This window comes from Saccopteryx bilineata, chromosome 6 (genome assembly GCF_036850765.1).
Source record: "Saccopteryx bilineata isolate mSacBil1 chromosome 6, mSacBil1_pri_phased_curated, whole genome shotgun sequence".
NCBI classification, from domain to species: Eukaryota; Metazoa; Chordata; class Mammalia; order Chiroptera; family Emballonuridae; genus Saccopteryx; species Saccopteryx bilineata.
This window is the reverse complement of record NC_089495.1, coordinates 181,953,515-182,025,603: the sequence shown is the minus strand read 5'-3', so window position 1 is coordinate 182,025,603 and position 72,089 is coordinate 181,953,515. Positions and strand designations below refer to the sequence as shown.

The window sequence follows — 72,089 nt, the reverse complement described above, 5'->3', positions numbered from 1 at the left end:
TGAACTGGTTCTGAAAAATAACAAGAACCACCTTCTATTCTCTGCATGCCTATCTTCTTTCCATAACACCCTTCTTCTGACCCCCCCGCCCGCCATACAAAAGCAACCTAGGGTAATTGATAGTGTTTATGAGATATGTAAACTTATTATTATCATTATTACCTTATTTTAATAGATAATATTATTATCTATTATTATCTTAGTCCATTTTGCTACTGGAAGTGGTGGTTCGAGTTGTCCTTGAAATAAGAAATTGACAAAATGATACTTGTTCTACTTTTTTTGAAAGTTATTGCCAAGTATATTCACTAAACTGAGTAAAGTTGTGACAAATAGATATGACATGATATCCAGGCTCAACTCACTCATCTTTTCAAGGACTCTGGTTAGTAAATTATGAAGCTCATTAATAAAAAGTCCAAGGTAATTGCTTGAATTACTGTTCTACATGCAGCAATGGGTGATCTGTGGGCAGAATGACACCTCAAGTGTGGGCAAGGGTGACTGTCACATCACATTCCTAGGTGCATGCCAGGAAGGCTTGTAGTCTCCCAAAAAGTCAGATCTGTGGTTTGGGTCAAAGGAAACAGCACTATGATTTCAAGCCACCGAACTCTTATTTTATGATGCCTAAAAATTAAGTTGAAAATAATTTTAATGTTATTTTTGAAAGTTAACATTTTAATACTCATTTCTATGACTGCTAAATGTATCTGGGAAACTATAACTGCAAGTGTCAAAAACTTGCCATTTTCTTCTTTCATTTCCGAATTTCAGGCCTAGAAACATCATAGTGCAGAACAAAAAAAAAAAAAAAAAAAAAATCTAATCTATTGGCAGATGAGAATGAGTGAAGATATAGCTGACATTCTAGAAGTTATTGCAAATCAAATCTTCTTTCTCCATAGCTGAGTTGGGTGGAGAACTGGCCTCCAGAACAGCCCACCCACAAGCACCTGGTCTGCTGGCACAAGCCTCCCAGAGCTGGGAGCCTGACTCTGTTCCCACCCTGACCCCTGCAGCACCCAACATGCCTCCACTAATTACTCAAAAGGGGAATTTTCTTCCTTTCCCAATCCTTTGCTCCCCAAGAGGAGGTTCTGATTTCCTTTCCTCTTGCAGTGCTTTTTCCTCGATAGAGCTTTTGAGCCCTCCTCTCAGTTTTCCTGTCTTCACCTGAAAGGTCCGAAGGCACAGGCACTGCTGTCTTGCCTGACGACTGCCCCCTTGGTCTCTGTACTCCCCCCATTGGCCAGCGCAGGGGGGACCTGCTCTCAGAAGCCAGAAGCATGGTTTAAAAAGCAAACATGATAGAGCAGGGGTCCCTCCCCAAACATTTTACACAGGGGGCTAGTTCACTGTCCCTCAGATCGTTGGAGGGCCGGACTATAAAAACAACTATGAGGCCCTGGCCGGTTGGCTCAGCGGTAGAGCGTCGGCCTGGCATGTGGGGGACCCGGGGTTTGATTCCCAGCCAGGGCACATAGGAGAAGCGCCCATTTGCTTCTCCATCCCCATCCCCTCCTTCCTCTCTGTCTCTCTCTTCCCCTCCCGCAGCCAAGGCTCCATTGGAGCAAAAATGGCCCGGGCGCTGGCGATGGCTCCTTGGCCTCTGCCCCAGGCGCTAGAGTGGCTTTGGTCGCGGCGGGGCGATGCCCCAGAGGGGCAGAGCATCGCCTCCTGGTGGGCAGAGCATCGCCCCTGGTGGGCGTGCCGGGTGGATCCCGGTTGGGCGCATGCGGGGGTCTGTCTGACTGTCTCTCCCTGTTTCCAGCTTCAGAAAAATACAAAAAAAAAAAAAAACCCCAACTATGAACAAACCCCTATGCACACTGCACATATCTTATTTTAAAGTAAAAAAACAAAATGGGAACAAATACAATATTTAAAATAAAGAACAAGTAAATTTAAATCAACAAACTGACCAGTATTTCAATGGGAACTATGGACCTGCTTTTGGCTAATGAGATGTTCAATGTCCAGTTCCATATTTGTCACTGCTAGCCGTAACTAGTGATATGACGCACTTCCAGAGCCGTGACACATGTGTCCCGCATCACCGGAAGTAGTACTGTGGCGCTGCCACATACAGTACCCCAGGAGCACAGGATGAGGATGCATTCTGTGCTCCTCTCACTGACCACCAATGAAAGAGGTGCCCCTTCGGAAGTGTGGCGGAGGCCGGTTAAATGGCCTCAGGGGGCCGCATGCAGCCCATGGGCCATAGTTTGGGGACCCCCGTGATAGAGTCCTCCCAGTTTTAAACTGTAAGGACTTTACATTGCCTTCAGCATAGCCTATAAGGCCTTAGATGACCAGCCTGTCCAGCCAAACTGGCATTTGGACATTTCCTTAGAAGCCAATTCCCACCACAGGGCCTTTGTACAAGCAGCTTCCTCCCTGAGCCTAGAGATCAGTCATGTGCTCTGACAATCTGCAGCATTTACCACAAGGTGGGTGCATTGTGTCACTTCTGCCTTCACAGCTGCACTGGGACCTCTTAACAGGGAACTTAGCAGTGTTCCCAGGCATGGTCCAGAGTTTGCACTTGGTAGGTACCCAATAATAACTTGCTGAGTGCAAGAAATTTGTCCATTTTCTGATCATTGGAACTCTTATATGGTGGTTCCTAGCAAAGTGGTTGCTTATATAGTTTCTGAGAATTTCACTTGGTTTATAAATTCTTTCCCACTTCATGGCCTTTGCATGTATGCTCTGTCTCCTCCACCAGGACCTCCTAGCTCTAGCTCTGCAGGCTAAGCAGTGAAGGTGAGTTTCAGAAATTGTATTTCCCCAGGATTTCTACAGGACTTTGTATGTGCATAGGTGAGTGCCCTTAGGGCTCTCAGTAAGTAAGTATTGGATGGATGGATGGATGGATGGATGGATGGACAGATGGATGGATGGATGAATGGACAGATGGATGGATGAATGGATGGATGGATGGATGGATGGATAGCACACAGATATATGGATAGATGGTGCGCTATAGTTGTGGGTAATTTTCTTAGCCTGTTTTTCTCTCATGTATTTTCCCCTGCCTATGAATGAATAGTTGAGTCCTGTGTTTTCCAGAGAAACTGTCAGGCAATGTCTCCTAGTTTCTGAAAAATAACTGAAACAAGAGGAAATATCAGCAGAAGCCTCTCTCTTCAGGGCAGTTTCTAGGAGGATGAATTATTTTGTGTTTCTAAATACATACTTAAAAGATCCTCGAGGAAAAACTCTATGAATAAAACTCAATGACAGGGTCACCGCTCCAGACTCCTGCTTACTGCTCTGTACAATTCTTTAACTAAAGCTCCCCTTTTAATTGGTGTATTTTGAGCAAGATTGGAAATTTCTCTCCCCCTCTCTTCTAATTATACTTAATCTTCTCCTACAGACACCTGTACCACCAGAGAGATGCTGAGAACCTCAGGCTATTCTACCTGAGTTTCCCTTCAGCAACTTATGATGAAATCTTACTTGTGAGTGCACCCCAGCCTCCTCCCTTTTTCTCCTCTGGTTTCCAAGGTAGCAGACCCTCAGGTTTCTTCAGACCTGGACTCCCCCCGTGGAGTCCCTCTTGGCGTTTCCCGGTTCCTAAGTGAGGTTACGGGTACACACTGAGCCCAGAACTCACTGCTTTTTGGAAAGGGCAAAACACGAGAGGGGATTTTCCATATTCACATTTTTCCACAGAAATGTATTCATAAGCTTTAAACTTGCCCAAGCTATGTTAATGTATGTGGTTGGCTTCTGTGCCAATTTTCATTGTGAATAAGATGCTAAATAAAAGGGTTCTTGTCTTTCCCCTCCCACCACCCCTCCCAGAACTTTAAGTTCATAAGCCCATTTTGTAAGTAAATCAGGTCTTAGGAGAGAATCAGAAACGATGTTGTTCTTTTAGCTGCTTACAGTGTTTGCTTTAAACCCCTGATAGGAACATGGGGCTTGTGACAGCAGCAGCCGAGGTAAACAGATGACTTTATATATAATGCTTTTTACAAGGTGGTTCAGTTCATTTCTAACCTTGGTCTTGGCGTCATGGAATGAGCCAGGGAAATTCCATCCCTTAACCCTACCCTGCATCTCCTCCCTTCAAAGGCAAGAAAATGTTCTATAGCCTGTGGTTTCACAGCCCTTGCCCTACTATAGAGCTTGCAAAGTGCTGCACCCCCCAAGTTCCAGAGAACCCCAATAGTCTCAGCAGGTGGTGTTATTAGTATTATTATTTTAACCAAGTGACTGAATGTTCACAATAAAAGTTGCAACCTTTATGAGCCATGAGCTGGCGTGTCCTGGCGTGTCCCGGTTGTCAAGTTTCAGTGCGTTTTGGTTCAAATGTTCCCTGCCTGTGTTTATTCCTGGTCACACCACACCTCCTGGGACTGTCTCTGTGGCTTTTACTCAGTTGCTGACTCAAGCTGCAGAAGACATGGGGGATCCTGGGAAGAGAGCTGGAGAAACGGTCCCAATGGCTCCGTACTTCTGAGATGTTAAAATCACCCACCCCTCCTTTCCCTCGGAAAGTTCTATGATGCCAACCAGCCTAGGATATGGAGGGCTAAAGGGACCTTAACATAAGTGATAGAGAACCAGAAGCCCTTGATATACAGGGAGAGAACGTGGAGTTTTTTTTTTTTTTTATAAAAGCCTGGATTCCAGTTCGCCAAGGAAGTAACAACTAGCTGCTTGCTGTGGGACCTTAGGCAAGTTCTTTAGCCCCTGATTTCTTTATCTACAAATTAGCCATAATAACAGTACCCATCTTAGAGGGTCATGCAAAGATTATATGAGAAAATAGAAGGACAGTGTGCAGTCCATGGTTGGGTGCAAGGCAAGCCACAATATTATTAATCCTGCCATTTGCAACAACATGGATGGACTTTGGTGGCTGAATGAAAACTGCCAGACAGAGAAAGAAACGCTGGATGATTTCACTTGTATGTGGGTTCTAAAAAACATAAAAGGAAAAATCAAACTCAGAAAAAGAGATCAGATTTGTGATGACCAGAACTTCTGGTATAAGATAAATAAATAATAGGGATGTATATAATATACAATCTGATGATTATAGTTAATATTGCTGTATGATGTACTTGAAAGTTGCTAGGAGAGTTAGTCCTGAAAGTTCTCATCACAAGGAAAGAAAAAAAACATGTTTTTTCTCTCTTATAACTATATGAGGTGATAGATGTTAAGCTAATTATTGTGAAAATAATACAATTGGCTATTATTAATATTAGTTATAATTAATAATGAATCATAGTTAACATATTAAGTAGTATTGGTGTTAAAATCATCCTATCATTCACTTTCCCTCTGTCCTCTTTTCCTCTGGTCCCTTTGATCTCTCCTCTGTCTCAATTCCATTTCTCAGTTCACATTGTTTCTTGGATTCCTCAAATGAGTGAGGTCATATGATATTTTTCTTTCTCTGCCTGGCTTATTGCACTTAGCATAATAGTTTCTAGGTCCATCCATATTGTCGCAAAAGGTAATATTTTCTTCTTTTTGAAATTAATACATATGACCCATAATTAATTATTAATAATTAACAGTAGTAATAATAACAGATATTAATAGTATCAGTGATGATCTCGCAGAGGTCCTTTTTCTTCATCTGGAAAATGGAGATATTAGCATAAACATTAGGAAAAAGACTGACTTGGAAGGTTTTCTTTGTGAAGATAAATACACAGCTTCATCCAGTACTGGCCCATCAGCTGGTCACAAAGGATTGTTGTTTTAATGTGACATTTGTTTGTCCTTCTCAGACCCTGGATGAAGGAACACATCTTTCGCTAGTCAATGAGCATGGCCATGTCGTTCCGGCCCTTCCAATGCTGCCAAAACAGGAAAGCTGGCTGAATGACCTCAGAGGCAGGTTGCACGTCTGGCGACACACAGGTGTGAGACTAGACAGTCAGCCCAATCTCCAAAGAAGATGGTCTCTCAGCCTCACGTGACCCATGTCACAGCCAGCAGCGTGGGTTCTGCCTGGAAGACCAGCATGCACCTAGAGTCTATGCCAACGGACATCTGGGAGGGGTGGCAGGTTGTCCACTGGACCTGGGAGGCTGTCCTTTCCCCTGGGGAGATGCACAAGTGAAGGTGATGTCCTGGATCTTTCCAGAAGACTTGTAAAGACCAGACTGGCTTCTCCACAGTTTACCTGTTCTTTAATCCAGGACTTCTGCTACACAGATCTTTGACAGTCTGGTGGCGCCTGTGGTCTTCCTCCTGAGGAATGTCTTCAATTCATAAAACGCAATATTTGAAATTACAAAAAAAAAACCCAATTATATACAATAAAATTTGATGTGATATAGGAATAAAAGTGCTTCATAATAGTCTATTAAGTAGCACAATCTAGCAGCAGATCTAAGAATCGTCGTGATTTTGAAGAAGTGATGAGAGAAAATGGTATTGTAAGATATCTCTGTGATATAAAAGTATCTGTGATTTCTTTTAGAACAAAGTCACAGAGGTCCTGCTAGTGCTACTGTGGTTTGTTACCTATGTTCAGAATCAAATGAAGAGCTACATTTTTATTTATTTTTATTTTTGTATTTTTCTGAAGTGAGAAGCGGGGAGGCAGAGAGACAGACTCCCACATGCACCTGACTGGGATCCACCCATCATGCCCACTAGGGGGCGATGTTCTGCCCATCTAGGTCATTGCTCCATTGTAACTGGAGCCAGTCTAGTATCTGAGGTGGAGGCCATGGAGCCTTCCTCAGTGCCCAGGGACAACTTTGCTCCAATGAAGCCTTGGCTGTGGGAAGGGAAGAGAGAGATAGAGAGAGAGGAGAGGGGGAAGGGTGGAGAAGCAGATGGGTGCTTCTCCTGTGTGCTCTGGTCAGGAATTGAACTCAGGACTTCCACATGTGGGGCCAATGCTCTACCACTGAGCCAACCAACCAGGGCCTACATTTTATTTAGAGAGTAGTGCAAACAAAATGGAGTTCCCTCCCAGTCAGCTTCACAGACTCACAACAAGGAGCCCTGCTTACGACTGCCTTGCTCGGCTTATCTCCTGCCTTCCATGCAATCGGAGGTGCCAGCCCTGACTTCTTTCTCATTGTCCTGCCACCTCATTTTCCCCATGGCCCAGGGCAACCCCTGCATGCTCTCACCTCTTAGTGCAGGATGCCTGGAACCATCTCCCTGGTCACATCAGACCAGGCTGGATGGCCAGACCTACCTTCCTTAGTTAGCCACTTGAAAAAGACTGGCTTTTTTTTCATTTTTTAAATTTATATTTATTGTTTTTAATTTAATTTATTGTGTTTACATAGAGTCTAGTGTTGCCCCAAATGCATCCCCCCCTCTCCCATATTCCCCTCAATTGACCAAGCATCTCCCTTGCCCCCCTCCCAGCATCCCTTCAGGTTTATCCCATCCTATCATCCCCTTTCCCTCTGTCCTCTTTTCCTCTGGTCCCTTTGCTCCCTCCTCTGTTTCAATTCTGTTTCTCAGTTCACACTGTTTCTTGGATTCCTCAAATGAGTGAGGTCATATGATATTTTTTTTCTCTCTGCCTGGCTTATTTCACTTAGCATAATAGTTTCTGGGTCCATCCATATTGTCGCAAAAGGTAATATTTTCTTCTTTTTCATGGCCCCATAGTATTCCATTGTATATATGTACCACCACTTTTTAATCCACTCCTCCACTGACAGACACTTGGGCTGTTTCCAGATCTTCGCTATTGTGAACAACGGTGCCATAAACATGGGGGTGCATTTCTTTTTTTGAGTCAGTGATATGGTGTTCTTGAAATATATTCCTTAAAAGTGGGATGGTTGGGTCAAAAGGCAGATCCATGTTTAATTTTTTAAGGAATCTCCATACTGTTTTCCACAGTGGCTGCACCAGTCTGCATTCCCACCAGCAGTGCAGGAGGGTTCCCTTTTCTCCACATCCTCACCAGTACCTATCTTGTGTTGTTTTGTTAATGAGCACCATTCTGACTGGTGTGAGGTAGTATCTCATTGCGGTTTTAATTTGCATTTCTCTAATGATTAGTGATGTTGAACATTTTTTCATCTGTCTATTAGCCATCTCTATGTCCTCTTCAGAGAAGCTTCTATTCATTTCTTTTGCCCATTTTTGGATTGGATTGTTTGTCCTCCTGGTGTTGAGTTTTACAAGTTCTTTATAAATTTTGGTTATTAACTCCTTATTAGACGTATTGTCGAATATGTTCTCCCATTGTGTAGTTTGTCTTTTTATTTTGTTTATATTGTCTTTAGCTGTGCAAAAGCTTTTTAGTTTGATATAGTCCCATTTGTTCTTCCTGTCTTTTATTTCCCTTGCCCGTGGAGATAAAGCAGCAAATATATTGCTGCGAGAGATGTCGGAGAGCTTATTGCCTATGTTTTTTCTAAGATGATTATGGTTTCATGACTTACATTTAAGTCTTTTATCCATTTTGAGTTTATTTTTGTAAATAATGTAAGAAAAGGACTGATTTTTTTAATTTTTTTTATTCATTTTAGAGAGGAGAGAGAGAGACAGAAAGAGACAGAGAGGAGAGAGAGACAGGGGGGAGGAGCTGGAAGCATCAACTCCCATATGTGCCTTGACCAGGCAAGCCCAGGGTTTCGAACCGGCGACCTCAGCATTTTCAGGTCGATGCTTTATCCACTGCGCCACCACAGGTCAGGCCAGAAAAGGACTGATTTTTAAAGCAACAGAGTGCACCAAAATCATGTGAAGCACTTGCTGAGGTCCAGATGTTTATACTGGAACCATCAATCTGAGTTGCTGGGTCTGGGAGGGGCCTTGGTTTCTGTAATTTAAAAAGCTTCTTAAATGCTTCTGAAGCAAGTGATCCTTGAAAAAAAAAAAGGTATTTCTGCTAAGGAGCACGTCTTTTTGAGCTTGAAATGTATTCTTTATTCTATATTCTTGGCAAGAAATTAATGAGAAGCTAGTGTGTGATGGTATAATATGCATACAGAGGTACAGCTGGGAAAGTGTGGAAGGAAGGAAGGAAGGAAGGAAGGAAGGAAGGAAGGAAGGAAGGAAGGAAGGAAGGAAGGAAGGAAGGAAGGAGGGAAGGAGGGAAAGAAGGGAGGGAGGGAGGAAAGAAAGGAGGGAGGAAGAGAAAAAGATGTCTTAAGTGCCATTAAACTTATGGAAAATTTATATTAGCAGCAATCTCAGATAAATATAAAATCAGCAAGAAGAAGGATGGATGATTTCGAAATTCAACAAATATTTATTATGTACTTACTCTATCCAGGGCAGGGGTTGCAAACTCAGAACTCAAAGAGGAACCAGGCAAGAAGGTGCTGATATCAGATTCCAGGCCTCTCTCTGTCTTCTGTTTACCCACTTCGTGTACCCACTTTGTTCTACTGTGTAAGAGAAACAACAGGCTGAGTGTGACAATGTGTGCCCTCAAACCTTTGTCGATTGTGCCAGAGATGGCAGCTGGGCAAAACTAGAGAGCCCTCGTGCCTCAGGTATGTTCCTCATCTCCACGCCTCCAGGTCTGCTACTGACCTCTTGCTTTGGAGACACGTGGGTGCCATCTGCCATCTCCACCAATTTTTCAAGGAACTCTGAAGTTTTATGAGAAATCTCTTTATGTTCTGGTTATGGAAAGTGTTCTGGTTATCATTTCTGCATATTAAGTTAACTTTAAACTTAGCCACCTAAAAACAATGCTTTTCTCATGCTCGTGGATTCTTTTGGCTTAGAAATCGCAGTCATAACGGGGATGTCTCATGTCTGCTCTACCATGCCTGACGTCTCGGCTGGGAAGACTCCAAGTCTGGGGACTGGAGTCCTCTAATGGCTCATTTTCTTATATGTCTAGTGCTTGGGCTGGAAAAGTCAATGACCCAGGCTGCCAGTTGGAGCACCATGTGGCTTCCCCATGTACCCGACTTCCTGTCATCATGGCAGCCTCAAGGTAGTGGAACTACTTCCATGGTTACTCAGAGCATTAAACACCAGTGTTCCCTATAGAGGGAGAGAGGGAGAGAAGGAGAGAGAGAGAGAGAGAGAGAGAGAGAGAGAGAGAGAGAGAGAGGAAGGAAGGTGCATGGCCTTTTATGACCCAGTCTAAGGAGCCATGCATTGTCATGTCAGCCATACTATGTTTGTCAAAGCTGTCACAAGCCCACCAGATTCAAGACTCTGCTTCTTGATGGGGTAGTGACAAAGTTGTATTCCTGAAGAGCACATGGGCCAGGGACGAGGATCACAATCCTCTTTGAAGAATATGATCTGCTGCAGTAACCAATTCAAAGTTTTCTTTTAAAAACGAGTTAAATATTGTGTTTGAAGCATGTCTGTAGGCTAGACATTGCAGGAGGCTGCTAGATTCAGATCTCTGCTTCAGGGTATAAGAATTCAGAAATGATTAAAATGTGGCTTCTCTCTTTTGGGGACACAATTGGAATTGTAGATTTTTAGAATTTTCATAAATTATACATTCACTAGTTTTGTACCCTTGCTAAGTTGGAGGGGAGTTGGTGGGGACAGGCTGAGACCAAATGGCTCTATTATTAGAATAACCTGAAGAATGGACCTCTTCCCATTCCTAGCTCTGAGAGACTGACTGTATAACTGACTGCAGAGGAGGGACATCTGCATTTTTAAAATGCTTCTGAGATGGTTCAGAAAGATGAGCTTTCACCTGGCCCCTGATGAGAAGCACTGTTCAGACAGACCCCCGCAGTGCAATTGAAACTTTTATGAATTCAGAGATTATTCCTGTATCATGTCACCTAAATTCTTCATTTGCTTGTATCATGTACTGTAGACACACTACCCACCTCCTTCTAACCTTCATGAGCAAGACTTTATAAATGTGTTTGAAAATTGACATAAGATTTAAAAAAATAACGTAAAAGATACCCAATAGCTTAGGTAAGGTCAAGTGCTTTATAGTTATCTTATTGTTTTCTAGTCCCATTCACAGAAATAGTGACCTTGGAGAAATCCAAGAGGTCCTCTTTCTCATCTCTTTTTCCCCAGCCCTCCATGTCTATGGAAGAAGCTAAAATCTCTCTCTATTTTCTTACTTAATAAGGGATCTTTTGCTCTGATAAATACTGCTTCTTGTTATTTTATTTACAGCCTGTTCACCGACTCACATAATGTGCCTTTGAGAGGTCTGGTCATTCCATAGGATGATTCAGGTTATACCTGAAATCTATCAGGAATTCTGAGCCCTTCGCCGCAATCCTGTGTTCCAGGGTGCGGTACGTTGGGGAGGCTAAGGTTTATTGTCCAAGCGTGAATTGTGTAAATAAGGCGGCAGTCCCGGCAGCCCAGGACCAGCCCCCTCGGCGTTGGCAGGTATCCAGAGAGGTGTGAGATCACAGCCTCTGAGTTCATCTTTGCAGGAATGGGGCAGGTGCGCGGCATTAAAGAGCAGGAAGGCCAGCACCTCTGAGTATATGGACCACACCTGCAGACCTGGCAGGACGTGCCGTGCCTGACTGGATGGGGGTGCTTGGGACGCTCGGAGCCATGCAATGGATTGAGGCAGGAACCCAGGGCTCACGGGGAGCCCAGCCCATGGCCTGCTTGAAGTCTCAGGACTCAAATGTCTGTGCTTGAGGAAGGCGGCTGCTCATTAGCTAGGTGACATTAACCAGTCGTGTCACTTTCTGACACTTCGGCTTCCTCATTTGTAGAGTGAGGGATTTAAGCATATGATCCTACGATAACTTTCAGCTGTAACATGCTCTAGTGCCGTGGTTCTCAAACTAGAGGCACCATCAAGGTCTCTTGGTGTGCTTGATAAAACATCGTGCTGGGCCCCACCCTCACAGTTACTAATCCAGTTCTGATTCAGTCAGAGAGTTTGCATTTGACTGGTTCCCAAGTGCTGCAAAGCTGCTGGTTGGGGACCCACTTGGAGAAGCATGGTCCTAGTCTGCGATGCCTGGCCATGCCTTGGTCACCTTCCTGGGCTACCTTACGTATAGCTTCAATGACTGTTTGGCTCAAGGAACGAATGAGGTTTTGCTTCTTGAATTTCCCCAAGTCCTTTGCTGTTGCTTCTACCGTCAGACTGACTAATTTTGAACACCAGAGTTTGAAATGAGAAAATAAAATGAGAAATAGCTCATTTGGTCAGGCCAGGGGTTCTGTTTTACCCAGCTCTGTGTCTTGGGGCTTGCTCAGTACTGTTTCTTAAACACAGACACTGGGAAGTATTAGTTGAATGACAAATAGGCTTAGTAGAAGTGACGGAATGAAAAATAATGTTTAAATGAGGTTTACTTGCCTGATCAGGTGATAGCGCAGTGGATAGGGTGTTGAACTGGGACTCTGAGGACCAAGGTTCAAAACTCCAAGGTTGCCAACTTGAGCATAGGATCATAGACATGACCTCATGGTTGCTGGCTTGAGCCCAAAGGTCGCTGGCTTGAACCCTAGGTCTCTGTATTGAGCAAGGTGTCACTGACTCAGCTGGAGCCCCCTAGTCAAGGCATGAGAAAGCAATCAATGAGCAACTAAAGCACTGCAACTATGAGTTGATGCTTCTCATCTCTCTCCCTTCGTGTCTGTCTGTATCTCTCCCTCCTTTGCTAATAAATAAATAAATAAATGAGGTTTACTTGCAGATTGCAATAATCAGTGTGAAGAGGTTCCTGATGCAAATTGTATAAGGACCACACTGGCAATGTAACTATGTAAATCTTTTGAATGTAAGGCAATAGGGAATGGTGAAGTGTGTGGTAATGAGAAGAGGGCAAGCATGCTTAAAGAACCTCACCTTCTATTATTGGCCAAATTGGAGCTGTTGTGTTACCAAACTGGAGCCCTTGTGCTACCAGGTTGTAATGTCTAACTGCCTTTAGAGACAAGAAGGAGGAAAAGTTATCAAATATTGGTGAGTTATTATAAAACTTGCATTGCCTTAGCTTATATTGCTTATGATCTAATTTGAGATACATTTGGCATGGGCAAGTTGACATATATTTAGAAGTTAATTTTATCTATACTTTAGGACAATGAATGATTTTCAACTGGTGTGCCACAAGAATTTCTAACACATACAATACCTGACTGTTTAGTCAGGTGCACTGACCTCTTTTCCCTTAGATTGTCATATAAAAAACTGACAACAGCCAATACAACAATAGCTGTCTGGTGTGATAATGATGCGGGAGAGACCCACATGGCAAAGGACTATGAACAATTTCTATCTAACTGCCAGCATGAACTGGGACCTACATCCTAAAGAGTGAGCTCAGAAGTGGACCCTTTCCCAGTCAAGCCTTCCAGTGAGACCAGGAAAGAAGTCAATACCTTTGTCACAGCCTTTTGAGAGACCCTGAAACAAAGGAATACTAGATGGGTCATACCAAGAATACTGTGTCACTGAAACAGTGAAAACTGTGTATCGTTTTAAGATGCTCCATTTGGGGATAATATTTATGCAACATGATATAACTAACACCAAGCTATTTGTTAACATTGGATGTAGTAGTCAGCACTTCAAAAACTCAAATTGTAGGACCATACTCAGTGGTGCCCTGGAGTTGACTTGAACTGGTGCATGAGAGGCAGTTGTATACATGGCTTTCTGACTCTAATTCAGAGACTTCGTGTTAATAGCTGGAAGTCAGTGAGGTAGTAGTGTTTATTCAATGGAAACTGGCAAATACTACAATGTTGAGATCCAGTTTACTAGCACGCCGTTGCCTTCAAATGTTCTACTACAAGCCCTGGAGCTCTCTTTATTTTTGGCAAATATCAGAAGCCTGGTAAATTAGCAGAATGGGTATCAAAAGTAGTTTTTCACTGGTGTAACTGCAGTTGTTTATGCCATGTGGGTTGTAAGGAGAGCCATGTAGAGGTCCCCCCTTCCTGAACAGGATGGGTGAGTCCAAGAGTCTGCAAACTTCTGAATAGTATCTTCAGTCTAGGAATATGATACGGTCCCAACTCAAGCTGTTTATGGAAGGATTTTGTGACCCCGAATTGGGCTAAATTCTGTTAGTGAAGTTCATCCGTTACAAATGAAACTGCTGGATAACGCTCTGCAGAAGCATCTAGTAGAACCAAGTATGTATGTATTAAGTTAAGAATTCCTAACCCTTGGTAGCTGCTTATAAATAAATATTTATACTGGGAGCAAATTTCTGCGTGTTGCTTTTATTGTTACACAGTGCCTGATGGGGAGCTTAGGGGGAGATGGCTTTACGTATCTCTAATGATTGAAAGCTACTTCTATTAATAAAACTATGAATCAGTAAGTGTGAAAAATCAAATTGACTCAGGTCAGTCTGAAGTAACAGTTATTAATAACAAGCATAAAATATAGATGTAGCCATACAGTTTCATTGTGTGGTTGACAAATTTGAAGTTTAGGTATGGGGATCATCTAATTGAGTTTATGTGACTGCACATGACAAAGTTAAAGGGCTCCACATCAGGTATGACCCCAAGGCCATGTGTCTAACCCCTCTGATAGACTTCACCTCTCCCCTCGTGCAGCACTATAGTCTAAAAACCCTGGAGGGGAAATGCTGGGGACAGATCAGATTTCACTGCCTTCTCTGCCAGGAAGTCCTCACTAACCTCAAACTTCAGGGTCATCTGCTGTGATTTAACATCCCATTTCCATTCCCAGTTAAAAAAAAATCTCTGCCCACTATGTCAGGCTCTTAAAACATCTCAGCTTCCCATTACTGCTACCTGAAGGATGGATTTTCCAAAATAACAAGTCCTTCAAATTCAAATAGCATTGATTCCCCTTCATTAATTGCTACATCCTCACTTATAATATTAAAGTCTTATTTTTAAGAAAGTTTGGGCCAATGCTTTTGTCAGTCTTCCCATCTCTGAGGACCCCAGAAGTATGACTGTATCTTCTGCCAGAATTCCTGTATGCAAATAACCAAACTGTAGGGGGCTTAGCCCTAATGATCCCTGGGGAAGCCTTTACCTCAGGGCTTCCCACGGGGTATGCATTTCCTCTCCACCTTATTTTGTGGGTGAGGCATTATCGAATAGAGGTAGAGACCATCAAAATTCAAATCATCGTCCTGTGTTTTACAATCTATATATAATTCTGGGCAAATTACTTAACCTCGCTGTGCTTATGTTTTCTTATCTGAGAAGTGGAAGTACTGCCCATCTCATAAGTCACTGTAGATTCAAATGAGTTAAGATATATAAAGTGCTTGGAACAGTGCCTTGCACAGAGGGGTGCTCAGTTGATATTACTAATTACATGCCTGACCTGTGGTGGTGCAGTGGATAAAGCGTCAACCTAGAAATTGCTGAGGTCACTGGTTCGAAACCCTGGGCTTGCCTGGTCAAGGCACATATGGGAGTTGATGCTTCCAGCTCCTCCCCACCTTCTCTCTCTCCTCTCCTCTCTAAAATGAAAAAAAAAAAAAAAAAAAAAGCACCTCTTACCTAAGAGTGTGCCTTATGAAAATAATAATAATAATAATTACAATGGGTGGGCTGCCGCCCACTCCTGCTTCCTGACAATGTCAGTGCCCGCAACTGACCTGTGTTTTAGTTCATTCCTCTTGCCTTTCATATTTCAGGAGTGTTGTGTTGGGATAGCTAGCTGTTGCTGTTTAACAAAATTTCCCCTGATGTAACAACTTAAAGCAACATTCTTTTTTTTTTTTCTTTTTTTTTTTTTTTTAATATTACAGTGTTTGTAGATCAGAAATCCAAGAGTAGTTTAGCTGGGCAGTTATGGTTCGGGTCTTTCATGAGGTCATAGGCGAGTTGTCCTCTTAGTTGCAGTCACCTCAAGGCTTGACTGGAGGAGGATCTATTTCCAAGCTCACTCATGTGGATGTTGGAGAATTTCAGTCTGTCCCAATGTGGGCTTCTCTGGAGTCTGCCTGAATGTCCTGATGGCTGCTGGCATGCTCCAGAGCAACAGGAGAAAGAGCGAGAGAATTCAAACCAAAAGCTACAATCTTTTAATAACCTGATATCAGAATGACCCGTCACTTCCACCATTGCCATATTCTATTGATTAGAATCATGTCACTATGTCCAACTCATCCTGAACCAGTGGAGAATTAGGCTTCGCCTCTTGTGGGGACAAACATAAAAAATTGTGAACATACCTTAAACAACCACCAGTAATTTTCACAACCCCAGAGACCTTGGGAATGTGCGTTGAAGGGAGTTTGGGGGATCAGCTAGCCTTGCTACCTCAGTGGACAGATGGAAGAGAAATCAGTGGCTTGTCCAAGGTCACACAGCTAGCTGGCCACACAGACAGGATCTGGCTCTCCTGCTGTTGCTATGTGTAACTGTACCTCGTTTCCAAGTCAGGTTGATGGAGTCACACCATCAATACTGTGGCATGTCCTGATGTCTTAGGCTATGGAGGGGTTATAACTTTTATATGCTTTGTTTAGATTTACATTGACCTACATACCAATAACCATATGTGTTTTAAATGACATATGGTGTAAAATAGAGTAATACCTTCAGTTTTTGCTGATTTCGGTTATTGTTGGTTTCGGTTTTTGTCGATATTTTCCATGAAAAATTTGTCTTGGTTTTTGTCAGTTGACTTGGATTTAGTTGGTATGCCCACATGACCTTGCTGCTAATTTTGCGAAAACAAAGGGTGACCCATGCGTTCGCCTGCTCAGAGTGGTGGTGTTTCTCGTTGTGTGAGCATCACCCCACACGTCTAGCCAAACAATTCCATTGCTTCCCAGTGTTTTTGTGCTTTATTTATTGATTGCGAGTGCTAATACAGTAATTGGATTTACATTGATTCATATGGAAATAATTGTTTCATTTTCGTTGGTTTCAGATTTCGCCAATTGTTTTCAGATAGATTATCGATGAAAACCGAGGTATCACTATATATATACATTGAATTTCCAAGACTTACTGTGAATAAAAGAATGCAGACTACCTTGTTAATTATTTCTATATTGATGGCATGTTGAAATAATGATATTTTGGAGATTTGGGATTAAGTAAAATGTATTACTAAAATTTATTTTCCCTGTTTCTTTTTATACATACTTTTTAAATATGGCTACTAGAAAATTTGAAATGAACCCCTTGGCTTGGAGTGGATTTATTCTGCACAGTGCTGCTCTAGACAAGCCCAACTGACACCCTCATTCTCCATGTCTTTGTTCCATCAGAGTGGTGCCTATACTTCCAGCTCTGTTTCTGGCCATGGTGCATCACAGGTTCCTCCAAGTCCTCTGCTCTCCACTTAGTGGAGAGTGCTTATTCTGCAGAGTGCTGCCTGTGATTCCATAAATCTGCTCTTTTAGACCCTTCTAGGGCGTGATAATAACTGAGGGTATCCTGGGCACCTTATGGTAAGGGTTTCTGATGACATCTATGGTGTGATGAACTCCAAACCTTCTCTGAGGATTGAATGTTCACCCCATAACTCGCTTCTAAACTTATATTTCTTCTTTGGAAGACCATGGTAGACCAAGTCACCCCAACTGGATCCATTGCATTCTGTTCCTTCACTCCTTTCCTTCTTTTTCTTTTCTTTTTTTGTAAATTATGAGTCAGCATAGAAAAATTCAAGCCCAGATTTGGTCATGAAGACTATCATAAATACAATGACCAATGGCATTTTTCTAGCTGGACGGAGCATTTGGAAGGTTTGTTAGTGAGGGATGTTGAAAGATAGATAATGCAGGGTCTCACCATTTATTGAACAGATTCTCAGCCCTATTGCTATGGAGTATTGCATCTGGGAGGTCTGCTTGCTCAAGACACTTGGTTATAATTTGTCTCATATCTGGGAAAGATAAATCTTTCTTGTATGTTGATTCAAAGTGGTTAGCCTGTACACTCTTCCCAAACAGCCTCTAGCTCTGACTTTCCCTCCCCATTGATCAATGAGTGAGCCACAAAACCTCTTGCAGGCCTCTGCCCTCAACCATCTTTCTTGTTGACATTCCAAACTGCTAAGCTCACACGTGTCCTGGGAGGACAGTAGCTTGAGGACACTTATTCCCTAAGAGAGAATCCTTGACTTTCACAGTATGTGACTTCAGTATTTTCCCATCCTTATAAGGGCTTGACATTGTTTCAGAAAATAGTGTTGAATTGGGGAATGCCGTTTTCATTTTCTCTCTCACTGACCCATGCCATCCAATGTCTTCATTCTCCTCAAAACCCTGTTTGGACTGAGGCAGGATATAAAAAAAATAAATATACAATGCTGCCTCCATTGTCAAAGAAGGTTGGGCAGTTTGAGGATTTCTTTCCTCTCCAACGGTTGAAGGAAGAGAAAGACAAAAGATTTACCATTAGGTAAACATGGTAAATTAAGAAGGGTCGGTATTTGGTGACTTTTGATTGGATGAAGGTACAAATAGGTATGTCCGCTCTGTGTGTATGTGTGCATACTAGTTGTGTACAGCATAGAAATCCCAGAGCATCAAGTCTTTTGTTCTATCTACCATTTGAAATTCTACAACACTGTATGTATTATCAATGAATGGTCCAACCCATCTGGCCACAAGGATGCTGAGGTCTGCTAAGGAAAACTAGGATCAAATCAGGAATCCTCTGAGTATGGGTAAAATGTGCTTTGGAAGCCAGAATAGTAATGGCTTTTCATTTCACCAATGCTGAATATTTAAATATATATATATATATTTACTGTGACAATATCTACGTTTTAGAGACTAAAGAATGATCAAACACCCAGGTTTACCTGAGAGACAATTCTGATTTAGACCCATTTTCCTGATGTAATTTATTAACAGAACTCCATTTTATTCTCAAAAGCAACATGATTTGGACAACAAATTCTACTGTTGTACCTTTAAGCCTTGTCTTGGGAGAGGAGTTGCAAAGTATCATGAATAGTCTAGTCGTATTTACTCCAGTGTGTCTGTTTGGACAATGTCTGGAACAGATAGACTAGCCTGAGAACAAAGGTGTGTCTGCAAGGACCCAGTGTTCCAAAAACAAATGGCTTTATCAGATGAAACTATAACCTAGATCTTAAAGTGATTGAATGCAGTTTCTGTGGTGAAAATCAGCTTACACAGTAGAAGGGTTTGCTAAAGGTGAACCTCAGGCCATGTGAGATCCTCAAGAACTAGAACCATAGATGGATGGTGCAGAGGGGCTTTAGGGGCCATCTGTTACTACCCTTAGTGTGGACAAGGCACAGAGCACAGAGGCCTCACTTCTGCACTTTTGTAGCTAAAAGGCAGCCCCGGAAGCCAGTTTTCCAACTTCCAGAACAGGGACCTTCCAAATACCCATCATTATTATACATTCATTTAACCTACCTACTCTAAGGAAGCTCTGTTTTAAAAATACAGTGGTGAATAAAACAAGCGAGCAAATTACATTTAATAAATACATAATCAAATCAGTGAAATCATTCATAGAATGGTGAATGTTCTGAAGGGTATTAACAGAAGATTCCCAGGCATGAAGGAGAGGGGGTCTCTCTCCAGAGGATAGTTCAGCTGATTCTGAAGAGGACAGAGAGACAGGCATGGGTAAACTTGGAGGTTCTGCCCATAACCTCTCTAGAACTAGTGAAACTACAAAATAAACAGTGTCCCAAGAGGAACTATGACAGGGGTTGGGAACCTATGGCTCACGAGCCAGATGTGGCTCTTTTGATGGCTGCATCTGGCTTGCAGACAAATCTTTAATAAAAATAATAATGTTAAAAATATGAAACATTCTCATGTATTACAATCCATTCATTTCCTACTGCTTATGTTCATGGTTGCGGGTGGCTGGAGCCAATCACAGCTGTCCTCCGGGACAACACCAAATTTTTATTGGATAATGTGTAACGTACACGGGTCATTGTATGGCTCTCACGGAATTACATTTTAAAATATGTGGTGTTCATGGCTCTCTCAGCCAAAAAGTTTCCCGACCCCTGAACTATGATAAGTGCTTGAATGGTTTTTCTTGATAAGGGAAAGAAACTTGGAATTTCAGGTCATATATATTTATGGGCACCCCAAGCTCTAGAAAAGAATTGCTCTCTTGCTAGCAGTCATCTGTTATTGGTTGGTAATTGTCAGCATAATAATACATCTCTAAAACTGACCTAAAGCATGGTGACCCATCTTTCCCACTTCAAGACTTCCCCAGCTTGTTCCAGTTGCTAATAAATTATCCTTCAGCTCGTTTGCTTCAAAAACAATGCACAGGGCCTGACCTGTGGTGGCGCAGTGGATAATGCATCGACCTGGAAATGCTGAGGTCGCCGGTTCAAAACCCTGGGCTTGCCTGGTCAAGGCACATATGGGAGTTGATGCTTCCAGCTCCTCCCGCCCTCTCTCTCTCTCTCTCTCCCTCTCTCTCTCCTCTTTAAAAATGAATAAAGAAAAAAAGAAAAAAAGAAAAAAAAAAAAAAACAATGCACAGGGATTTAGGGGCAGGTCTTGGTGAGAATAGCTCCTCTTCACTGCACTCAGTGTTAACTAGGGAAGCGTAGAGGTAGCCTGGAATCATCCAAAGGCTTTCTCAGTATATACCTAACAGCTGACACTAGCTCTTAACTGAGACCCTGACTAATGCTGTTGCCAAGAAAATCTACATGTGGCCTTTCCTTGGGTCCTGGGCTTCCTCACAACATGGAGAAGGCTGGGGTGAAAGCTATTTTGCTTTTGATGACCTGGCTTCAGATGACATATCATGTCCCTTCAGCAATACTCTATCAATCACAACAGTAATAAATCTGTCCAGATTCAAAGCAAGGGAACATAGATCCCATTTGTTACTGGAAGTGACAATGTAAGAGCACATGGATGCATATCAGTGCAGCCTTCTTTGGGAAATACAATCTTCTACAAAGCTCTACTCTTTGAGCTTCTTATACTTCTGTTCGTCCACCTCTCCTCTTGTTTCTACATAACAGAAGCTCAGAAAAGCAGAGGGATAACTGCAGGGTAGGGAAGTAGAAGAAACTGAAAAGAAATCCTCATTGGTGAGCAGGCGGACAGAAAAGCCTAGACTCATTTATCAGTAATGTTGGTCCTGTGTGTTTGTGGTAAGTATTGAATTAAAATGAGTCATTGTCCAATGAGTTTAGAAAGTGTTGGTTTAGCCTCAGGCAGCTGGCTCAGCGGTTGAGCATTGGCCTGGCATGTAGAAGTCCCAGGTTCAATTCCCAGTCAGGACACACAGGAGAAGTGACCATCTGCTTCTCCACCTCTCCCCCTTCTCTTTTTCTTTGTCTCTCTTCCCCTTCCACAGCCATGGCTCAAATGGTTCAAGCATGTTGGCCTCAGGCACTGAGGATGGCTCTATGGCCTTGCCTCAGGTGCTGAAATAGCTTGGTTGATGAGCAATGGAGCAGTGGCCCAAGATGGGTAGAGCATTGCCCTGTAGGGGGCTTTCTGGGTGATTCCTGGTTGGGGCACATGTGGGAGTCTGTCTCTCTGCTTTCCTGCATCCCTGCCTCTCATTTAATAAAATAAAATAAAATAATAAAATAAAATAAAATGAAAATGTTAGTTTAAAGAAAGTGGAACAGATTTCCATAGTGCCTGTCTTCTTAGAAACTTTAATATATATATATGTACATTCTCCAAGAGCGTGGCATAGCTTGAAATTTTCCCCCAGCCTGTTTACCCATGGAACCTTTTTCACGTGCGATCCTTCAACAGCTTGTGGAACCATTTAGGAAATTCCATGAAGCCAATTTGTCCTGAGAGAGGTTATAGTAGACCCACAGAGTAGGACGCTCCATGAATTTATAAGGGGATGGAAAAATTCTCCTTGTCCAGGCTGACACTGTGGAAGGAATGCAATGTCTGCTTTTCAACTCCGCGAGAATGTGGTACCTGAATGAAATACGTAGCTAAGCTGAGTCTCCTCAATAAACACCCTGTTTCTAGCACACTGGGATCAAAACCAGAGCCCGTTAACATGACTTCTTCAAGGGATTACCACGGATGCAACTGACCATTAAGAGGAAAGGTTGGTTCATCTACAAATGATTCAGGATGTGATCTATGGTAGGAAGCCATGCCAGTTTGAAAGGAACCGATGCATACGGCTGACTGAACCCAACTTCATGCTGCCTCATTTGATCAGGTTCGTTACCCGAGGGTAATGAAATGAGGCAAAGGGGAATGTCCTGCAAGGTTGCAGAATCGTACATGAGGACTGTAGGTTGGAAATCTAGACTCACCTCCGGATGCCAGGATTCCACATAGAAAAACGGGAAACACAATTGTGGAAATTAATGAGAAACACAGATATTCCAAAGGAGTTCAGAACCTGGAAATTAGCGAGGCCAAGAAAAAAGACCAGAGGGACATGGCAGAGGGCAAATTTCATAGGCGTTTGCAACATAATATGTGAGTGGAAAGGAGCTTGGTTTGCTTTCAGCTGCAGAAGGAAAGCCCCCTTGCAAGCACTCCAAAAGGAACATTTTCACTCGTTGTGATCCTGGTGAGGCCTCACCTGAAATGCCATCTTTGTATTTGGTGCCTGTAAAGCCAGTAGTCACAGCCACCATCACAGCAGCCTGGCCCATGCAGGTTCACATTGGATTCGGACAGATAGTAATGAAACAACAGAGCCACAAACTGGTGGGCCATTAGCTTTAATCCTAGCTTGCACCCGGCAGGCAAATAAAAACACACACTGGGCTCCAAAACCCACTCATTCAGTGCTCACAAAGCTACTGACTTATCTGAGTTTCCTAGAATCAAAGGTTTCTAGCTCTCTGGACTTATTCACATCTGTTCCCCATCTCCTTCTCCCTGCACAAACTCTGCATAAACTGGCTTCTCACTCAACACTCTGCCATCTTGGCTACCTCTCCTGGCTTCCTCCACGTGGCCTTTCTTTGCTCTCTACTCTCTGCTGTCTCCTCTAATGATAATTTCAGGAACTAAGAGAGCAAGCTCCCATTCTGCCCCCATTTTATAGTGTAGAAATCAAAACCTTTAATCCAATATACAAAATAGGGAAGTCTCTAATACAAAGTCACTTATCAGAGACATGATGGGATTGCACCACCCCACATCAAAAAGGGTGGGAAAGGCTTAGTTCTAAAACGAAGCCCCAGGCTACAAGGATCCTGCCTGCCCACAGCCCGCCCCCAACACACATTAACATCACCTGGGCAACGGCTTCCACGTGGGCAGCGCCATCTTTAACAAAGTGAGCATAATATATTTTATCTGCCCAACAGTGCCTTGTGACAGTAGCACAGTGGTGACCCCAGTAAAGTTTCAGCAAGACTCAGAAGAATGCCTTTGGGCCTGGGTACACCAATTAAATAATTCATATGCTGCTGCCGCAGACCAGCGTGGCTAGTAATTGTCCAGGTCCTGAGTGAGAATGGTGCGGAATAAAGAAATAAACTCAGAGAGAAAAAGGATGGGATTGGGAGGTCTCTGCACAGCCTATAGCTTGCAAGAGCGAATCTCCACCCCCAAACTGCTTTATTTATAGGGCAGAGCAGTAATTTGCAAATCAAAGAGATCTCTGATACAAAGTCACATTTCCAAGGCAACCCAAGAATTCTCCCAACTGTAGAATACCCTCCACCCTGCATAACATTTTAACTTCACAAAACAAAGGATAAAAAGAAAACTGCCTCCAGTCTCTTCGAGGGACATGGGAGATGGGATGAGTGGAAACACAGCTAACACGGAGGTGTGAAGAAGAACATGTAAATTGCCTTTACCAACTTCAACAGTCAGTCAGAGGTTGTGGGGAAGAACTTAGCCTTTAGCAACTGAATCAAACAAGTGAGATGGGCAACAAGGACCCTGTCAGCTTACTGCCAGTCCCCCACACCTCTGTCCCTCAAAAATCTAAACCACAAGGACCCTGTCAGCTTGCAATCTCCAACCTCCTGCCTTTGGCGCATCTTAACTCCCAATGATCACATTCAGGAAGACTATGCAAACCCTGGAAGTTTCCAAGGGAAATATTCCTGCCCACTCATATATAAAGATTAAAACACTGAAGGAAGAAAGAAGATTATTGCTGTTGGAGAGTGTGGGATTTCATTTCATCCAGAGACTAGAGAAGACACTCCATTCTCAAGATGCATTAAACTTTATACGAGGCCTCTCATAGGCTGCTTGGACACAGCCTGCCTCTAGACACTTCAGATCAGCTGCAGTACCAGAGCGTTTGATGATCTTTCAAAAACTATGAATCCTTCCTAACACTGGCAAGGAAGCTTGGAAAAGATGAGATACCACCTGTTATTTAATAACAACATGACAGTTAAATGGTATTCTTCCTTCTTTCAGTCAGATTAAAAAAAATGTGTTTCAAGAATAGAATGTATTCAACAAGTTATTCACACTTAGAGGAAAGTTTTGGATTCGGCAAATTTCCACTGCAATCAAAATCTTAATAACATCTTTAAAATTTCTCTCATTGCCTGACCTGTGCTGTGCAGTGGATAAAGCGTGGACCTGGAACGCTGAGGTCACTGGTTCAAAGCCCCGGGTTTGCCCGGTCAAGGCACGTATGAGAAGCAACTACTACAAATTGATGCTTCCCACTCCTGCCCCATCCCTTCTTTTTCTCCTCTCCTCTCTTCTCTCTAAAGTCAATAAATAAAATATTTTTTAAAAATTTCTAGCATTAATTAGAAAACTTAACCAAACACTGAAATACTAAGATTGCTTACTTTTGCCCTGTCTGGATCAGTTCCAAATTCCTCACTTTCAACACCCTAGTTCCATGTTCGTCTGACTGTTAGCCCACTTCTCATTCCCTCTGCCCTACTTGCCAGCTTTTTCTTTTTCCTTCTCCTCTTCTTGCTCTTCCTTTTCCTCCTTCTTTTTCTTTTCCCTTTTTCCTTTTCCCCCACTCTTCTTTTCTAAGTGAGAGGAGGAGAGATAGAGAGACAGGCTTCCACATGTGCCCCAACCGTGATCCACCCAGCAACCCTTGTCTGTAGCTGACCCTTTGCTCAACTGGGACCCATGCTCACAATCAAGCTATTTTTTAGCACTTGAAATAGAGGCTCCATGGAGCCATCCTCAGCACCTAGGGTGACACACTCAAATCAGTAAAGCCATGGCTGCAGGGAGAGAGAGAGATCCAGGACTTCCACATGCTGGGCTGATGCTCTACCACTGAGCCAACTGGCCAGGGCTCCTCCTTCTTTGTCCATTCTTGTCACTCCCTTCTCTCTTTACTTTCTTCTCCCGTTGTAGACCCCATCCTCTTTTTTTATTCCCCTATTTGGCCTCAAGTTATTTTCCTTTTCTTTTTTTCTTTTTCTTTTTTTTTTTTTCAGAGACAGAGAGTCAGAGAGAGGGATAGGTAGGGACAGACAGAGAGGAGCAGAGACAGATGAGAAGCATCAATCATTAGTTTTTCATTGCGACACCTTAATTGTTCATTGATTGCTTTCTCATATGTGCCTTGACCGTGGGCCTTCAGCAGACCGAGTAACCCCTTGCTCAAGCCAGTGACCTTGGGTCCAAGCCAGTGAGCTTTTGCTCAAACCAGATGAGCCCATGCTCAAGCTGGCGACCTCAGGGTCTCGAACCTGGGTCCTCCCCATCCCAGTCCGACGCTCTATCCACTGCGCCACCGCCTGGTCAGGCTGTTTCCCTTTTCTTATCTTTTTATTATAAGCCACACTTCACATGCAAAAGAATTTCTTCTTCAAAGAAATTCTCTAGGAGTTGTCTTTCATTCCGAAAAGATCTTATGTAAACTAAGCATATGTTAGCTTCACAAAAGGAAGAGTTGGTTTTCTTGGTGGTATTTTTTTGGGGCGGGGGGAGAGGATGGAAGGGGAGAGCAAGGATGGGGAGAGAAATAGAAGGTGAAGACTATAGAGAGGAGAAACTTAATCTAATGGTTTGTAACAATAATAATGGATATTATTAAGCAATTACTGAGACCGCAGAGCTCATAACAACAACCTTACTCTAGATTCTCGATGAAGCACGTTTCTGCTCCTTTGTTAATTTCAGTTACCTTTAGCCTGATTATCTACTATCTCTGACTTAAAATAATTTAAAAAGTAAAAGTGCAGAATTGCCCCCCAAATGGGGAGAGGCATAAATTAAAGGTAGTTGGAAGGCAATGGAGAAAATAGAGGTATTGCTTTGACTAACTCCAGCTTGACGTTATTTATACATTTGGATAATCATGATCTTAGCACAAAATCAAATTTATAATTATTGCAATCCCAACTAAAAAGTCTAAATCAAATAAAGAAGCTTGCTTCTGAGCCATGTGTGTGGAGTTTATTCTTCTAGAAATCAGCTAATTTTAACTCTTACAGATAAGAATGTCATGTTATAATGTTGATAAGTATTTCATAGCTCCAAATATATCAGCTTTATGGAACAAAAAGTAATAAAATGCTTGAGACATAAAAAAAATATTCTATGATTACTTTGGGTTGAAGCCCTGACATGAGGCTTTGGTAGGTCAGGAAAAAGAATTATCTTTCTGAATAGGAGCATCAGAGAGAAGAAACATAACCTCAACTACATCAATATTTCTATTGAAAAGGGATTGTGTTTTAGAAGTTCTAATAGATGTTTCCACAGCTTGGCTCTTAGGAATTAATGAAAGCACAAATCATGTCAATGGGGGGATGAGAAGTAAAGATATCTACAACATTAGCAATCTTTTTTTTTTCTTTTTCTTTTTGTATTTTTCTGAAGCTGGAAACGGGGAGAGACAGACAGACTCCCGCATGCGCCCGACTGGGATCCACCCGGCACGCCCACCAGGGGCGACGCTCTGCCCACTAGGGGGCGGTGCTCTGCCCCTCCGGGGCATCGCTCTGCCATGACCAGAGCCACTCTAGCGCCTGGGGCAGAGGCCAAGGAGCCATCCCCAGCGCCCGGGCCATCTCTGCTCCAATGGAGCCTTGGCTGCGGGAGGGGAAGAGAGAGAGACAGAGAGGAAGGGGGGGGGGGGGGTGGAGAAGCAAATGGGCGCTTCTCCTATGTGCCCTGGGCGGGAATCGAACCCGGGTCCCCCGCATGCCAGGCCGACGCTCTACCGCTGAGCCAACCGGCCAGGGCCAACATTAGAATCTTTGGCTTCTGAATTTATCGTGTCATTTTTGTTTTTAATAAAACTGCCTTTTATTGAATCTAATATTTAAGCTTGTTTGCAAGCCTCACTAAGCAGTAAATGGGTTTCAGAATTATGCTGAGGGACAAAGAACAAGCAGATTGATAATACTAGATAGCGTGTTCACAGGTGATAATGAATTCAGTATGCCAGATTTCAACTACCGAGTATTAGAAACACCCAAGACACGAGGACATGAATGTGTTTTCAGATGAAAACTCTGATTGGTCCTTCTTTTATCTTTGGAGACACTACCATCCTAAGAGATGTTCAAACTGAGAATTATTTACTCCCTCCGCGTAGCCCAAAGTCCATAATCAAAAATCCACAGAAGTCAGATTATATCACTGTTTTGCCATGATTCCCATCCCCCGGCAATCCTTCTGAAATGTACTCTCCTGGGCAGTTGGAGACTCTCTAATATACATCATTTGAACCACCTGCGGGATAAATGCCGGAGACAGCAGGGATGAAATACCTGTTTTCCAAACTAAGCTTTGTTCCCAAGTTATGCCTTTTAATGTCCACTCCCTGGGACTCATAATATGGAGGATTCATGTGACTGTCTCTCCTAAATCAGGGAGATGGCAAGAGGTGACATACTCTGACATATTTCTAGCAAGATAAAAACCAGCCAGCCCCTGGTCACAGTGGGTCACACAGAGCCACAGGGAAGGGAAGCTGCTGTACTTGAACAAGGTCACCATTTCCTGGAGGCTGAAGGGGGAATTTCATCTAAAATTCCCTTGCTGGCCTCACAGCAAAGGCAATAAAAGTCACTGGTGGTGCCTGGCTCCTTTTATTCTTTCCCTTTGTTTACTTTTGATTAACATTTTACATTCTTGTATTTATTTTGGATTAATTAAAAAAAAAAGTAACAGAGCCCTCGACTCCTATGCTGGAGGCTGACAAGGAAGTAGCAACGGATGTTTTTGGTTGGCGACCTCTCTGTTCAGCGATTGGCAGACCAGCACATTCCCAGTAGGTTTGCACGTTGGTCTGGTAACTTCCGAGATAAAACTGAGTAGCTCTCCCCTGTGACTAAGTGAGTTAGAAGCTGTGTAAATGTTCCCTGTGTCTAGACTCTTAGATGTAGAAGAGAGACCGTGGACTTTACAGGGACGGGTTCCTGGCTACAGGGTGGACTCCTCTTTTTCTCTGATGGCCTGCTCCACTCATGTGTCCCTTCTCTGCTTGCCTTTCCCACATCTGTTCTACCCAGTGGCTTCCCACTGCATTTTGAGTAAAATTCGCACGTCACGTTGCCTTCCAAGATTCTATGAGACTTGATCCTCACCTATATCTTTGAACTTACATTATACCCAGTTCCTCCAGGTCAACCCCACTTCGGGCTTACAGTTTCTTCTCCTTGGAATATTCTTACCCCATCTTTGAAAATAACATCTTTAAAGTCACTTTCTGGAGACACTTTCTCATCTTCCTCCTTCTTATCTACATCATCCATGTAGTCACATCACCGGCTTGACTTCCTTTTCAGTCTATCACTGTCTGTCATTTTATTTATTTGCTCATTTACTTATTGGTTATCTCTCCCAACAAGCAAGACAGAAACTCCAAGGTGGCAGGAGCATCTGATGTCAACAGCTATATCCTCAGTATTTGAAACACTTTTGGGCACAAAGTTATCACTCAATAAAAACTTGTTGACTGAAGGAGCAGATAAATTATTACTATCATATTATGAATATACCATAGCCAGAAAGAGTGGCTTCAAATAGCCTCTTTTTTATCTTTACTTCTACTAAAGTCTGTTCTTTGGGCATGTCAGGTTGCCCCCTGTCCCTTGGTGTGCCCACACACATGCACTCTTTGTCCAATTTGCCCTTCAAAACTGCCTTTCTTGTCATCTTTAGCATCCCTCTTGGCCACCCCAGAATGGAGTGAGTACTTCCTCAACTCTTCTTCAAGTTAGAGCACTGGTCACACTGGGTAGTCATGTCTCCTCGGGGCAGAGAAAGGTCTATTGCTCTCAGTATCTAGAGTGTTCAACTCAAGACCTGCCTCCTTGAGAGACTTAATGCCTATTTGTAAAACCCATGGATGTGTAATCGGAATGTTTTCAAACAAGTCGACTTTATTACCTTTCCATGTTATACATTAAACGCCCATGATGTTTCACAGGAAAAGACATAAGTCATCAGCCTGATTCTTTTTTTATCTCCCTGTTTAACCTGGTAATTAACACCCTGAGAAGTGCTTATGTTTTTCCAGACTGCAGCTGAAGCCTTTGCATGGTTAATCTCCCTCTGAACTGCTCCAGGAGGTAGGAGGTGTTGGAATCATTACCATACATTTGACAAAGCTAAAGCCAAATTGCCCAGCCTCACTCATTCAGTAAATGCTGGGGGCAGGACTCGAACCCAGACAGCCACGAATGGCAGAGTCTTCACTGTTAATCTTGTAGCAAGTTAAATATGAATGCCACTAGCATTTTTTTTCCTGCGTTTCCTGATTCAGTGTGGTTAGCAATATTTTTCTTTAAAAAATATGATTAGGTTTTTGAAAGCCTCTCTTAAAAAATAAAAATAAAATAAATAAAAATTTCTCTGACCTCATGAAGACCTGATGCATAAATTCTTAGCTTCCTGTTGTAGCAATCAAGCCCTTCTCCCCGGCACACTGTTCCCACAGTTCCTCACCACGAGCGCAGTGCTCCGGCGGCTCACAGCCTTTTGCTGCTCGCTAAAAACATCTGATTCTTTCTCCCTTTGCTTATTTATCTTCTCTGGGTTCTACCCATCCCTCTAGCATCAACACATACTCTTTATCCCCTCCTCTGAGGAGCTGGCTGAGCCCTCCGTGATGCATCCACTGCATTAGATACTCGCCACTTACAATTGTGTGTTGTTTCCTTTCTCCGTGTTCTTCTTTCTCATCATACACATTTTGAAGATCAGGGTCTGGTTGTCCATGCCTGTCCCAGTGCTTAAACAGGCATCCCCAAACTACGGCCCGCGGGCCGCATGCAGCCCCCTGAGGCCATTTAACCGGCCCCCCACCGCACTTCCGGAAGAGCCACCTCTTTCATTGGTGGTCAGTGAGAGGAGCACTGTATGTGGCGGCCCTCCAACGGTCTGAGGGACAGTGAACAGGCCCTCTGTGTAAAAAGTTTGGGGACCCCTGGACATGCTTTGGAATATGCTATAGCAGGGGTCGGGAACCTTTTTGGCTGAGAGAGCCATGAACGCCACATATTTTAAAATGTAATTCCATGAGAGCCATACAACAACCCATGTACGTTACGCATTATCCAATAAAAATTTGGTGTTGTCCTTGGAGGACAGCTGTGATTGCCTCCAGCCACCTGCAACCATAAACATGAGTGGTAGGAAATGAATGGATTGTAATACATGAGAATGTTTTATATTTTTAACGTTATTATTATTTTTTTATTAAAGATTTGTCTGCGAGCCAGATGCAGCCATCAAAAGAGCCACATCTGGTTCGCAAGCCATAGGTTCCCGACCCCTGTGCTATAGTCTCAAAAACAAACAAACAAAAAAACTTGTTAAAAATAAAGAATGTACACAGCAGAACAGCAAACATGCAGAGATGAGAACAGCAAGTATACAGGCTCTTTGGAATACTATTTGGGCATAAATACAGCAGCTGAACATGCCAAATGACTGAGTTCTACTCCTGAGTATAACTACTAAAGAAACCGCTGGTTTTGATTATGAAAAGACTTGTTCAAGCAAGTTTATGTTAGCCTGACCAGGCAGTGGCGCAGTGGATAGAGTGTCAGACTGGAATGTAGAGGACCCAGGTTCAAAACCCCAAGGTCACCAGCTTGAGTGCAGGCTTACCAGCTTGAGCGCGGGGTCTCTAGCTTAAGTGTGGGATCATAGACGTGACTCCATGGTCACTGGCTTGAGCTCAAAGGTCACTGGCTTGACGCCTAAGGTTGCTGGCTTGAAGCCCAAGGTCACTCGCTTGAGCAAGGGGTCACTCACTCTGCTGTAGCACCCCGCCCCCAGTCAAGGCACATGTGAGAAAGCAATCAGTGAGCAACTAGGGCGCCACAATGAAGACTTGATGCTTTTCATCTCTCTTTCTTCCTTTTTGTCTCTATCTGTCCCTCTCTCTGACTCTGTTGCAAAAAATAAATAAATAAAAATAAAAATCGAGAGTTTCTATTGTTTACAATAGCCAAAGACTGGAAATCACTCAAGTGCATTAATAATAGAATACATAAATAGATTATGGTACATGCGTACAAAGGAATACTATACCGCAATGAGAATGGGCAACCTAGAAGTTGGATGAATGACATGGATGAATATAATAAACATATCTTTGAACAACAATAGCAACAAGCTAGATACAAAAGAATACATCTTTCCGACTCCATTCACATAGAGTGTAAAACTGGCAAAGTGAATCCATGGAGTTAGAAGTCTGGAGAGTAATTACCACTGTGGAAGAGGTGGTGACTGGTGGGGACACACAGGGGTTTCTTGCGTGCCAGTAATCTGTTCTTTTTAACTGGGAACTTGGTATACAACTATGCTCATTTCATGAAAATTAACCAAGTTTGCATACTTTTACGTGTCTATTTTGCACTTCAATAAAAAGTAGAGCTAGCCGTGGCCAGATAACTCGGTTGGTTAGAGCATTGTCCTGAAGTGCAGAGACTGCTGGTTTGATTCCTGATCAGGGCACATACAGGAACAGATAGATGTTACTCTCTCTCTCTTTCTCTCTCTCTCTCTCTCTCTCTCTCTCTCTCTCTCTCTCCTTCTTCTCTTGCTGAAATCAATAAATTAAAAAAAAAGTTTTTTAAGTAGAACTCGAACATATAAGAGGGAAGGAGTGGGGAGGAACAAGGGAAGGAGAGAAAGGGAAAGAAAGGGGGGAAATTTATGAATAAGTGAAGTTATAAAAAGTTCTGCATTTTTATGAAATCTTAAATTCTACAATTTGCTTCAATTCTTTATTCAGAACCACAAAAACTACATCTGAGTTGGCACCAGATCCTATTTAATTAAATTGGGAGTTTTACCACGCCTTGTTTTATATCTCAAATTATTATATATGCGAGTGAATTTCCTATGTTTCAAAGGCCAAGGTGGTACCTCTGAGAATGGATGTGTCCTTTGAAGTATCTACCAGCTACCAGGGAACAAATGAGCAATTCTAACTCACTCAGCTTAAAACACAATATTATTTAGCTTTCCAGGGGATTCCTGATTGTCAGTTGTACTTGAAGGAAGTGGACGTGAGTAGATACAGACATTTCTCCCTCTGCAGATGGTGGAAGTGATAGGTAGCCACACCTGCTCCTAATCTGCAGTGCAGTCACTAGAAGTTGGATGAATGACATGGGTGAATTCTATGCACAAGTTGAGTATGACAGTACTCATATTGCAACAGCCACATTCATACCACTTTTTTTTTTTTTTAGTAAGTCACAAAGCTCTATTTATTCCCCATGTCATAGAAGCAGGATTTGAACTGTCATTGGCTAGGATAGATTCATGAGGATCAAGGATCAGACTCAAGCTTTGTCAGACAGTAGTCATCCACAGAGAAAAATAGTTCTATTTTCCCTTTTCCTAAGGCAAGTAAGTGAGAATTAGGAGTTAGGATAGTGCTAAATTTCAGATCAGGTAAAATGACAAAAAAGCCCTGCTGTGTGTGAATCGTAGTGTTTCATTTCATATGTTTTGGCAGCTCGTTGAAAGCAGAAAGTAGGACTTGCACTGTCAGCCATTGTGTTTGCAATTCCTTGATGTTGATATTGGATATGAAAGAACATTGTGCACTTGGTTTGAAAACTCCCTGTGTGTGTGTGAGAGAGAGAGAGAGGGGCGGGGTGGTATGTGTGTGTGTGTGTGTGTGCTCAGTATATTAGAAATAACTTGAACATGAAGAACCACTAAAAGAATCATGGATCATAAGTCAGCAAATAAAAATATTTGAATGACATCCCCTAGCTGCTAACCATTTCTAGAAAGGCCCACACCTTTACTTTTATAGATTGTTAAAAGCAATTGTGCCTATCCTATATGCTTATAATATTTATAATTGTCTTTGTTGTGCAGATGAGACTATGTGTTCATATATAAACTCAATTGTCAGAGCCTCATCTATGTGATAAAACATATTAGCAATGTTTTATTAGCAGAATGTGCAACAATTGATCTCTTTTCCCTTACTGCTTTAACAAAAATTTTCTCCTAAGGTATTTATAATTACTTGGATTTCTTACAGATACAAAATTTATCTCTTCTATTTTGTGCTTCAATAGCACTTCAAGTCAAAATGTCCTATCCTAACTCCTAATTCTCACTTACTTGCCTTAGGAAAAGGGAAAAAAGAACTATTTTTCTCTGGGAATTACTAGCCCTTAGTTATTATTAGTTAAATAATAATATACATACATTAAATTTTTTTCCTATAGGTTGGTTTAATAGTGAGGTGGTAATACTGAGAGGCTTGTGGGAGGAGTAAACTGCAAGGAGGAAGAGAGAAGGAGATTTTCAGAAGAGAAAAGAAATGTTATCTGTATTCTTAATCATTTGAGAAGAGTGACAGATGATTTTTTGAATCTGAGAAAGACTATGGACTTTTCCTCAGAAAAAAAATGCATGTACATGCATGTAGATTTTGAATATTGATGATCATCTTAGTTTGGATTGCCCCAGAAGCAGAGGCAAGGCTTTGAGGGCAATTTATGTATATGGACAGAACAAGGAGGTGTACTGAGGTTGACATAGGGTAGAGGGATCAGGTAAATAGTAAAGGGTGGAAAGCACTTTTCATAAAGGTGATGTAAGCCCTGGAGAAGTTCTGAAAAGTGCTGCAAAACACACACCTCAGTATTATCCCAGTCAGAGACCTCAACACTTATCAGTCATTGGTTATGGCTGTCGCTGGTAGAACATGAATTCACAGGTGTATCTATTGGCTGTGCGCAGGGCAGTGTGGGGTCTGGTAGCCCAAGGGCAATCCCATGACAGAGATGCAGATGTTGGCCCCGGGCAGTCAAGCTGGTATGCACAGCAGTGGTAAAACAACCAAGAGAGTATGGGTACATAGACTTTGCTACAGATATAGCTCAGATCTCCTATTCATTTGATCACCTAAGGCAGGGGTCCCCAAACTTTTTACACAGGGAGCCAGTTCACTGTCCCTCAGACCATTGGAGGGCTGGACTATAAAAAAAACTATGAACAAATCCCTATGCACACTGCATATATCTTATTTTAAAGTAAAAAAAACAAAACGGGAACAAATACAATATTTAAAATAAAGAACAAGTAAATTTAAATCAACAAACTGACCAATATTTCAGTGGGAACTATGGGCCTGCTTTTGGCTAATGGGATGGTCAATGTGCTCCTCTCACTGACCACCAATGAAAGAGGTGCCCCTTCCGGAAGTGCGGTGGGGGCCGGATAAATGGCCTCAGGGGGCCGCATGCGGCCCGCGGGCCGTAGTTTGGGGACCCCTGACCTAAGGTCATCCTGGACGAGTTCTTAAAAGAATTTTGGTAGTGGGGAAAAGAGGACCTAAAGGTAGATGGCCAGTTTGGAGATGACATCATCTATCAAAATATTTGTGAATGGCCGACTTATATGCCCAACAGTATTTTCAACTTATAAAATTATCCTAGAAGGAAGGGATTTAGTGAGTCAGTGAACACCTTCAGAAAGATTATAGAGAGTCCTAGGGACTCTTTAAACTCCTCTGACTCACTGCTTCTCCTAGAAGCAATCATGTGACCTCTCTTTATGAGAGTCTTGATCTAGGGAAGAGTATAACAATGGGCTTTATCACTCTGGGGAAGAAGGGTTCCCAAGCACATGATGCCATGAAACTAGTAGCTTCAACGCCCTGTATGACACTTGCTATTTGTAATCCCCTCTCTCCCAATCAATGAGTTGAGTCAACAAGGCAATCGTGTCTCAGAATTTTGGGAAACTAAGTCTGGAGCATCAAGTGGAGGTACCAGGATCACCCAGTGAGTCACTGTCACAGTAAGAATTAGGTGCTAGAACATCTCAATTCCAGGGCATTCTTCAGCTCCCCAGGCCTCACCAGCTCTTCCTGGAAATGGGTGTTGTTAACAATAAGCCTGGTCTTCTCATGAGCAAGAATGACTTATTCACAACCTGGGGACAGAATCATCCAGGGGAGGTAACTTAACTCTTTCAGGTTGCCATTCCATGACCAAGACCAGGAAAAGTCCTGGAAAAGGGTAATAGCGTGTGCACTATCTCTGTGTTCGCTCCACTAGGAGCATGCGTTATGCGATTCATTTTATACTCATGTCATTGGCAGGTTGCTTGATGTTTTTGTCATTAGTGGAGAGGATCAGGAGCCATGTTGAGGTCTCTTAAAATGTTTAGATGACTGGAAAAATGGCAGATTAACTTTGGAAATGTTTAGCAATTTATTATAGTTTTGTATGTATTGGTATACTTACTATACAACCCAGAAATCTCACTTATGGATATTTCTCTAGGAGAAATAAACACTCGGGTTCAAACAAACAAAAAAAACTAGTGATTGTTTAGAGACGCTTTACTCATAATTGCTAAAATCTAAAAACAAGCAGTTGGTGAATAGATAACTAGTATACCCAATAATATACTCTGGTGCATCCAATCAATAGCATACCACTCAGAATAAAAAATATATATATAATGAATTACTGATCCATGCCATAGTATACATTATATTATGTGAAAGAAAGCAGATGCAAAGGACAACACACTATATAATTCCATTTATATGATACTTTATAAAAAGCAAAATCATAGGGACGGACAATAGACGAGTTGTTGCCAAAGCCCAGGATTAGAGGAGAAGTTGACTGCAAATGCAGGGACTTTATTGGATGAGGGAACTGTTCTATACCTTGATTATAGTGAGAGTTACATGACTATAGGCATTTGTAAAATTTACAGAATTATATACTAGAAAGGGTAAGTAAATTATACCTCAGTAAACTTGAACCCCCTCTCCCTCAATTAAGAAAGAAAAAAATGGTAGATTCATGCTTTGTCATGAAGGTGGTGGTGACATAGAGGAGAGAATTGGAAAGAGAGAAGTATCTTAAAAGCCATACTGGGCCTGGCCTTTGGTGGTGCAGTGGATACAGCATGCACCTGGAATGCTGAGGTCCTCAGTTCAAGGCTCTGGCCTGGCCTGGTCAAGGCACATAGAACAGGCAATGAACAACTGCAGTGAAGCAGCTAAGAGTTGATGCTTCTCACTCCTTACCCCTGTCTGTAAAATCAATACACAAAAATATTTTTTTAAAAGCCATACAGAGCTCTGACAATATAATATATTCATAGTATCTTTTCAGAAACAAAACTGTGGACAGCAGGGAGCCCAGAAACCTTAGGCTTGACTCATTCTGGCAATTATTATATCATTATATTACAATTTTTTTTTTAAAGCAAAGCCTTTCTCCTTCTCTCTCACTTTCTCTCTCTCTCTCTCTCTCTCTCTCTCTCTCTCTCTTTCTCCCCTTCTCCCTACTACCTTCCCTCCCTCCATCCCTCCCTCTTTCTCTCTCTCTCTCTCCCTGTCTCTCTCTCTCTCTCTCATGCACATGCACGCACACACACACAGAATAGCAAGCTTTACAAAGTGCAAACATTTCCATCGCTGCCAAAGGTCAGGCTGAGGATGAAGCTCGAAACCTTGGATTTGTCCGGCTGTCACCCTCAGTTTCAGTCCATGCTGTGAATGCCCAGTTCTATCCCGAACATACCTACAAATACATCTCCTTGGAAAATACTGGCACATAAATTTAGAGAGGTTTAAAGAGGGAATGAATACCTCAACCTACGGGTGGAAAAAACCTGTGCCCTGCTCCTGTGGGCAACCCAACCTGTTTGAACTGCTAAAAACACTCGGGGCAAAACAAGGAGAGCTGAAAAAAAAATAAGCTTTTAAGAAAACAGTTTTCTCAATATCCCTAAGTTTAATGGCTCAATATTTAGCATGCGTTTCATAACTCCAGCCTTTTTCTGGGTGGAGGCAGGTAGGGGAAATGGGAATATAGTAAAGCGTTTTCAAAACACTTGCTATTTGTAAGCCTTCTTTTTTTATGTACCATAACACACGCGGCCTTCTCAGGCTGGGGTCAGGATGTTTCTCAGCCGTGGACGTGAACACTAATGAGGAAAAGTGCGAAACTGGGTTAGGCGACCACGGAAAATATGAAGAGCCCTGAAAATGTCAGGCCAGGGTCTGACAATGGTTCCAGGGTTATTGGAGGAATTCTATTTCTTTTCCCTTCTTTCTGCCAAGTACCTATCGGGACTCCTGAGCTGGGATGTCAACCATACATGATCAGTGCGTCCTGCATCCAACAAGCATATGGTAGTGGGAGAGACAGACCGGCTGATCAGTACCCAGGTGAACCAATGACCAATGGTCACCACAAAGCCAGACAAGGCTGCTAAGGAGAAGCAGAGAGGTCAGGAAGCCGACTGTAGTGGAGACAGACCGTCTCTGTTTGTCTTTGGCTCTATTGCTTGATAGCTGTGTGGCTTGGGGCAAACTACTTAGCCACTCTGTGTCTCACGTTTTTTGTCTGTCAAGTGGAGATAATAATAGCACTGCCCAAAAATGTGTTTGAGGATTAAATGAGAAATTTATGCAAGGCAATATGAACAGTGCCCAGCACATAGTAAGTGGTCATAAGTGGTATTAGTTGTGACAGTGATTTCATGGGAAGGAAAAGGGCTGGGTAGAGGTTTCAAAGCAGCAAGGATGTTTAAGCTGAGTCTTCAAGGAAAAGTAAGCGCATAGACACAGAGTACCTGCTTGTGGGGCTGCAGGGATGTTTCAAACAAGGGGAAGAGGCTACGAAGAGTGTTGTATGTAAGAAAGAGCCTACTTTGTTTAGGTAAGGACCAGAGTAAGACCTTTGGGGGACTTAGGAGTGATGGGACAAATGTACTAAACCCCTCCCAAATGTGACATGATATCAGTCAGTGTTGAACCATCAAGTATGGGCCACATTCCTGATCGACCTTTCACAATTAGATTGGATGCTTTATTTTGAAATATTAAATCTCAGATTTCTTCAACAGATTGTTGCTTCTGTTATTGTTGTTAAGAATACTGAATCTTCCTGAGGGTCACCCAGAGACCTCATCATCAGCTATGGATGGCGTGGCTGAGGCTTTTGGAAGACAAAGGTTGAACTGTGGGCAGAGGCCAATTGTGAAAGTTGGGCTTTGGAGCCTTCCAAGTAGTTGGACAGGGAAAAGTTGGTGAAGCATTTCATTCTGATGGAGTGACATAGAAAGGTAACCCCGGTGGCCTTGTGGGGAGTGAATGTCTGTGGCAGTCCCCATGCAGAATGGTGGCGTTGGTAGGAGATCAATCCACCTGAGAAGGCTTTTATAAACATAGAAAAACCCTTGGCTCTTAGGGGACAGGGTTGGGAGTGTGTTGGGAGAACCAATGAGGAGATAAATGTAAAGACTCCTGAGACAGAAATTATTAGGAGGCTCTTGAAATATTACCTCATTATCCTTCTTATTTCCCTCTGTTCACATTTCTATCACCCTGTCCCACTCATACGTCTAGTGAAAGAGGTGATATATATGTATCAGTTGTTTGTATGAAAAACACCACAATAATAAATACAAGAACAAGCTCTGTTTTGCGTACGCATGACTGTAAACCTACTTTTGCCCCACCTTATCAGTATGTGTAAATATGTATTCTATATATATGAAATAAATTGCAAAATGTGTACCAATATGCTAAAAGGCTATTTTACACTTACATCAGCCCAATCTAAAACCAGAAGCTAACCTCCTCTTTATTCCTTTTGAAGTCCAGAATCGGGGCATCATGGAGACAGAATAATAGCCAGGCAAGGGTGGGAGCTTTCTGGCTCCTGATGTGCACTTAGTGGTGTGGGGCCTCTCAATGGGCCTTCTGGTCTCAGACGTACTTGTAAGAATGTTGCAATCTCGTCTTCAGTTTGGAGCCAAATCTCTGCTTGTTTTTGATATCTAGAATTTCTACTTCGGTTTTCACCCCATGTCTGTTTACCTAGTCTCACACACACACACACACACTCACAAAACGAGAATGAAATAAGATTCGGGGAGATTAACCACCTAAAGATTTCAGAACTAGGTAGAAGCTACCAGCAACGTATTGTGTGTACGCTCTGGTGTGATTGTTCTTTATGTTTTTATACAGGCTGGGTCACAATTTAAGTTTTTTTGAGAGAAGAATTCGACACTTACATGACTTTCAGAAACAGCTTTAAGTTCATGTATACCTATATAACTTTTTAGGCAAGTTCATCTTTCGAGACCTCAGTTCCTTCATCTGTAAAATGGAGCTAAAGATTGCCCCTATCTCATAGGGTGACTGTGGGGCTTCACTGTGCTCATGCAGTGTCTGATGTATATAGTAAGTGCTAAATAAATGTTAGCAAGTGCTTTTTCTTTTGTGTTGTTGTTGTTTGTTTTTAACTAACACTTCCTCACGGGTTCACAGTCCAGTGCAGAAGCAAACAGAAATCTTTACAACATGATGATAAGTGCTGCGATAGAAGTCAGTGCAAAGCAATGGAGATAAGAGAGTGAACAGGGAGGTGAGGAAGGCTTCCTGGGGGAGAGGTGAACTTTGATCCGTTTCCGGGAGAAGAAATCTGGTTTCAGCTAGTGAGGACAGAAGTCACCGCAGGCAGAGAGAGTAGCCTGTGCACGAGATGACCGCTCAGAAAGGGGCTGATGGCGGTGAGCCACAGGGTCCTGTGTGTGTGATGGTGGATGGAGGAGAAAGAGATGTGGGTGAGGGGTGGGTTGAGGCATGCACGTTCCTATGCAAAGGACAGTAAACTAAAGAGTGTATATCTCCTTGTGGGTGTGGATATCTGAACCTTCTTCTTTCTGGGAACTTACATTCTGAAGTTGAACAGTATTTATAGAAAAGATGCAAGTAATATCCCTCCACCCCCATATGCCCATTTCTGTAGCACTGATAACCAGTGATATGCGTCCAGGGGAAAGAGCTTCAAATGCAGCCAGGCTGCTGTGAAGTGAGTTGATGTGATGCCACTGACATTGACAACCAGAGCTAGCTGGGCATTGGCTGTGAAGTCAGGGCTCGCCGAGCTCCAGGGATCCTGTCTAGAATATGCTTATTATGCATGTATTGCCCAAGCTGGACCTAATAAGAAGGTTCAAGGTCTCTGGATGCAGAAGAACTGGACTGTAATTCTGCCTCTGCTCTGCTGCTTATTATCCATAGACCCAATCTGTGCTCCTATCTACCCCATCCTTGCATCAAGAGGCTGAGCCCTCTGGACTACACTCCAGGTTCCTTTGCCCTCTGGCTTTGGTTGGATTCAGGCAATGAGAGGGCTTAGCAGGATATAGGAAGGCAAGAAGAGACAGAGATGCCTGACCAGTGGTGGTGCAGTGGATAGAGCGTCGACCTGGGACACTGAGGTCCTAGGTTTGAAAGCCCCAGGTCACCAGCTTAAGTGTGGGCTCATTCAGCTTGAGCACAGGATCATCAACATGATCCCATGGTCACTGGCTTGAGCCCAGAGGTCACTGGCTTGAAGCCCAAGGCCACTGTTTTGAGCAAGGGGTCACTGGCTTAGCTGGAGGCCCCCAGTTAAGGCACTTATGAAAAGCAACCAGTGAACAACTGAAGTGACTCAACTACAAGTTGATGCTTCTCATTTCTCTCCCTTTCTCTTTCTCTCCCTCCCTGGCAGAGAGAGAGGTGGGGATATTTACTCCTCTCCCTTCTTCCCAGTTCTTTCTGGTTCTGGTGGTGGCTGTGCTCCTCAGTGACTACAGCTCTTGCCAGGTGGCTCCTCTTTGCCCCTGACCTCACCAGGCTCCGATGACATCTGTTTCCTCCCCTGGCCCCTTTCAGCTTCATGCTGCTGCCAGTCCTGGTGCCTGGTCATCCCCTGTTGATTCCTTTAGCTCTGCCCACACCTCCATAAAGAGCCCCTTTATTCAATTATTCTCAGCCAAGTCCCCTTGCACATGTCCTCTCTTTTCTACTGAGACCCTGACCAAATTAACTATGTACTAGTTGCACATGATTTTGTCCAGGGACCTTAACCTCTTGGAATCTCAGATTCTTCCTATGCAAAGTTATGATAATCATGTTGTCTGCCTCCTAAGGTTGTTTGGAGGAAATGATGAGATCATATGTTTTCATATAATATTTTTAAAGCCTCTAGGATGGGGCCAGACACACAGAAGGCCCTCAATAAATATTAACAACTATTGTCATTGCAACTATTCCTAAAATTATCATTATTAAATATTCAGGAGAATTGAGGGATGTCAGATCTGGAAAGTCCCTGGGGCATGGCCAAGAACAACCCCATAATTTTATATTTGAGGAAACTGAGGCCCAGCATGCTTGCCCGGATTCACACAGCTAATTAGTGGCAGGGCTAAGGATAGCATCAGCCTACATTGAAAGAAGGCCAGCTGTGTTTGCATCAATTCTGTTTAACTTCTGTAATGAAGGTGTTGATGCCTTCAGTGACATCGCCCACTTGTTTTAGAAATGAGTTACATAAGCCCGACTCCCTCCACTAACACTTTATTTGCTCCCTCTGAGAAGAGCATCAGACTGTCCCAAAATAAGCAAGAATTCAAGAGAAAATCCCTGTTTCACGGCTTCTGCTCCCTGCTGCTGACTCATTTGGTCCTGGGCCTCTGAGCTCTCGCCATCAATCACCCATCCTCAGAAGAGCGTGCCGGACGCAGGACGGTGTCAGTGCTGTCACAGGCTCAGGCTGTCGGAGCTCAGCAAGGCCACCAGCCCCGGGGGCTCCCGCCACCACGCTGCAGAGGGAGGCCACTTCAGGTCCCTCTCTGCAGTCTAGTGCCCAGCTGATGATGACTTCCGGCTGCTATACTTTTGCTTTTTGGGAGCCATCTCGGGCCATCCTGGTCGGTGCAGAACCCAAGCGGATAGGCCTTTTAACCACGCATTTTTGAAACGACTAGGATCAAAAGTGCCCTATTATCCTATTGCTGGCCTTCAGATCTTTCTAAGTTTCAGATTCACAAAGAGCGTACCTATCAGCTTGGTGACTCCCACCCCCTCGGCAAGTGGAGCTTCCCCTTCCCAAGCTCAAACGTACATGTTTCATTATCTCCGCCCCCCCCCCCAACAGTGATACACTTTCAATTGCCTCTGTCCCAGGCCACGCTCGCTGTCACCCAGGATGCTCTCATGACGGTGGGGAGGGGGACGACTGGGCTCTCAGGGCCTCTGCAGCTCTGCTTTGGGTGGACACCGACATTTCCTCCCAGGAGCTTGTTCCTCACCATGTTCAGGGGACACCGAAACCCCTTCTCAGGTCACCTTCAACCCAGCCACAGGCAATTTCCACCTCATTGTGCTTGAAAAACTGAGCGTTCTCTTATTTCTTTCCTCGTTTGTAACATGTGATATTTTAGAACAAAAATAATAAAATGTTGAGGGACACTGGATGTGGCATCTAAAAAAGCAAGGATAAAGAGAAAGCTAAAAAGTCATAAAGATTTTGAGAAAATCGGAGACAATTTCAAAAGTGGAGGAAGGAGGCTGTCTCTGGCTGCTCCGGGCCATGCCCTTCCACCTGCATTTACCTGATTTCTATAGCAGTAACCCTGGGAACTCTGTGTGGCCAGAGCCCCCAGGTGCCAGGGTGGACGTGGTTTTATAGTAGTAACAAATCACGATGTGGCACACACTGATCACTGTAACACACACTCAGAAATCTTGCATAGATTTAGAGTGTAAAGGTAGAGATGGTGGTGCCGTGTGTGTGCGTGTGTGCGTGCATGTGAGCCCGTGTGCGTGCGAGCCCGTGTGTGTGTCTGCAGCCTTCCACCGTTCGCCCCCCAGCGCTGCATGCATCGCCAGCCCCATCAGCCCCTTGGAAGCCCCCACACCCTGCGTGCAACAGCAAGGCCAGGTGGGTACCTCCTGCTGCCGTCTGAGTAATCGGGAATTCTCCATGTCTCACCGTTCCGTGCCTTGGGCTGCCACATGGCGACCTAGAAGCTTTCATGCTGTGATACTGCTCTGTTGTTTCTTGTTAATATGCCCAAGGCGTTTTATAGTCAAAGAGAAAAAAGAAGACGGGAGAGGAATCAAATCCAAATTTCAGCAAGGCGTGGTGTGACTAGTAGCAATTGGGGAAAGCTAACAAATTATAATTATTCGAGTGGCCGGGTCTTATGGTTAAGTCCAAGGTCTCATTTTAGAGGTGAAGAAACAGAGGCCTCAGCCACTAGAGTAGCTTGTTCAAAGCCCCAAATGTTCTGGTCCGTCTCCCAGGGTCTTTCTTCCATCCTGAGAAGCTTGTGTTCTCCCTCACCATTGGAAAGGGCTCCCTGAGAGTTTGGGAAAGTCACGTGACGTTTTGGTTATTCTCAGTTTGTCCCCTCAGATGCAGCCTCAGCCATTCTTTGTCCTGTTCTGTGTCCAGGAAGCGAGGACCCCTTCCTTAGCCCCCAAGCTTCCAGCTGATGCCAAGGAGAGGTTCGGGTGTTTATCCTTCACATTCCTTCCAGCCAGGTGGGGGTTTTGCCAGTGGCTCTGCTCCTCAGGGAAGGCATGGCTCCAGCCACGTGGCCTCCCTTCATGGCTGCTGTTCGGTCACCCTGCATCCTCCCACCACTCTGGGGCAGGGGGCAGCAAGGGCTCCCTGCTGCCACCCCTCCCCAGATGGCTTCTCTGGCTCCTGCTCTGTACTCTGCCTGCCCTCTGGGTGCACTCCCTTTTATCAAAGTCTTTCCAGGTGAACTATCTGAGTGGGCTGGAGACTTCCTGCCAAGCCGGAAGGATACGCTAACGGCAGAGTTTTCCCTTTGAGAAATGAGGATAAAAACTGTCCAGTTGGGGTTTTGACAAGGGTCAAGTAGGGTCCTGTATGTAAACATGCTCGGTCTGGCCCAGCTAAATTGATGCATGCCTGCTGAGGCTTTCGATTTGAAGGCAGTGAATTGCAAACCAACTCCTGGGTCTAGAAACCCAACAGTGAGAGACGCTATGTTTTGCTGTTCTACCCTGGGCAGCTGTTAGCATCGATCTGCAAAGGATGTCCTGCCTCTCCTGCCTCCACCTTTTACTTGAAAGCCAAACACCAGAGTGACTCACTGGTGGCCTAATGCTACACAAAGAAGGGAAACTAGTTCTCAACAAGTGGGGTGTCATCAACTATGCTCCACTTAGAGTTCTGAGCCTAGGAGTCAGGACTAACCTTGGGAAAAAGATTAATGGGAAAAGTCCGTTCCGAGGTCTTCCTCACTCCGCTCTGCCAGGCTTCTCCCACTGCCCCATCTCTAGGACACTGACCCTCAGTCTTCCAAGGACTTCACCAAAGACCATGCCACGCCCTTTAATGTCAGTTGATTAAACTCAGTAAAATTCTACTAACGTCTATGGATATCGACAACACACAGGTGCTATCTCAGGTCGGGGGAAGACAGAAACGATCAAGATGTGTTGTTACTTCATCAGTGCCAGCAAATGCCGTTGTGGTTATCTGTGAAATTGCCTGATTAAAATAAACTTTTCAAACAGTCTGATAATCAGAGAGGGCCCTTCTAGATGCTACTGGCCATGCTTGCTTAGTGCTTAAGAGTGTGGATTTTGGAGCCATCAGCCCTGTTTTCAAAATTCAGCTCTATCACGTACTTGCTCTGCGACTTTGAGGAGGTGACTTAACCTCTGTCCAGCCTGTGCTGGAGCCCACTCCAGAAAACCGATGGTGTGTAAATCTTCCCAGCTCTGCAGTCACCAATGTCAGGTTGGTAGATTAAAACCTTCCATGAAGAGTGAAGATTTAGCCCATAGAAATGAGCAGATGTTACAAGTTGGGTGTTTTGGGGTTTTTTTTTTGCCTTCAGTCAGTTGTTGACATGTACTGCCTTTTCCCCTATATTTCTTGGCCTCTAGACTGGAACTAAATAGGAGCTACTTCATTGGGCTGCTGGGAGGATTAAACAACATTGAAGACATACGTGTCACATGGTGTTTGCCAGATATGTACGACCTGCTCTTGTGATTATTGTTCTAGCCCATGGCATTTCTCCTTGTTATTCCTCTGGGGAATGACACAGCAACCAAGCATTCTGGAAGCTGCAGGCTGCCCTGGCCAAGAGGGATGAAGTTCCTTCCACGTCCCTATCTAGAATCCTCTAAGACATCGTTTTCTAAAACAAAACAAAAATGGAATTCTTTGCTTGGGAATGACTCAGCTTCCTTTCAGGGAGGCATGACACTGCTTCCCAGGAGCCAACAGCGATTAGTAAAAGAAGGAAGGACCCCCCTGACCCCTGGCCGTCGTCAGACTGCTGGGCAAGGAAGGAGCTTGCTGATTAGGTGCGGGCTTGCAGACACCACCAGCACAGGTGCCCAACGGCTTCTCTCTAGGGAAGCTGGAGTTGAGTTTCTGGGGTTCCTGGGGTTGGGAGGGGTCAGGACATACAGCAGGGTAATAGGAAGGACATGGGGTGAGAAAAAGGTTCCTGCCAAGTTACTGAGAGACACATGATAGCTCAACTGGGAACGGAGAGTCAGGTTTAATATTGTTTCTGCTCCACACTTAATAATTGAGGTCAATGGTTTATCAAGTCGTCACTGAGGGCCACAGGGAGGCCAGGCGTCTAAGTGCAGAAAGGCGGCGGTGAGGTTGAGGCAGCGGGAACTAGAATCAGAGATTAAAGTGCTAGCCAGTACCTTGCTGATGCGACTGGGAGGCGTTCCAGAGACCCTCACCCCTGACTTTTCATTGTGCCAAAATTCGCACTTATTACATTAGCTCTCGAAAAAGCTTTTGGAAACGTGTGCTTCCCCACCAAGTAAAGGCAAAGTTGCCTAAATGATAAGTCTCACATTGGTGCAGAAGCTCCTATCCGATCAGTGACCATCTGCGGTCCCAGAGCTGGAAGCAGGATCTGGAAACTGCGCAGTCTTAGATGAGACGTGCGTGCGGTGAAAAGTGGACAAAGGCCTGATTTAAGGCGTGCTTTTGGTGCAATGGGCAGCTGAAGTAGGAACCCTGGGAAGTCAGATGGTGTGTCTTCCCTGGACGAGGTAAGGTGCTGGGTGCAGGGCAGGCAAAACGAAGTAGGAGCCTGGCCAACGTGCAAGAGGCGAGCCAAGGCCACCGTGGGGCCCGCAGGAAGCGCAGGGACCCGGCTGTTTGCTGGGCCTTTTCCTCATGCTAACTGATGAGTTAGGAGACTCAACAGGAAAGAAAGTTCTGATAGCAAACGGGGTCAAAAAACGGGAAGGGCACTCAGAGGGCAGTGGCCGCGGTGCAGCCCTGTGGCCCATCGGCAGCAAAGAGAGTGTATTTCTGGCTTGCAGATCTCGTTAGCAGGAGGAAATCAGGAAAGGGAAGTTGAGCATTTGAGGCCTGTGTAGATCGTGGGCTGATCTCACCCTATTTAGTGCTTGCAGGTGGGGAGCCGCCACGGCCTCTGGACAGCCTGGGGACAGCAGGTCTGGGAGCTTGATGGCCTGAGCTCAGGGGAAGTCTGAGCATCCGTCACCCTCTCTGCCTGGAACATGTGCCCGGCTCGTTAATACTCCCAAGAAGTGTTAGTATAAGAAGTGCCCGTAATAGTGCTCTAATAGCCTGTATTGTCTCAATCTCCCTCTCTCTTTCTCAAAATCCCTCCCTCCCTCCCTCTCTGAAGGACACATGCTATTGGACCAGAGGTTTCGAATCTTCCAGAAATCACTTTAGCATGCAGGAGAGAGACAGTCTTTCCTCCACTGTGTAAATCTATATGGACCCTAAACGTCAGGCCTGTGCCTCACACTGGGGAAGCAGCAGCGAGGAGGAGGCCCAGAGGGGCTCTACTATCCGTATCACCTTGGTCTGGCTTTTTCTGTAGACTTCAGAGCTGCTCATCCTGACTCCCTGGACTCACCTTCGGCTTTTCTCCCTTGTGCTCTGGAAAGCAGAGTAAATTCAAACGCGAGGTGCAAGGCATAGACGTTTCTTTTCTAAGGATTCATACTTTATTTTTTTTGTCCCTAAAACTGGCCTGCCACGCACTCTACTTTGAATCAACACCTAGGAAAGCTCATTTCCTCACCTGTGAAATGATGAATACTTATGGATCGCGCCCGTAAGATGATATACTATGAAGAATCAATGAAACAATGCATAGAAAGTCCTTATAGAGTGCTTGGCACTTCTAAGCACTCAGAAATGTTAGCTGTAATTGTTATTGTTGTTGTGAAAAGTATTTAAAACTGACCAAAATTGTAATGGGTATTGGCCCAGGGACAACATATTAACAAAGCCAGGGACCGAGTTGATATGCATATTACTAAATATCTGAAGAAAGGTAACGTCCTACTGGGAAGATTTGCCTATTCCTGGTAGACAGGTCTATTCACACGTCAGACTAGATTGCTGACAAACTTCAGTGAGTACTTGGTTTTTAGTCTTATCACAAATCTACCTCACACATCTATGTTGGAGGATGGTACAGTGTTTTGTGTTGAGACAGAGGAGGGAGTAGTGAGAATGCCCCAATAAACAAATGGATTAATTTTGGTGAGCAACCTTTGCTTTTGGTCTTATAACACGTGGCAAGACATTTACTTCATTTTAGGATTTTCAGTTGTTTTTCTGTTGAAAGTGCACCTTCAGAGGCAACAAATCTTTCTCCTGACATTGAATATGAGTCCTAAAAGAAGTGTTGCTGCTTTCCTTTTGAGGGATTTTTTTTAGTTTTTTTTTCCCCGTTAAGTTTTAGCAATAGAAAAATATGGACATCCAACATCCACTGGGCTATGATAAAATGGAAACATACATCCCTTGTTTATCCATCACTACAAAGCATAAGAAAACTCATGAGTCACCCATAGACATGCTCCCTTTATTTTTTTATAAAACCAGATGGGTATTCGTGTTTCAAAAAAACAAGGTTGAGGAAAAGCACAGTTGATGGAATGTCCCCACTGCGTATGGGTCAATTATCTTCATTGCAGAAACACTAGACAGTAGATGAGAGACGAAGCAGTGTGCACAGAAGCCGACTGCCCTTGCACATGCTCATTGGCCTGTTGATGTAAGAAGGGCCCAAGGAGTTCAATATGCCAGCAATGGATTGGAAATCCCTCCTCGCCTTCCTTCAGCCCTGGCCACATATTTGTCAATGCAAATTAACAGCTGGGCATAGTCAATAAAAGATGAGTTAAAGACAGTTATCAAGCCTTTGGAAAACGAGACGTCCTGCCCAACTTTGCTGAGAATGTGACATGTGCACCTACTTTCAGAATCATTCAGCTATTTCTTTAAGATCACCCAATAAGTTTTGACCCAGTAAACCATTCTGTTTTGTGTCCTCAGCACCTACCGCAGTGCTCCACTTTGAGTAGGGACAGAGTAAACACTGCAGGCGGAGAGGACGCCATCAGCAGTGCAGGTGCCCAGTTACTTCTGTAACGACCCTGATTGGAATGCTGATCCTGCACAGTCAAGATGCCTGCCTTCAGTGAAAGCACTCGGACCCTGAGGAAGTGAGATGATTTGGCTTCCCTGGCCTTCCATTTCCTCCCCTGAAAACAAAGAGCTTGGACTTTCTCTGGTTATTTCCAGCTCAGTGAAGGAGAGAGGTCAAATCCGTGTTTTGTCACCCCGGGGGTCCCTTTTCTTCTGTGTGAGTAACTTGGTCTTGAGGCTCCTCTCTTTCTTTTTACTCTTTCTCCTGTTCTTCCTTCTTTCCCATTGTTTCCTATATATAGTCACGCACCAGAAAATATGTAAAGGCAATGGGAAAATACGGTTTCTGCCCGAATTCTGTATCCCCTAAAAGACATTGTGGAAAGGCTGATCAGACGCCGTGTTCCCTGTGGGCTTCTATTTTTATTGCTCCCTCTGACTTACATTTTCATGTTTATTTCAACTTTGGCTATAATTTCTTTTACTATCCCAGATAAGGTAAAGACTAATGCTAATCTGTGTTCTTTTAGCTGGGCATTACCAAAAAGCACTGTTTCTTTTCAGATGCCTTGCCCTGGCCATGTTGCAGCATTGACAATTTTAACTACTTCCTGTGACTCTTAATCATGTGCCTAAAGGAAATAGATAAAACGCGAGGAGAGAATTCAGCTCAGCGAATGTTTACTCATCATCTCTCATGTGCCTGGCTCTGGCGCTAGGTGTCTAGAGGGTACAAAGATGAGTACGGAGCCTGAAGGAGGAGGCAGGAGAAGCTGAGCGAGAATTTACTTATGCACGAGTTCATGTAAGAAAGGGCCAGAGCGCTTGGAGTACGTAAGCAAGGAAGAGATTCGGTACCTGGGTGGAGGTGATATGTTTGTGGAAGTCTTTGAGGGTTGACAAGGTGAAGTCTTTCCATATTCCTGAGTGCTGGGTATGGTATTCAGACCTTCCTCTCTTGGCCCTAGGGTGTCATGGAAGGTTTTTTACACCAAGAAACCATGATCCCACTGGTGTTGAGGGAAGGTGAATCTGGCAGGAATGCTCAGGGTAGTTGGTAGATGTGGGACAGGGGGAGGGGCACCTGGAAGGAGCTTCCTCTGAGTCCTGCTCCTGGTTGTAAGGCTTCTTTGCCAATCCCCACTCCATGTGGTTGAAGCAGCTCACAGCTATAAAAATGTGTTGACCCAAGAGGTTTAATATTAACCAAAGTTATAGTCAAAGTCAATTTGGAGGATTCAAGAAAAAAAAATCTGATGCTAATAGAGAAATAGAAGTCAATATTTGTCATGTGAGTCACAGGCTTGAAATAGAAAAGTAAAACACATCAAGCTGCAGCTCCCAGAGGGCCTGGGTTACCCAGGGCAGCAGATCGGCAAACCAGGCTGGACCACCCTCTAGGACTGTTTCAGAATTTCCTCTGGCCCCTTCCTCTAATTCCTAAATTCCAGAGCACGAGATTCTAGTGGAATTTACCAGATAGTCAGCCCCAGTGAAGTCATGGCTTGTTTTGAGAGGGTCAATGGAAAAAGATCTGCCCCCCCCCCCCCAGCTGTGTGTAACCTTTCTGTGTAGAGATGTGACATGGCACTAACTTACATGATTTTGTTGTGATTTTGTTTTCTAGTCCACATTTCATTCCTCAGTGATTATCACTGTGGAAGTCCCAGTCTGTCTGTCTCCTGTTCTGGAGAAAGAAAAGAGGAGATACAATAAATAGAAATATATGCTGATATTTTTGATATATATTAAATGCATTTTTATAGAATAATACATATTTTTTGTCTTAGCAAAGGTTTGTTATAATAATCCCCAAAGGGAAGGTGTTATCCCTGCTGGGAGTCTGCCAGATTGAGGAGCTTCTAGATTGTTCTTTGATAAGATGGTCTCTCTGAGCATTGATCTGGCTTGGTTCTAGCTCTGAGGTTAATCCCAGATGGAGGCTTGAATGGGATTTACTGAGAAAGTTTGAAAACTAGGGGATTAATGAGGATGAAGGAAAAAGAGAGCATAATTCACATCTATGCGTATGAGAGGTGGCAAGCATACCCTATGAACAGACGTTACTGTCTTACCACAGTGCCTTTGCTGGTGGACGGTGTGTGATGTGTGACAAGAAAGACTAACATTAGCTGCACTTCACCCAGTGTATTGGAGTGTCTTAGAGCCAGATAGCGTCTTATCACTAGTGCCCACAGGAAGAATAACTCATTCAAAACTGAGTCTTCAAGGGCTACAGTGGGTTTGGTCATAGTCTGATGTTTTAGCCCAGACTTCCCTTAAAATGAATCCTCTGGAAGGCCTGAGTAATAAATGTGTTAGACTCAGGATTCCTCTGATCCTTTTTTTATTTGGTTTGCAGGAAGCACAGCTCATAAAGTTCAGCATGGACAATATCTGCTTCAGTGAGATGCTTACGTTACCTGGCTGTGAGATTAAAGATGATCAGACAAGGAAGAAGTAGCCAATGGTGATGAAAGGATGGGGTCTGGGCAGGGTTGACTGGCGATTGATGATCAAGGCTGGGCAAATAGCTTCAGTGTTCCACCTCTGAGTTGAACATTTTGTCCTCTTTTCTATCCAGACCTGGTAACGATTGGGTGACTTATCCTAAGTCACCGGTCCCTGACCCCATCTGCTTCCTCATCAGCACGATGGTCATAACTACATCTCCCTCCCAGCATGTTTGGAGAACTAATTAATGCTTATGTGGTATTTTAAGATCACTGATAAAAGGCACTTTACCTGCCCAGGGTGTTATTACGTGATTTTATTTTCCTCTTCATCGTCAGAATTGAGTCAGGCATAATCTAGAAGTGAGACAAATTTGTTAAATGTGTAATATGAAGGCCATCCTAAGAGTTGGGTTTCTATCAGACTAGACATTGCACTTGAACTATACACGTCAGGAGAGGTGCTGAGTTATGCTTTGGAGAAATTTCAGTTGCTTTCAGATTTGTCTATCAGGTTCCATTTTCTGACTCTACTTAGACCTCCTTCAAAATGGTAAATCATTAAGAGCATAGCATCTGCGCACATTACCCATAAAAATGGACTTAGTCCCTGGCTTTAGAAATGCCCAAACAACACATGACTCTTTGCAGACTTGTGTCTCGTCCCCTAGAAGATTGTGTGTCCCTTTGGGCAGTGGACAGGATATATATTAACTGGTAATTTCAGTTTATTATGCTCATGTGAAAATTGGATAGTCGCTACTACCCTCCAGGATAGGACCCTCCTCTTACAAAACTCAGAATTATGATACATGTGAGGTGAAGGTTAAGAGGGCTTTTTTTCCCTGCCAAGGAAGGGACACTGGTCTGAAAGCTTGCATGGTTATTACAGGATACTTCCATCAGATCTTTCGAAAGAAAGGTGGAGATGACCAAAGGGCAAGAGGTCACCTACGTAATAAGATCCATGTGAGACATTAATTAAAATGGAATGCTGAAGGAAGATATGTATGTCCTGACCATGTACTTCCCTATAGAGTTACTCTAAGTGGATCTTCATCCTCCTTGTGATTTTTCAAAAGGCCACATCCATTTCCTCTGGAATTCTTCCTAGGTTCATGGAGGCTACATCTCAATGTTATCCAGTTGCACATCTTTTCCTGGGGAAATAGTTTACGCTTCTTTCACTGTATCTCTAACATGGTCTGTGACCCTTAGGAACCACAATGCCATGTGCAGTAGAGGAATCGTGTGTATTTGAGCAAAATATGAGTGAAATGTATATGCAGTATAGATCTGTCTCTACAAATGAAGCATATTATTTTAAGATAATTGTATTTTCCTTGATGCTACATCCTGGTTGTTGTTTTTTTTCTTGTCCTGTAATCCTCATCCAATCACAACTGCTCAGCCAAAGTCTGAAGTTGCATACAAAGTATATATGACCTTTTACTCACTTCGATATACAAAAAAAGCATCCTACAGGGTGTGTCCATCACAGCCCTTCTGAATAGAGAGCAAAGATCATTTCTTGGAATTTGGCCTAAGGTTGAAGGGGGAGGGGTAGGTGCAAAGGCTGAGTGTCAAGGTGGGGCCAAACCCATACTTTCTAAGCAGCTTCCATTTCCCATCGCCACGCAACATGCTACAAAGGCGTTTGAATCAAGAGAGGGACTTTGGGTAAAGAACAGGTAGGACAGGCTAACACCGTGGATCCTGGAACAGGGCAGGGACATAGAGAGCCAATGAAAAGAACGCTTCAACTGGGAGTTGGAAGAGTAAGCTGCTGAGGACCCCGTGGCCCATGTTCATACAGATATTTGCAGGAGGACCCAGACTGAAGATCGGGGCTGGAGGTAGGGAGGGAGGACGGGGGTCACTTCGTGCCGTGGTTCTATTGGGAACCAATCTGCATGAATTTGGAAAACCAAAGCTTTAAAAAAAAACCCTTTACATGAACAGGGCCATGAGCATGAATACCCAGGATATGCCCCAAACTATGTTTTGAGTGGGTTCAGACTAGTTAAGGCATACTAGTTAGGGCCCTGGTCTGGTGAAGAGAGAAACTGAGGTAGGACAGGGCAAGAATTTAGGGGCCACCTTACATATCAACCTTACAGAGAGCAGCAGTTTCCAGTGATCCAAACCACAGGGTCTACAGAGATGCCAGCCCACAGCTCGCTCAAGTCTGCACATGCTTGCTACCCATCAGAAAGGGAGTCTGTTTCCTCACCTCTTGAATCTGGGTGGACCTGGGGATTTGCTCTAATCAATGGAATGCTGCAGAAGGCATATTCTGGGACTTCCAAACTCAGGCCTTAAGAGATCTTGTCATTTAAGCTTTGACCCCTGCATCTCTGAGAAAACCCAGGCGATCCTGCTAAAAAGAGAGAGAGCAGGTGGAGAGAGAGCCCCTGGGGGACGAGAAACCACATGGAGGTTTCTTGAGGAGAGGCAGGGAGGAGGAGAGCCCAGGTAACCCTGTGGACATCCAGCACAAAGCCACGTTGGATCCTCCGACTGAGCCCAGCCACCAGCTGAGCACCGCTGTGTGAAGAAGTCCAGCCAGCCGCACGACGCAGAGACAGGCCGTCCCACTAAGCCCTGCCTGAATTCCTGACCCACACAATCATGAGCAATAAAACGATGGCTGTTTTAAGCCACTCTGTCTTGAGGTGATGTGTAACAGTTAGCTGTGGATTACTGCCACAGTGTCACAGTGTCCCTGGAACACTCAGGCAGGATCGAAGATTTGTAACCTCTCAGATGAGCTAAGTGAGGTTTGGAAGAGGGAGAGTTAGGCAGAAATGTGCCAGCAGTGTGGTCTTTCTGGTTTAGAATAAAACCCCAGAGTTCCCAAATTACAGCTCTTTTTTGGAGAAGACTGGCAAACTAAGAGTGTAAAGGCAGAAGTTTTCAGTACAAATTGTATGGTGCTTATGAAGGTCAAGCCATTTGCCCCCTCCTCCAACCCCCTTCCTATTTGCTGCTGATGAAACTTCTAATAGGTTCCCTTTCTTGGTCAGAACTGATGAAGGTGGCTGTGTAGACTGGATGCTGGAGTAACTGGTGGGGTTATCTCCACCAGCTGGTGCTGTGTAGACTGGATGCTAGAGTAACTGGTGGGGTTATCTCCACCAGCTGGTGCTGTTTAACCGGCTCCTGTGCCCACTGCCCAGCTGAGAGCTAAAGAGAAGCCCGTCCCCACCAACCAGACAGTAAGGAAGGTTTGGGGTGAAACACTTGGCTATCACCTGAAAAGAGATAGAAAGATAAATAAGACGTAGTTCATTTGTAAAAAGTCCACCATCTTGGGTTGTACTTTGATTGATTATTTGTCTTTCTTTCTTTCTTTTTTTTTTTCTTTTTTTTTTTTTTTTTTTTTGTATTTTTCTGAAGCTGGAAACGGGAAGGCAGTCAGATAGACTCCCACATGCGCCCAACCGGGATCCACCCGGCACGCTCACCAGGGAGCGATGCTCTGCCCATCCAGGGCATCGCCCTGTCATGACCAGAGCCACTCTAGCACTTGGGGCAGAGGCCAAGGAGCCATCCCCAGCGCCCGGGCCATCCTTGCTCCAATGGAGCCTTGACTACGGGAGGGAAAGAGAGAGACAGAGAGGAAGGAGAGGGGAAGGGGTAGAGAAGCAGATGGGCACCTCTCCTGTGTGCCCTGGCCAGGAATCAAACCCGGGACTTCCACACGCCAGGCTGACTGGCCAGGGCTTTTCTTTCAAAGCTTCTCATGATAGTGACATTAATCAGATCTCTCGAGTCAAAGCATGCCAGGGTGATAGAATGGGAGAGCCATGCCAGGTTCTGCTGACCTCTAGGGCAGGAATTCAAACCTGGGGACAGACTCAGAGATAGCCTGGTTTGCCAGGATAAGAGGGCATAGTTTTGTATGTAATTCTAATACCCACACGTCTTTTTTTTTTAAGCCTATTTATTTTCAATGTCTCGTGGATATAGAAACAAATATTCAGCAAGAATTTATTAAATCTCTGTTATATGAGTCCCAAGCTAAGCCTATTGTGGAAGGACAGAGAAGTCTTCCTGACACATTCGCCTGGGCACAGTAAGGTAGTTCTTATTTTGCTGTTGTTGTTATGTGCACTCGTTCTAATAAATTTTGGTTTGTCCATGCTTCGTGTTGAACTTCTCAAAGGTGTGGCGAAATTGAGGCAAGAGTACAAATCTGTATCATGGATTCAATCCCTAAAAGGCAGGACGGTGGTAAGAGAGGAGTGGTGGTGGGTGGGTGGGGGAGGATAGGTTATCTACAAGCTGGCTCCTCCTTCTACTCTTTAACTGAGACTATGATGAATGAACCCAAGCTTAACTCCTTTTCATGTCCTGTAGCTTGTGTTTGAGTGCGTGTCATTCTAGGGCTATAAAGGTGTTGGCGATGAATTCATCATTGTTTCCTGGGAACTATTAGTGCAATTTCATCAGGTCTCAGCTTAACCCATCAAACGGCGGTGAAGATCAGGAACAATTTGCCTTTCTAGTCTAACTCGGGCTGACTTTACTCAGCTTAAAAATGCTTAAAGTCCCAAGGGAATCAATAACTTCTCTTTTGATGGGAAAAGCCCTCTTAATCTGACATTTCCTCACATTCTAGCCATACCTTATGCTGAGGAACCAGGAGATTTCCGGGTCCCTGATATCTGATTTAATGATTTGTGGAAGGCAAGAATGTTAACTTAGTTAATTACTTAAAACTGACTGATAAGGTATCAGACAGGTTAATTTGCTGCTTCTCTAGCCTCTCCCAGAGAACTTGAACCAAAGCCTCTCTCTCCATGGGTAATCTTTATTGCACGCCACATGGAAGGTTAAGGGCTTACGAAGGGCACAAGAATTCTGTTCCTTGTGTTTTCATTTACTTGTGATAACCTTATCCTGTCCTCAACAACCAATTGTGATGTCACAATTGGGATATTCTTGTGATAGAAAATAGATAGAAAAAGAACCTTGGCAGATAGACCTTGTTTACACGGAGAGATGGGATTTAGCAATAGAGGGTAGAGTATAAAACATTCTAGATTTAATTCAAACACACACTGTTATCAGAGTGTCATCGGGAAGACACACATCTGGGGATCCTGTGAGCTAAACATTGTTTTTGCCTCCTGACCTTTTCCCTGACAGCCATCTCCTCCACTGAGTTCTAGAACCCCAGATCCAGAAGTATCCTGAAAAGATCAATTGGCAGTTCCGTTTGGATGCAGAGGTTTGGGAATATGCTGCTTAGCCTCATCGGGGAAGCCTGTTATGTATATATTCTTCAGGAGGTAGTAATTCTTTGAAAGGAGCCTATAAAGGAGTTAGTGTTTTATACACTCTTATTTCAGGAAATGAGATGGTTAAAGTCAAAAAGTTTAAAAGTGAATTATAAATTGGGATGGTTTCAATTATTTATTTGCATTTAATATCCCAAAGAATATTTCTAAATGATAAAAAAAAAAGCCCTTTGGGAGGACAGAGAATTTCACAATATGATTCAATTTCATATTAGAAGTTTTTTTTTAAATATACCAACAATAAGATATAAATATAACATTTGTAGTAGTATAGACAGAAGATATGCATTCAAGAGTAATTTTACCTAGACCCCCAATGAATATTCAGACAATTCAAAATGACCTCACACTTCATCTTTTCCAGCCAGGCTTTATTCTTATTAAAATGCACATGTACCTGTATACTTTTACTTATTTATTAGACTTTGTTTTCAATTTAAATGAGTGAGATCATTGTGATCAGTGAATACAGGCTTCATATGTGGGTTGAGCAGGAAGTAAAATTCATTTATATATTATCACCTAAAACATTATGTCATTAATATTACAACAGACACAACAGTGCCTTAACAATGAAGACCACAGAAAAGTTGGACAAAGTTTGGAAATAGTGGCGGTCCTAAAAAAAGGACATAGTAAGTATTTAGTATCAAGTCTTGGAGACTTCAGTTAAAATTGTATTGTAATTCTGTCTATTAAGCAAATTTTATTCAATGTAACTAACAATGAGAAAAAGAAGAATCATCAGGTAATTCCTTGATTAATTTTTTTAAAACCCAGTGTCTTACTAGTTCCAGAGTCTAGAGGCAGTCTGTATCTATGAGCCTCTGACAATGTGTGGATTAAGTAAGCCATCCACCTGTCACCAGGTAAAGGAGACTTAGTCCCCTGGCCTTCTATACATACACAGGGGAATTTCCAACAGGGTTATATATGTGTAGCTTTTAATTCACATATTAGAATTGCTCTTGGTCCACGCTGCAGAATTTATCCTACAGTACAATTTTGCTAATGACAAAGAAAGAAGAAAAAAAAAAGGCCAATAAAGTACAATATTTTCAACTATCCCAAACTGCAGTCTAGTGAAAATGCCCCAGAGGATGCCTAATTATCCAAGGCAAATAGCGCTGTGTAGCACTTCACTACTTTAGTGATTTTAAAAAAAAGAATTATCTCAACCTTCAGGTTTCTTTGCAATAATCACTCTGTGCTGCAGATTAGATAGTTATAGAACAGAACACCACTGACATCATAATCTTTCGAGTGCTCCGCAGGGGTGGAGGGAGGAGGGTGTTCAAGCTGCAGAGGTAAGTCAGACCAAGAGAAAGCAATGCATAGGCGCTTCCCAATGTATAGGGAAGGAGAGCTCAGGGAGAGGAAAGAGCAGTCAGGGACAGAAGGACAGTACACGTGGCAGGTAGGGCATCTTTCAGACAGCCTAGTTAAAGTATAAAAACTAGCTCTGCAACCTCCTGCTTCCACAGCTTTAGGTATGCCACTTAACCTTTCTGGTTCTCTAGAATTTTAACATTAGTATTGCCTTCAGAGTCATAAAGATTCAACGGCATAGGTGTGAATCATTTAGCATAGCGCCTAAGAAAACTCCATAAACAGTGGGTGTTATGTCAAAAACTATATTGTTGTTGTTGTTGTTGTTGTGAGCTTTAAAAGCTCGCTTTGTGATAAAAGACACACATACCCACAAAGAGCTCTATGAAATGAAACTCTTTTGATCCAAGGTGACATGTATGATATTACGTTTATTTTATGGACAATTCCTACCTATTTGCTTATTGAACTAGTATCTTTCTCAACCACATTCTTACAGGCACTATTCCAGTCATTTGGAATACAAAAGTAAATCAAGCAAGAGTTCTAGTCCCCAAGAAGCACCCAGTCTACAAGGGAGACAGTCACATAAATAATTATAATAAAGCCTGACCAGGCGGTGGCGCAGTGGATAGAGCATCAGACTGGGATGCAGAGGATCCAGGTTCAAGACCCCGAGGTCGCCAGCTTGAACGCAGGCTCATCTGGTTTGAGCAAAAGTTCACCAGCTTGGACCCAAGGTCACTGGCTCGAGCAAGGGGTTACTCGGTCTGCTGAAGGCCCACGGTCAAGGCACATGCGAGAAAGCAATCAATGAATAATTAAGGTGTCACAACAAAAAACTAATGATTGATGCTTCTCATCTCTCTTCGTTCCTGTCTGTCCCTATCTATCCCTTTCTCTGACTCTCTCTCTGTCTCTATAAAAAAAAAATTACAATAAAATATAGGAAGGAAAATAAGGTTGCAACAGCAACCTGAAAGCAAGGTGACTAACTCAGGTTGTGGGAGTTGTGAAAGCCGGCATGAAGGCAGCCCCCAATTTGAGTCTTGTAAGATGAGTAAGACGCTTTCCAGACTGCAAAACAGAGAAAGAATATTCCCGTTAAAGGGGCAGCATGGGCAATATTAGCAAGGCATGACAGTGCCTAGTGTTTCATGAATGTAGGGCAGGGAACTGTGGGAGATAAGGCTGGAGAGTTACATAGAGCAACTGGCAGACGTGGGAAAAGGAGGGAGGAGGGAGACAGAATTTGAAGATGAAAAATCCGGTGGGAGTAACTGATGTAAGCCTGGAAGAAATGCCCTGAGCGGAGGAGAAGTGATCAGTGCAGAGGTGATTGTGTCTGGCCTTAACAGACAGAGAAGTACTCATCATCCAAGAATGCAGGAGAAGAAGGAAGTAAAGATGGGTGTGGGTGAAGATAAGCTTATAGATAGTGGAAGACAGAAGGAGTTCACCTAGGCAAGCTTCTCTGATTTTAATGTAATAGATGCAGGTTATCCATTGAGATTTGAAGTGTGGGCTGGACTGAACTGGAGATTTGAGGAAGGGGTGAAAGTCTGGAAGCATGGCTCAAGGAATTTAGCAACTGTGAATGAATAAATTATTGGATTGTGCAAGTGCCCAGTGGAAGTTAAGACAAAGCCTTTGTGGTAGCATCCTTTGACATGACCTCATGATTCGCTGTGGCCATCTGCAGTTTCCCAGGTTTAAGAAAAATGAGGGCAAGTAATAGTATTATTCTAGATGCAGCATGAAAAAAAAAATAGGAGCACAGGAATGTGTTCATGAGAGAAGTTATGGAATGATCATATAGAAGATCCAGGTGACATATGACAAAGACAGAGGTCAGTAGACTATGGAGACATCAAGCATGCAAGATGAAAAGATCAAGGATCACCACAGGTAAAGGAAAAGAGACTTGGAAGGACAGGAGGTCGGGGAGTGGAAGTCAGGGTTTAAGTTTTCTGATATGTAGCAGTTCTGGGTAGTGGTCAAGTCTAGGATGTGGATCTTGGAGTGGTTAACTGCCGTGGAGTGGAAATAAAGTTCATTTTTATTTTTAAAAAATAGGTAAAAAAATTGAAGAGGCAGGTATTGGATAAGCTGGATATATGGATATTACAGATTGATCACAAGAGGTAGATTGGAGATGATGGTTATAATTCCAATGCTATTCTCCACCAAATGATGGCATGGACTTATCGCAAATGACAATGACAAGGGCAGGGAGATGAAGATACGGTCAGATTCAGAGGGATGAGATTTGGTGGGGGCAAGGGTGAAAAAGTCATCTTGGAGCTTTGAAAGGGCTACTGTTGGGCAGATAAAATGTATTGAATATTATGCTCACTTTGTTAAAGATGGCACTGCCCACATGGAAGCTGTCGCCCAGGTGATATTAATGTGTGTTGGGGGTGGGCTGGGGGTGGCCCCTTGTAGCCTGGGGCTTGGTTTTAGGACTAAGCCTTTCCCACCCTTTTTGCTGTGGAGAGGTACAATCCAATTATACCTCAGATAAGTGACTTTGTATTAGAGACTTCCCCTATTTTGTATATTGGATTAAAGGTTATGAATCTACAGTATAAAATGAGGGCAGAACAGGAGCGTGCTCTGTCGGTTCCTGAGAAAGCATTAGAGGAGAGAGCAGAGCAGAGAGCAGAGAGAGGCCACGCGGAGGAGGCCAGGAGAAGGAGCTAAGATGGCGGAGTGTTGAGTGAGAAGCCAGTTTGTGCAGAGTTTGTGCAGGGAGAAGGAAGGAGATGGGGAACAGAGGTGAATAAAGTCTGGTGAGCTAGAAACCTTTGATTCTAGGAAACTCGGATAAGTCAGTAGCTTTGTGAGCACTGAATGTGAGTGGGTTTTGGAGCCCAGTGTGTGTTTTTACTTGCCTGCCGGGTGCAAGCTAGAATTAAAGATGATGACCCACCAGTTTTTGGTTCCATTGTTTCTTTACTGACTGTCAGAATCCAATGCGAACCTGCATGGGCCAGGCGGCTTTGATGGTGGCCTTGGCCACTGGCTTAACAGCTACCCATCATGATGACATGGCAAAGGGACCTAGAGAATGGGATATAGGGTTGGTAAGTTTATTTTTATTTTATTTTTATTTTTTTGTATTTTTCTGAAGTTGGAAACGGGGAGGCAGTCAGACAGACTCCCGCATGCACCCGACCGGGATCCACTCGACATGCCCACCAGAGGGTGATGCTCTGCCCATATGGGGCATCACTCTGGTGCAACCAGAGCCATTATAGTGCCTGAGACAGAGGCCATGGAGCCATCCTCAGTGCCCGGGCCAACCTTGCTCCAATGGAGCCTTGGCTGCAGGAGGGGAAGAGAGACAGAGAGGAAGGAGAGGGGTAGGGGTGGAGAAGCAGATGGGCGCTTCTCCTGTGTGCCCTGGCTGGGAATCAACAGGCCAATGCTCTACCACTGAGCCAACCGGCCTGGACTAGGATTGGGAAGTTTAAATGGAGAGTGAATAGATGAGGACTACTGCTTAGAGGAGACAGGGTGGTGGGGAAGGAAACAGCTAGGGGGCCAGAGAGTCCTGTAACTTTTTTATTTATTTCTTCACTATTTTGAGAGAGAGCGAAAGGAAAGAGACAGAGAGAGAGAGAGAGAGAGAGAGAAAAGCATCAACTCATTGTTTCATTTAGATGTTCCATTTAGTTATGCGCTTATTGATTGCTTCTCATATGTGTCCTGATCTGGCATGCCGGGTCAATGCTTTTTCCATTGAGCCACCCGGCCAGGGCCTGAAGAATTCTTGAACATTTGGCTACTCTAAGTGTGGTTGAAGACCAGCAGATCAACATCACCTGGAAGCCTGTTAGAAATGCAGGACCTCATCCCAGACCTACTGAATCAAAATCAGCATATTAACAATATAATCTGTGTGCCAATTAAAATTCTAGAAGCACTACCCTAAAAATAGCCATGAAGATTACAGACAGGAAAAGGAAGGGTGATTATAAACTGTTTCTGATGATCTCAACTCTGTTCACGTTCACGTGAGAAATTAAGCTTTCTCAAAGACTAACGAAATGGTCCTCTCGGCCCTGGCTGGTGGCTCAGTGGATAGAGCTTTGGCCCGGTGTATGTACTTGCAGGTTCAATTCAGCCAGGGCACACTGGAGAAGCAATCATATGCTATTCTCCCCCATCCTCTCCCCCTTCTCTCCCTTTTTCCCCTCCCACAGCCAGTGGCTCAGTTGATTTAAGTGTGGCCCCAAGCGCTGAGGATAGCTTGGTTGGTCTGTGCGTGTCAGTCTCAGGAGCTAAAAACAGCTCAGTACTCAAGCATTGGCTCCAGATGGGGTTACCAGGTAGATCCCGGTTGGGGCACATGTGGGAGTCTGCCTCACTATCCCCCTCTTCTTTACTTAAAAAAAGAATGGTACTCTCAACTCAGGATGTCAAAGTGCCATAGAAATATCAGTTTTAATTACTTGTAGTTTCAATGAACTATTTATATATAGTTCTTATCTTACATTCATTTATGCAAGATGAGGGTCGGCAGCCAGTAGGTTTCTTACCTTAATTTCAGAGGGAAAGAGATAACCAGAAAAGGCAACTGGCTGAGGGTTCCATTGCTTTCAGACATGAAGTTGGTGGAGGAGCCAAGAGACAGAGCCAGGGCTCAGACTTCTCCACCACTGTGTGTTCTGAGCATCGAACCACACTTCCTCCTCAGCCAGTCCCTCCTGGCCAGAAAGCCAAGAAGAAATGACGCCAGGGAACCAGTAATTGTATAGCTTTTCCAGTGTACTGCTCCAGATCCACACAACGGACATGTCAAAGCCTGCTCTCCCCTCTGAACATTCAGCGGTGACCAAAGGCGCTGGAGGAAGTGGGAGAAATACCATGAAAACTCCTGGGCTGCACCTCAGAGACTAATAAATAATTACTAATGGGAAAGAAAACAGAGGAAAGAGAAAAAGCAAAGGAGCAGCAAGACAAGCGGAATGGATTCTGGCCCGCAGGAGAGGAACAGACTGGAGGTTCAGTGCAATCGAAAAAATCCAACACACCAAGTGCAGTGACCCAAAGACTGCAAAAGAGGGAGAGTAAAGCTCGTTGGGGAAACTTGCTGTTCTCACATTTGATCCCTCTGCTCACGACATTTCAGTGACTTATTGAAGCTTAGAATTCGGCTGTTAAATCATTCAGCCTACGAGATGTGTCCCAAGTTAAATGGATCGCTTTCCCTTGTAGGTTTTTGGAGACTGGCTTACTTTTAGCGAGAGACTTGGAGGGTCTCTGCTAAATTATTGATGTGAGGGAGACTTTAACCCAGGCAGCAGAAATGACCGAATGGAGAAGCATGGGCAGGTGCCATATTGTAATTTGTCCGCCTCTTAAATTATGTAGTGTATGTATCACAATATATTGAATTTAAAACCTGAAGTATGACATTCAGTAAATAATTCATACTGGCTCTTTCATTAAGTGTGAGCTGAGGCTTAGGATAATGATATCCAATTTTAGCTAGGGCATCATTTAAATACAGATGTGGAAAAGAGGATTTCTTTAGCTCTTGTATAGACAAGACATGCATAGCTGTATGAAAAGCTGGAACTGAGTTACACACACACACACACACACCCTTCCCCAGGAATAGCCCAGGATAAAAATAAAAGACACATTACTTTTTTAAAAAACACAGTCACCCTTTCCTTGCCTAACAATTTCTTTAAGATAAATAACTAAAAGATGATTATCTCACCAAGAACACTGTTTGCTTCTCACAGAAGACTTTGATACCAAGAAACATGCCTGGGGTTTGCGGGATGACTCTGATCCGCACAGTAAATATTCATAAAACCCCTCCTCAAAGTCCTGCTCGCCCAAGTCCTACAAGGAATCCAGAGCCCCGAGAGAAATCTCTGTTCTCATGTCCCCTGTGATCTAGTTCTAGGAGACTATGCATGTACATTTGAAAATTGAAACAGCCATGCAAAACAACCACGGGTGCAACATTTCAAGCAACACGCCTCTTGGCTGGTGCTGCCATGAGTCCTCGGCGTCTGCAGAAAGGAAGGAACTCGGGGCTGATGTGGCTACAAGTGTTTGAGCTTAAAACCTGGGTGAAAGTGAATGTCTTTTCTCCCTGCCTCTTACAACTGCTATCTTATTGTCTCTTCTAACATCTTTATTTTATAGGCTGAAAAACCATCACTTTAAATCCATACTACTTTTAAGATTTTGTAGAACTTACGGAGAATATGTTCAATAGGCATGATTCCCCTCTGCTTCCTAAGCCCTCCATACCGGGTTTGAGATACTGACGATATGAGCAAGATCAACGGATGTAACTCATAATGAGATTGAGTATAGAAAGGATGGCCATTGTTACGTAAAGCCCTAAGACAAGCTGTTTTTAAATTTAGTGTACTCAAAGACACAATTCTTTTACCTTGATCTCGATTCATATTTTTCACTTAATACATATGGATATTTAGAGATGGAATATAGAATGTACACCAAGTGCTTCAGTCTTCCATTAGGGAATGAGTCCCTCAGCTAAATAGCCGCTGCGCATGAACCTCTACAAGGTGAGGTGTTCACTGTATGCAGTGATTAAGGGTGAGAGACACGGAAGACCACTTCTGGCTGGAGTTATTAGGGAAAGTTTTTGAAAGAAGGGTGTATGGGTCTTGAAATAAGGTAGAGTCTTACTAGTTAGATATCGGGAGAGGGATACGTGCTCAAAGACACAAAACCTTGGGAAGACGAGGACTATCTGGGGACAAGAAGCTAGGAGATGGGCTTTGTATAGAGCAGTGGGTCTGTAGGTGGAGCTCAGTTCTCTGGAACTTCTAAGTCAGGCTGGGGAGATGGGAGGTGTGGGGCGTGCTGTGGGGAGCCTGGTAAAGCTGTGAAGTGAATAAAGATGTATTCAAGGGAACAGTCAGAAGATCACTCTAATGTAGAGTGTATAAATTTGCTGAAGTTGGGAGGGACAGTAGTTAGGTGACCTTGTTAGGACATTTTAAGTACAAGGTAAAAGGACTTGAACGAACACGGTGATAATGGGAGTGTGCCATCTCTACCTTCTTGCCTCTAAGTCAATTCTCAACCTACTGTCATTTGGTGTACTCTACTCCCTATCCCAAACAGAATGCATTGTCTTCCTCACACACCCGCTTCTCTATTATAGTCTGCATCTCACTTATGACAGTACTTACAGTACCAGCCAAACCAGAAACTTCCCAATTGAGCCTGAGTGCTTCCTTTTCTGAGCCCCCCTTCATCCAGTCAACCTCAATCTCTCCTTATCTGGCCACATAAAAATTTACTACAGTGAATCCTGGAGACATCCACACTATTCCTACCTAAGTAAACTTATATTCTGCAGTCTGGTCTGTCTGTGTCCAGCCATAACGAGTAGTGTAGTAGTGCAACATTTAACTCTGATGCCAAATATCCTTGGCTCTCACATTTCTTATCTGTATGGCCAGGGATGAGTTTCTTTATTTCTTTCTGCCTCCCTCCTTTGGTTTATATAAAATAATAACTTATAGTAGCTCATAGTTACTAAGGCTGTTAGGAGAATTAAATGGGCAATGTTTGCATAGCACTTAGAATGGAAGGTTATAGGTGCCATAGAATGTTTTCTATTTTAATTAAAATAAAAAGTACTCTAACCTCCTAGGAGGAAAGCAAGACCTGACCATGTCTCTCTTTGGTAAATTGAAATCTAAGCTATGTGACATGGTGGACAAACTTTCCCACAGTCTAAACCCTGCTTAATTCTTCAATCTCATCTTGTCCCACCCCTAACCTCACAATTTTAGCCTAAATAACACTGAACCACATGAATCCTGCCCTCCCCCCCACCCCAAATCTACCACACTCAATCATGTCTTCCTGGTTCTTCTCAGAATAGTCTATCTGATTGCCATTCCCCCAACCCCCTTTTCTCCATCCCAATTACTCATTTCGGAAATGCCAACTCAGGCATCATTTCCTCCAGGTAGCCTATTGTGAATGCCCAGTTTGAGCTCAGTGCCTCTCCTCTCCACCTATAAGATAATTTTATCGTGCATGAATTGTACAGTGCTGAAGTCATCTTTATGATCCTACTCCCACATCAAACTAAAGACTTCCTGAGGGCAGGAGCTTTGTCTCATTTATCTTTAAATTCAACAGAGACAAGGATCATGCAAGAACAATAGTAGGTTTTCATAAACATTTATTAAATTAAAGAGAAAAAAATTAACAGACTAGGCAGTTAATAAAAAGTGGAAGTAGTGAGAAAGAGAGGGATTGGAAGCTGATTTCAAGGTTTGAAGTCCAAGTTACTGCAAGGATCAAGGTCATATTTATAGAAATAGGGAAGTCAGAAGGAGGAACTTCTTTGAAGGAAAATAAAATAAAAGCAAAACCTTGAGTTAATTTTTAAACTGACTGGATCTGAGAAGTCAACAAAACATGCAGTTAGAAATATAGGCTATATGGTACTAGAAAGAAGCCATGGTAGATTTCAGAATGATTGTGTTTGTGATATTTTACTAGATTATGCTGCGTAACAAATATCCCCCAAATCTCAGTAGCTTATAACAAAAACCTATTATTGCTCACCTAACATGTCACCTGCTAAGTCAGCTTCAGCCCTCTGATTCTGCTACTCTGTTCCACGTCACATGTGGATATCTGGTACATACTGTTCTCAGGGTGAAAGGTCAGAGTAAGAGTGGACATACAACCAACTATACAAGCACATTTAAAGCCTATGCTCAGATATGACATATATAAAATCCACTCACATTCCATCAGCCAAAGCAAGTCACCTGGCCAAGCCTGAAGGCAATGGGGTGGGGATGCATGGACGGAATAAAATAGTATAAACAAATAATGCACTCTAGCACAGTAGGAATAGTTGGAATTATGTATGTGTATAGAAAAATGCCCTCAGGCCGTGGCCAGTTGGCTCAGTGGATAGAGCATTGGCCCAGTGTATGGATGTCCTAGTTTCAATCACCAGTCAGGGCACTCATGAGAAATGACCATCTGCTCCTCTTCTCCTCTCTCTCTCCCTTCTCTGTCTCTTCCTCTCTTATAGCCAGAGGCTTGATTGGTTTGAGTGTCAGCCTCATGTGCTGAGGATAGCTCAGTTGGTCCAAGTGTTGGCCTCAGGCACTGAGGATAGTTTGGTTGATTCCAGCATTGATCCCAGATGGGGGTTGCCAGGTGGATACTGGTTGGGGCATGTGTGGGAGTCTGTCTCTCTATCTCTCCTCCTCTCACTTAAAAAAAGATGCCCTCAATTTTTAATTGAAAGGGAAAGAGAAAACAAAGAAAAAAGAAAGGAAGTAGCTTAAAGTCAGCCAGAGATGTAGAGAGGAGATCAGAATAGTCAGTTATAATGTAAGTCAAATGAGAAGACAGTCCATGGGGAGGTAGATACGTCCAATACTGCAGATGTCAATGAAAGTGAGACTGCCATGAGACTGTGAGGAGAAAAATGGAGATGTTTGAGAGAAGGGAAGCATTACCCATGCTGGGCCCATTTCTGCACAGATTTCTGGTCATGTTTACGCTTGTCTAATCTAGGTGAAGGGTGACAGTCATAGGAGGTTGCTCAGAATAGTTTTGGACTCTGGGTCCCACAGCTGCTGAGTTGCAAGGACCAGAAGATAAGACACTGACAGCACATACCACACTCCTAATTTCATCAAATGTTAGGAGAGTGTCGTGAAGTGGTGAGGTGACGCCCCCAGGCTTTGGATTAATCTAGAAAGCAAGATTCCTGATGGTAGCTAGATGATCCTAGGGGGCAGATTTCTGCTCAATTAAGAAAAAGAATTATTCACAGCCTGGAACAGTCTAACAGTGGGATGGTAGCCTTCATGAAACAACCAAGTGTCAACACCCCTGAAGTTTCCAAGCAGAATCCAAATGACCACACAACACATACGATGTGGAAAAGGACATATCCAGGATAATCATCATCAAATCAATTATGTGAACTAGCACTGAGCCACCATGTGCTTTTTCATTCTTTTTTTTTTTTTTTTTTTTTTTTTTTTTTTTGCTTCTACAACTCTTTGCAAATGTATTCACCTTGATTGATTTTCCCTATTGAATAAGTGCTTTTGGGTATCGGTATGCTATGGTTTGAATTCTGTGCCCTAAAAGGTTATGTTGAAATTTTAATCTCCAAGACCTCAGAATGTGACCTTTTTTGGAGACAGGGTCTTTGCAGATGTGGTTACTGACTCTTAATGCAAATGGCTTGTGTCTTTAGAAGAAGAGAAGAGACAAAGATGGAGTTCCATGTGATGATGGAGACAGAGATTAAAATGCTGCAGCTATAAACCAAGGATTGTGGCCCGCTACTGGGAAAGCTGGGGAAGAAACAGAGAAATCTCCCCTACAGACTTCAGAGGCAGCCTAGCCCTGCCAACATTTTCATTTTGGACTTCTGGCTCCAGAACTGTAAGATAATATATTTCTGTCGTTTTAAATCACCCAGTTTGTGGTACCTTGTTATGGTGGCACTAGGCAACCACTATACTGAATTACATTTTGAAAATCTGCATAGTAACTTTTGAAATGTCTGCTGATGACTGTGTTGAAAGTAATTTAATTACAGTAGAATTCTTTTCTTGAAGCTGAAAATCTTCATCAGTTTGAGAGATTGACAGAAAATGTACATTCAATATAGTGACATCTGCCTTCCTATCACTTGTCCTGAATAAAGTAACATTCTTCTCAGAATGTTCTTTGTGCAACTTACTTTTAAGAATTGTCCTTGCTGATTATGTTTACATTGCAAGTCTTACTTGTTGTAAATATTTGAGCTGTAGTTTGGGGTAAATATTTAGGGAAATTCTAAGGAAACTTCCTTGAGTTGTTTAGTAGTTGTAACTACTTTAAGGAGAGAGGGAAAACACAGATTATCATTTGATTAAATAAAATACCTCTCATTGGGTTCATTACAGTTGCAGTAAAAACTTTATATAGTAATCCTGCCTGATCTGAGGTTGTGCTTTCCACAGTTTCAGATACCCATCATCAACAGTGGTCCAGAAATATTAAATGGAAAATCCCAGAAATAAGCAATTCGTAAGTTTTAAATTGTGTGTTGTTCTGAGCAACCTGATGAAATCTTGCACTACCCCACCTCGTCCCTTCCGGGATGTGAATCATCCCTTCCTCTAGCATATCCACCTACTAGTCACTTAGCAGCCGATGTGGTTATCAGATCAACTGTCATAGCATCCCTTATTCTACTTAATAATGTCCCCAAAGTGCAAGGCCACTAGTCACTAAGTAGCCGAGTTGGTTATCAGATCAACTGTCATAGCATACCTTATTCTACTTAATAATGTCCCCACAGTGCAAGAGTAATGATGCTGGTAATTCAGATATGCCAAAAAGGAGCTGTAAACTTTATCATAGGGATGTCTGTATGTATAGGAAAAAACGTAGTATGTGTGGGTTTCAGTACTATCCAAGGTTTTAGGCACCCACTGGAGGTCTTGGAATTTACCTCCACAGATAAGGGGGGACTACTCTGTTTCATTACTTGCATTTTCTTGGGAAGCCCTTGGCCTCTGAAGGTTACAAAGCAAAGGATGTTAGGATTTCAATCTAATTGAAAGGAAGTGTCTTTGAGACAGGTGATCTCTGCTACAGAATGTGTACTTGACATCTGTGGTGGAATGCTCACACAAATATATATACGGCACAGGCAGAAAGACCAAGATGCCGATGTGACTAGAAGCCGAGCAACCTTTGCGACCACTGATGCTCAGTACTTTATTTTACAGAAAAGGCCTAGAGATGTACCCAAGGCTAGCCTAACCAGCACAGGCTCAGTCTAAATTCTACTATACTCATCAAGAGCTTTCTAAACACCAACTATGTGTGTACCTGTAAGCCACAGTATCTTTGAAGTTACACATGATATATCCATAGCATTTGAGCCCATAGATTTTGTTCTTAGTAATTTCTAGATGAGACAAGCAAGTCCAGGATGGCCACTGTTACCTGTCCGGTGTCTTACAACAAGTAAGTGGCAGAAGGGGGTCTAGGACCCAAGTCATTTATTTCCTAATAACTTACACTTAGCCTATAATAAAAAATATATAAATACCATGGTTTATTTTCATATACATTTGTGTAAAAGGCACCTCAATTTGCACAACTTGTACCCTCTCACTCTCTCAAGAGTGACCCTCATCCCTAACAACAGTGTTCCTAAGATGTTCTCATCAACAGCTTTGTTTTATTTTAATCCAGGACTTTTCTTCCACTTTGAAATGCCACCAACAACTATATGATTAAAAGGAAAACCCATTCCAGTTCAATTGTCGTCATAAAACTTTAATCATCTTGGCAGGTGGCCATTTCCACACTGCCTACATCTTGCATCAATATGTCCTTTAGGAACATAACAAGACTGGTCTATGTAAAGAGAATATAGAGATTTGCAAACATTTTGAAAGATTGGAGGTAAATCAGGGCTGAGAGATAAGAAAGTTTTCTCCCTTGCCTTGATGACAAAGGTTCTGCCATTTAAAAGACAATCTCATTGCTGCTGTACCCTGGTACCATGAAGAGATGTGATTTCCCTTGAATCTTTAGTTCTGCTCAGAAACTGGGTTCAAGAACCAAGAATTCACACGGCTGAGTTCAGGGTCATGAGGATACCTTAAAGGGAGGAGTTTACCTGAACAGAGACCAAGATTAGAACTAAGTAGCTAAAGATGTAATCAACAATGATAAATATAATGATTACTAGATTTGGACACCCATTATATGCCAGGAACATTCTATACTTTATTGTTACCATACCCTACAGAGTAGGGGTTCTTCTCAACCTTTTCCAGAAACTGATGTTTGAATCGCATAAGTTACTCAAAGTCACCCAGCTAGACAGTGGCAGAGCCAAGACTGACAGGAGGGTCCAACTCTAAAATTCTATGCTTTACTTCTTTGAACCATGTTACTGGTTGGTAAAAACCAGCATTCACGTATTGAGTATTAGCAGAATAGAAAGTGGTTAGCACTGTCCTTGCAGTACCAGGCTCACAGCCTTCCTGCTTACAGGCAGACATCTCCATTGTGCAAGTGGAGATGAGGCTGGAGAGACTGTTTGCATGGTGGTGAGGATGCTAGTATGCAGAGTCAGGTCTCTGGGTGACAAATCTTGGCCTTCTTCCCTTCCAGCCAAAATGCCTCCCAATGGAACAATGGAAGGGAAGTTCCATGTACTGAGCACAGAAAGTTCAGTAGCTAGGGTTTAGCTAGTGGCCTGAAATAATAATATGCCCTTACAAGATCCAGAATCCCTCTCAACATACCCAATTTCCACTCTGCCTTCTCTGAGCCCCACAAGAATGGGTGTTGACTTCCACAAATCAGCTGTGTCCCTAGATTCCCTACAAAGCCATGGAGATTAGTGCCCTGAGAAATCATCCACATCCTAGACAGTTCTTCTGGATAGCCAATTACTACATTTTAATAAAGTGGTACATTTCATATTTGGCATATGAAAGTTCATAATTATTCATCATCCTATTCATAACAACATTTCTGCATAGAACTGCCCACTGCCATGTCAAATCCATGCTGCCTTTATCTCCCACCTCTTTCTATAAAAATGCTACATGCTAAGTGCTCAAAGTTAACACTCGTAATTAGAGATCATCATAACGAGCTCTCTGACATGATGCCTTGAGGGTTCAACATTGCTTTTTTGTTTTCCTGATAAATATTCATAATTTCAATCTAATCTTGAGGAAAAAAAATCAGAGACATCCAAATGGAGAGACATTGTACTCAACAACTGCGTGGTACTCTTCAAAAGTGAAAATATGAATGACAAGGCAAGATTGAAGAACTGTCACCGATTTTGGGAAAAGTAAGGAGATATAACAATTAAATGCAATGTGGAATCCTATATATAGTAGATGTTGGAACCTAAAGGGACATTACCGGAAAAATGAATGAAATTCAGAAACATCTGTAGTTGAGTTAATATTGCACTAATGTTAATTCCCCCATTTTGACCATTGTATCATGGTCAAATTTGGTGTCATTGGAATAAGGAATGGGAATGTTGGCCACTTATAACTGGCAACTCTTTTCAAAAATGAGTCATATTTTTACAGATGAAAAGCTTTAACCAAAATGAATTAATCTACAATAGTTATATTTCATAAAATATTGGGGCAGATATTTTAAGGAACGAATAGTTTATATTATACTTCCTGTGCTCCATTTGGCCTGCAACTGTGACTGCAAACTCTCCATTAGTTCTCCTGACCCCCTTAATTAACTTTTTGAAAAACTAGGACTAATAACCAATCAGTATGAGGGATTAATGAAAATCATGAACTGCTTCATTCAATTGTCAGATCTCTGTTTTCACAGTGCTAAACTGAGGACCAGAACCCTCATGGACACTTTCTGAAGTTTCATACTGATTTTTATGATACATGATTATTTAGTCATCACAGGCATCTGTACTTACAAGTAGGTCTTAACTAGCACACCTCAGTCTAG

General features: G+C 43.2%; 1 long non-coding RNA gene across 1 annotated transcript; it reads left to right on the top strand.

Annotated features, from left to right (window-relative positions):
- Positions 1-39,707: 39,707 nt before the first annotated feature.
- LOC136309555 (uncharacterized) lies at positions 39,708-68,123 on the top strand. The gene is made up of 3 exons (XR_010726301.1): positions 39,708-39,770; positions 42,907-42,976; positions 67,822-68,123. It is a non-coding gene; the product is annotated as an uncharacterized lncRNA (long non-coding RNA).
- The last annotated feature ends 3,966 nt before the right edge of the window (positions 68,124-72,089 follow it).